This window comes from Bidens hawaiensis, unplaced genomic scaffold (assembly GCF_021521415.1).
Source record: "Bidens hawaiensis isolate Kalapana, Puna unplaced genomic scaffold, B.hawaiensis_p1.1 tig00007048_1, whole genome shotgun sequence".
Classification (NCBI taxonomy): Eukaryota; Viridiplantae; Streptophyta; class Magnoliopsida; order Asterales; family Asteraceae; genus Bidens; species Bidens hawaiensis.
Window position 1 is genome coordinate 804532 of NW_027491484.1, and position 72089 is coordinate 876620.

Genomic DNA, 72089 nt, shown 5'->3' on the forward strand with positions numbered 1-72089 from the left:
CTATAGAAATTAAATTGGCACCCGAATCAAACAAAACTATAGCATAGGTGTCGTTGACTAGAAACGTACCGGTGATGGTTTCCGGCATGTCAGCGGTCTTTTTCGTGTCGAGTACGAAGACTCTTGCATTTCCTTTCTTGTTCTGGCCAATTCCACTCGCACCACCTGTCGCGGGTTTTTTCTTTGGGCACTCAAAACTTAAATGCCCCATCTCCTTACAGTTGTAGCATGACGGGTGGTCCATTGGACAACCCTTAAGTGATATAAGACCGTTAATAACCATGCATACAATCGGTTTATTTTGTGGAATTAGTTTACTATGGTTACTTATATAATTGCAGGTAGGAGAAGATAGAGGATGTAATTACGAGAACGTGGGCGAAAACGGTGAAGAAAACGGAGTTGAAACGAGAAAGTTATGACGAAAACAAGAAGGCCTTGTTAAAGGCCACCGTATCTTACGGTGAAGCCACCGTAGCTTACGGTGGGATCTGAAGAAAATGACACCGTATGGGAGTTTTAAGCCACCGTAGGCTTTTTAGAAGCCACCGTAAGCTACGGTGGCCACCGTAGCTTACGGTGGGACTAACGCTGAAACTTGTAACAGCCTTATAAACTCGTTTTAGGGTTGGCTTTTGGCATCCCAATCATTATCTTTCATCTAAGGACGACCTAAGGGCGAACTGGAAGTGCCATAGCTTAATTTTGAGTGTGGTAATCATTAGAAACTCTATTTTGATTCATATGCAAACTATAATCGAAAAGATAACGAACCGAATCATGCTCGGCTAAACTCCTTCGTGTTTTCCCTCGGATTGTAAGGTTTATTATGTTTGTTTGGTTGATTGTTTAGACAATTTCTGAGATAATATTTGATCATATTGATTTCGTTATTATGGTGTTTGTGTATTGGTTGATAGATTGTTAGTTTATCGATTTTGTGTTCTAAACCGTCAGTTCTTGGTTTTGTAAGTAATCGAGATTAATCAGGAGGGATTTAGGGTTGGATAAACTAATTGGTTTTTGAGTGATCACCTTGCGTTGTATAATCCAAGTACTTGATCCTCAATTATCGCAATTGTTTACATAAACACGAACTTTGTCTATTGTTCATCTCAGTTAAACATCAACTGTAACAATCATGGAAACCTGAAACCGAGGGAAGGCATATTTTCTCATATTGATTAAAACTTGTTTATGTGCTTTAGTTCGTTTTGTTTAAAAACTAAACAACCAAATCTTTGAATTTATTTTCTACACTTAGATTAATTCAGATAAATAACAAAACTACTTGGTAACACAATTTCCACAAACTCCCTGTGTTCGATACCCGCTTATCGCTATCTAATAGTTGTAATCGGTTTATTTTCGAGTGAGTCTTCAACCTCACGTCAAATTTTGGCGCCGTTGCCGGGGAGTAGTGCGCAACGTGTGTTAGCTTTAGTAGTTTTTGTTTGTTATTTTCGAGTTTACGCTGGTTGTGTTAGTGTGCAGGTACCTACAGGCCTATGCATACTAGAGGCTCTAACAAGCTTCTTGGTTCTTCAACTGCATTAAACAACAACATGGATTCACTAGCTCCCACAACCGCTTAGATGATAGATCTTACTATATTTTGCGGCTCTATTCCATGCATCTTGTGCAGGGAGCCACTTCACCCTTGTATTGGTTGCCATGAGGCCCGATTTAGACGGGAAAAAGCAAAATTTGAAGATCCACTAATGCCTTGCTATGAGAATCCTTCCCCTCCTCCATATTTCTATGATTCTGATACAACGGTGGAGGATGGTTATTACTCTAACAGATGGGATCGGGACGAGGATGCTTATTATGAGCCAAGAATGGATGGACGATGTTTCTGTTGCGGTCGTGATCATACTTTTGATTATGATGTGTGCTCGGTGTATTTGGAAAATTCAAAGTATTGGAATAAAAAAATGATGGATGCGTACATCTCAAGACCGTATCGGGGATACCAACAGTATCATCCCGAGGAATATTCTGTGCCCGAAGGTTTCTATACTTATCAGAACAAGGAGGAGAAAAGGCTTGCTATGTTGGAAGTGATTTTTTCCAAACTCGAGCAGTATTTATCAGCACCCAACCTTTTCGATGAAGATCGAATCAGCTGTCTAGTTTCCAAGTATCAGATTTTAAAAATGAAGATAGAAATAGAAGAGCGTCTTTCACCATTACCTGATGATATTAGAGATTATTCTCACATGGAGGAGAAGGTTGTGGAGGATAATACCACACCAACAAATCCTTTATCTGATGAAGAGTCACAGGTGGATCAGATGGTGTGTGAAGATGATGAGGCAGAGCAGTCTGATGAGATGAATGTGTATACCGAACCTCGTCCCATATCCATCATTCCAATTAACAAGTGTGGGGAAGAAGGTTCGGGGAAGAAGATGAAAAAGGCAAAGCTACAAGACATCGGTGTATATCTCGTGAAGTGGATCAGCGAAAACCGCAGGTGCTTTCTAAACATGCCAGTTATACCGAAAAACTTATGGAGATAGCATGTAAATTTCCGGGCATTCATTGGAAATACATTGTGTAAGTGTGCATTGAGACCACCATAGCGTATATCAGGTACGGTCTGGCTAAAGACCTTTAAAGTTAGCGCTCTTGGGAGGCAGCCTGAGGATGTAGAGTAGTGTATTTTGTTTGGTTTTTGTTTTGGGTGTGTTTGTGTTTTGACAGGTTCTGCAATTCAATCATCATGGATGCAATAATTCAAGTGTGAGGATGTTTGCAATATTCCCTGTGAGATATCAAATAGTCTATGAAATGCGTTTATTCCGGTTAAAGCACAATACAAACACATGATCAGGTGCATGTGTTTATCTATCCTGTGTCTTATTTGTTTTCGTGTACTAAGTGGTGTGACTTTTTTGTGTTGGAAATGGTGTTATTTGTCGAGTCAATTAGGCTGTTAGCCATTCATGGTTTGCGGGTGGTATTTCTCAAGTTTAGATTATAAATTGAACCATACATTGGGGACAATGTATCCCAAGTGTGGGGATGAGGAAAATTCTGTTTGTTTTGAAAAACTTCGTTTAAAAAAAATTAAAGAAAAAAATGTGTTTAAAAGAATCGGAAAGTGGTAAGATGGCGGAGTAAAGTTTTGGTCCCTTTTCATGGTCACAATTCCCTAAATAACATGTGCCTAGTTGTTTTTAAAAGGAGATTATGTAGTTTTCTAATCAAGGTTAGCATGCTTTCGGTGTAATAACTTGCATAACACGTTCGCTACACTTGAAAATGGAGAAAGCAAGGATTGGTGAAATGGTTGATATTCTCCGATAGAACTTGTACAATTAGTGCATTTCAAGATCTTAGCGTGGCATGAGTGCAAAAGTGATAGAGGCACTTAGGTTAAGCCTCGTCTGGAGAAGCGAGAGTGTGGGTTTTGGGGCGTTAGGGCCTCATACATTATACATATGAGGATGGTTATGTGAGGGGCGGGGGGTTGGTTCCTTTAGAAAACTTTATTGGGCCTATTCTTTTATTTGATCAACCCCGGTGTTATATTGCGAAACGAACCGACTTAATAGGTTTCTATGTAATTGTTTTAGTATTTATCAGTAGATATGTGAAGCATTATGTTTATCATGCTGGTATGTAATGTTCAAGTATTATATTAGTTCAAAAAAAAGTTTGTATTAGAGTTGCAATGTTTATGTATGCATAGTTCAAAGTATTATTTATTGAGTGAAAAAAAAAAAGAAAAAAAGAAAAGAAAAAAAATAGAAAAAAAAGAACAGAAAAAGAGAAGTTAGTGATGTTTATAGTTGTTTATTTTATTGTTTACTTAGTTTGTTTGTAATAAGTCGGATTGGATCTCTTGAGCTACTTTCAATATTCCCTTCCATACCCTTACACTTGGCCCTATTACAACCCGTTTAAGACCATCTTGATTTGTATTACATAGGTGGAGCTTTGATGATTGTACAAGCGTATGCGACGAGAATTGATTAAATATGAAATGTATGGATGATCACCAAGGAAAAGTTAATGTGTAAATGTATGTTATGTATAGGTAAAAACCGAAAGCATGTTAGGTTTGTTTAGAAATCTTCGGTTTAAATGGAACATTAAATGAATTAGTGCACCCGATAAAAATAAGGGAATAGGGTATGACTTGGGACCTTAACTGAACCAGATTTGTGGTAAGATTGGTGGATACAAGTTGAATGTAATAGAAGATTTGTGTTGAGATGTTGCTTGAGGGAAAGCAACGGGTAAGTGTGGGAATGTGACGGGTGGTCCATTGGACAACCCTTAAGTGATATAAGACCGTTAATAACCATGCATACAATCGGTTTATTTTGTGGAATTATTTGACTATGGTTACTCATATAATTGCAGGTAGGAGAAGATAGAGGCTGTAATTACGAGAACGTGGGCGAAAACGGTGAAGAAAACGGAGTTGAAACGAGAAAGTTATGACGAAAACAAGAAGCCCTTGTTAAAGGCCACCGTAGCTTACGGTGAAGCCACCGTAGCTTATAGTGGGATCTGAAGAAAATGACACCGTATGGCAGTTTTAAGCCATCGTAGGCTTTTTAGAAGCCACCGTAGCTTACGGTGGGACTGACGCTGAAACTTGTAACAACCTTATAAACTCGTTTTAGGGTTGGCTTTTGGCATCCCAATCATTATCTTTCATCTAAGGACGACCTAAGGGCGAACTGGAGGTGCCATAGCTTAATTTTGAGTGTGGTAATCATTAGAAACTCTATTTTGATTCATATTCAAACTATAATCGAAGGGATAACGAACCGAATCATGCTCGGCTAAACTCCTTCGTGTTTTCCCTCGGATTGTAAGGTTTATTATGTTTGTTTGGTTGATTGTCTAGATAATTTCTGAGATAATATTTGATCTTATTGATTTCGTTATTATGGTGTTTGTGTATTGGTTGATAGATTGTTAGTTTATCGATTTTGTGTTCTAAACCGTCAGTTCTTGGTTTTGTAAGTAATCGAGATTAATCGGGAGGGATTTAGGGTTGGAAAAACTAATTGGTTTTTGAGTGATCACCTTGCGTTGTATAATCCAAGTACTTGATCCTCAATTATCGCAATCGTTTACATAAACACGAACTTTGTCTATTGTTCATCTCAGTTAAACATCAACTGTAACAATCATGGAAACCTGAAACCAAGGGAAGACATATTTTCTCATATTGATTAAAACTTGTTTATGTGCTTTAGTTCTTTTTGTTTAAAAACTAAACAACCAAATCTTTGAATTTATTTTCTGCACTTAGATTAATTTTGATAAATAACAAACTACTTGGTAACATAATTTCCACAAACTCCCTGTGTTCGATACCCGCTTATCGCTATCCAATAGTTGTAATCGGTTTATTTTTGAGTGAGTCTTTGACCTCACGTCATAGCATGTCATCTTTTTCTTCCAACAATCAGCTGCAACATGGCCCGGTCTTTGACAAGATTCACAAATTGTTGATGAAGTATGTCGGCATTGCCCTCGGTGGAATTTTCGGCAAGTTTTACAAAATGGTGCGTTTGAGTTGAACCCATATCGGCTTTTGTTTGTGCCTTTGCCTTTGTAGTTGGCGCCTCCACTTGTTCTCCCTTGGTTGTTGATTGTTGACACTTTCTTATCTTCTTATTTGTTTCGGACAAAGCCGCCCATCAGATAACCAGCTAACTCCATAGCGGAGTCAGCCATTTGAGGTAAATGAGATCTCACCATATCGCGGATTTCCCGCGGCAGTCCCCAAATATAGCGTGTAACTTTGCTGGACTCAGGGTTAACCAGCTGGGGAACTAAGCGACAGTACTCATGAAATTTTGTGTTGTATTCTCAGAGATTTGTCCCCACGACCTTGTGATTAAGAAATTTAGTTTGAATTTGGTCTGTTTTATGCATGGGGCAAAACTTTGCCAACAACATTGCCTTGAATTCATCCCAAGAAAGATCGTATAAAACTTGACGTCCCTTGCTCAAAATCAATGTGTTCCACCACTCCAACGCCTCGCCTCTAAACATCTGCGCAGAATATTGTATCATTTCTTGACGCGAACACTTGCTTATTATAACGATTGATTCCATCTCCTCAAGCCATCTAACGGTTGTGATAGCTCTTTTATCTCCATGAAATTCCTTTGGGCCGAAATACTTGAAATCTTTAAAAGAACAACCTCCAATATTCAGTTTCTTGAATTCTTGATAGATTCCGCCATCAGCATTCGATTCATGAATACTCTCTTTAACACGAGACGATTTCGGACGAGATTTTACGGATTTATGGGAAAGATTAACAGATTGAGAATGTTTTGAGTGTTTTGATTGAGATCTTGCTATAGATTCTTCTCTAACCGCATCCTTTATCATCTTTTGTATTTGACTCATATATTTTTCGGGAATTGGTTCATCTTGTTTATTCTCGGGTCTTTCCCCTTTTCTTTTCTTATTTCTTTTTCTTTTCGAGCATTCTCTATGTTGTTACTTTGTGCAGACATTATCTTTTTCTTTTCAATATGTCTTTAACTGAAATTTTAACAAACTTTCCTTTATTAAACATATATTTTATTTCATATCAATATATATATATATATATCACAAAAGGATATATATATATATTTATTTATTTTACAATACACACACACACACATATATATATATATATATCGTTTGATATATATATATATTGATTATCCTATCTTTATTTAAGAACGTCTTAACGTTCTTTGTTACATATATTTCACAAAACACTTAATATTACATTAACACACATATTTCCACATCACATCCTTCACCATATTCAATCTCTCATGAACTTCCTCACTACCTTGATTAACTTGTTGCATTTTTGAAGAAGCGTCTCTCCTATCTTCTTTTTTTTCTTCCCAACAAAGGATATCTTCTTCCTTAAATCTTCCGACTCATGCAAGGCGTGGTCCAAGTGTTCCTTTTGTGACTGCGGGACTTCGTTGGGGTATCCATATCTAAGAGGTGGGTCGCGATAACCCATCGTCACCATGTCATGATGATTTCTTGGTTCTGGATACGGGGAGGCGGTCACGTCGGATAAGTAGTGGAAGAAAGCTTCGGCAGCTTCGTTTTGTTCTCGAATATCATTAGCTTGCTCTTCTTCCGTTGGAATTGTGCCTTGAAAAGGTGGAAAACTTGATGAAGCTTGGTTCTTGAGTTTCTCGAGGTGTTGAACATAGGGGTCAACGGAACCGTAGCTTGGGTTTTGGGAAATGAGTGATTCCTCCATTTGTGTTGACATCTCATTGGGATTATCAGGGTATTCTTCTTCTGGTTCTTCCTCAGATTCTTCTTCTGGATCTTCCTCTTCCTTAGGGTCCTCTTCTTCTTCAGGTTCCTCTTCCTCTTCCTCCATGAGTTGAACGGTCCCCTTCACAATTGGTGGCATTCCGAAACTTTCATAGGGCATCATCGCCCTCATCTTGGGTTTACGGGATGGCCCTTCACCGTTGTTAGGTTGGGAGTCAACTGAATTGAAGGTAGAGCTTCTAGTATGCCATGTTCGTTGATCGGAATGGCATTTCATCCAGTCTGATGATGGAGACCTTGGTTCCTCCTTAATCGGTCGGTTGGAGAGGAAAGCATATGATGGATGAGGATTCGGTGGTAAATATGTTGGATTGCTAAATGAGTAGTAGGGTGGTATCTCCGATGGTTGGTATGTGGGGATCTCTGATGGATAGTATGTTGGAACTTCAAAGGGATGGTACATGGGTATTGTTGGCGGATGGTAGCTTGAGTGCCTTTGTGGTTAATTTCTTTGCTTTGGTGGGCTATCAGAAACATTTTTTGGAGAGTGCTCGGTTCCGGGATAGTATACAGGTTTAGTTAGGTCATGTTCTACATCTTGGTCGAAGAATGCTTCATAATAGACTTCACTCATATTATCCTTGGGGAAAGGTTCGGCGATTCCAGCTTCCTTTGCCTTGCGTACATAGTTCTCCGTCATGCTCTTGAATGACATCTATCATTTGGGTGGTTTAGAATGAGGAGAGAAAGAAAAGGTTTACCAGCCTATCTTATCCCTATATCAAATAAACAAATAATTCCTATACTTGGATCGAAGCTTAGGTATTATCATGTAATACCTAATTCGCTAAGATCGATGGCTCTGATACCAATCTGTCACACCCCCATCTAGGCCTAGGAGTATGACCAACAGTTGGTACCACAATTGTAATTAAATCAGAGTTGCATTTAAATAGTGGAAGACTTATAAACTTGTGGATTTAACATGTAATATTTATATATACAAAAGACGGGATTTAAAAGTTTCATGTTTGATGTTTAAGGATTACTTGTTTAAGTTTTACAAAACCACCATTAACATTATATTAAGTTTTAAACAAAAGATCCGAGCCATCAGATATCTATAGCACTTCGTTTCTCCAAGCGCTAACTTTGATCACCTTCAAAATGTAAGAAAATACGCCAGCAACGAATGCTGGTGAATATGCTGATGCTAAACATATTTTCTTTACTTAATCGCCCCTCGAGACTACGTAGGTCTCGGCCCAACGTGGCTTAGGAATAATCAAGTTAAAACAATACAATTTATAAACTCAAGTCTCTATACTCGGTTTCCCCAGCAAACACCGCAACGTTCGACTAGTTAAGTGCCTATACGTATACACAAGGTCATACTCCCCGCATGCGAGCGTAATTGTGACCAGATGTGATATGCCCACCACATATGAAAGCATCCATACAAATGTACACGATAGCCTGAGGCCAGTATTTATACCCTTGTTTATAAATGTTTTAGAGACACTTAGTTTCATGTAAAGTTTTTCATATAACATGTTGACTCGTTTGAAAACAAGTTTGTAAAAGTTGGGGCGTATTCACCTTTTGATTTGGATCGGCATCAAACACCGTCCGAGGGTCTTTCCCGTTGCTATCTCGCACCTATAATACGAGTATAACCAATTGTTAGTCGGATATACAATCCGGCTTAAGACCTTTAGTCTTATTTTATGAATTTTACCTCGATGAACCTTTAGTTCAAAATCTATTTTACTTTAAAACCTTTAATTTAAAAGTAATTTATAAACCTTTAGTTTATTTATAAAACCCTACGTTTCTTCTTCTCTAAGAAACGTATTCTTTCTTTTTCTTTATTATTTAAGAATAGTTATTATTACTTAAATAATATTTTCATAACAAAGAATATATATTTACACACAAATATATTTATCAATATTCATAATCTTATCTTTTGTTCTTTTCTTTGTTATGTTTACTTTTCTTTTACCGAGGTATCGAGTATAACCTCGACTTAAGGTTTAAGCCTTTTATAATATTTTATTATTTTCATTGGCGTTACACCTTCCTTTTCTGGCTTATGGAAACCCTAACTATTCGAGCAGCACTCGAATGCCGCTTCACCTTCTTTTCTTCTCAATCAACCCTTCCTTTCGTTGTTCCATCCTTGGCACGTTAATCAACAAACACCAATCTTTCACCACTTGTCGGCACGCCTTGTGAGACTCACCATCTTGTTGTCGAGATATAACAAACGCCTTCTTGGTCGATATGTTAGTGGAGAGTGGCGCGAACTTCAAGGAAACGTTGGCACGGAAAACGAGAAATCAGGACACGCTTATCGAGGTGGGTCGAGTATATGATTGTTGGATCTTAGAGAGATGTTAAAGAGAGATTGGATGGCTGATTTTGGATGAGAAATTGAGAATCCCAGACCTGCTATTTATAGGCAAAATATGGAGACCCTTCGCGATGGCCTCCTAGGCACCCTTCGCGTATCGCGAAGTAGCCTCGGCCAGTCACCATGTTGGTCTGCCACGTGGCAGACGGTGTGCCACGTGTTGACACGTGGCGGACGACGTGACACATGTCGGGACACGTGGCAGACGATGTGCCACGTGTGGACACATGACAGAACTTGTGTCAGAGGTGTCAGACCACGTCATCGCGATACGCGATGACGTAGCTTCCACAACGATCGTGTATCGCCATTGACTTGCTTCTAGAAGGTTTGACTAAGCCATTCGCGATACGCGATGGGCTTGTTCTTTGTCACATCGAGTATCGCGATGGGACATAACATCAGAATTTTTATTTTAAGTCCTAAGGTTCAGAATTTTGACATTTTTGGTCCCTTTACTTTGGAAGGTTGACATTTTGAACTTGAAATTTTCTCGATGTTACAACTAGAATCCCAAGAATCAGTCAGGGAAATGGATCCAAAGGGAACTTCGAGTCAAGTTCAAAGGAAATGTTTGCAAGAAATGCTGAATCAACTGCACCTGATTGGGAATAAGATCAATTTGCGGAGCGAAAGAATCCTCTGACCTTTGCTGGGATGGCCTTCACTGATCAAGCAAGCACCTCTTCAAACACCACTGATGGAATTCCTACACCTGCCTCTATCATTCCCAAGGTACATAAACTCTGTTCACAAGCTTGCATAGATAAAGTTCTACACTCTTGAAATCATAATGCTAAAATCTTAGAACAAATTCAAAGCATTAAATGTCAGAATGATGAATATGAAAAGTCTGAAAAGATCTATGTTACTAGAATTAAAACTCATGGTGATGACATGGCTAATCTCAGTGAAAAAGTTTCTGAAACTCAAAAATTAGCTGAATATCATGAAAGACATGTACTCAAGTTAAATGCTAAGATTGTTGAGTTAGAACTTGAGTTATACCAAAGATCAATTACTATTGAAAACTTTTAATTAGCCTCTTGATACAAAATCAATGTACTTGGTTAAATGTATGATCATACTAGATGAGAATAGATGAGGATGAGATACCAACCATCGAATATAAAATAAACACTTAAGCACGTAGAGCTAGTCATAGATCATGCAATTATCACACATAAACATATAATGAATTGTGTTTGAGTAGATGCGGTAAAAAAACTTAAGTAATGTAAATACAGTATCCATGTTACCCCCAAAATGTGTAAGAGATAAAAAAAAGGGTAGGTAAACTCACATTGAAATTGGTGGGTTGAAAGATTAAGATCTTTGTTAAGCGTGTGAATGTCCTAACGTGTAAGCGCTAAATAAAAGTAATAAGGCTAGTTTTAGTTTGTGTTTGATGAATAATTAACTAAGAATTATAATTGTATGATGATATGATAACTTGTACTTGAAAAAGGAAACGTAAGATAAAAACATAATGCGGACAGCTTGTTGTCACAAAATAGATAAATTATTAAAAAACATGAAAAAATTCCCAAAAATTATAAAAAAAATTCGGGTAAACTAAATAAATGTGTTAAGAACAACTTTCATTTAGAAAGTTTGGTCAGATTCAGACCTGAGATTGACTAAAACAACCATTCTTCTTAAAAGGTATGGATATGCGCACTAATTTTAATTTAACCACTATGGAGTTATAAAATGCAAATAAAATGTTATTAGAACCAAAACTCAATGAATTTAGTCATAGGCTTTGTTCTTGTACCATTTCAATTTGTTATGACAAAGTTATGGCTCAACCTTTGTTGGGCAAGAATTATGTCAATTCTGTATCATTACAATTAGTAATGTCATTTACATTTTAAAAGGTTTTGGATTCATCTCGGATTCATCTCGCCTACAAACCCCAATCCTTCAATCATCCAAACATCGGGTTTAAAAGGTGTATTTGGTCGATATATAGCTATGGCTAAACCCTTGATTAATTTACCCAGCATTTGTTAACGTTTTTCAACAAGATTTATTACGTTTGATTTGTTTTTACCATTCGTATAAGATCTAGTAATTCTAAATGAGCCGGACAAGTTTTTATTATTGAACATACCTTAAACGAGTCGGTTTATGCACGCGATCTAGTCTTGATATTGTTTTGGCTCGTAACGATGCTCAAACACAATCAAGCTCGGGTTCTCACCTTCGGATCTTGGTTTGGGATGAAGGAAAGTGTTTGTGTGTGTTTTTGAGGGTGTAGGCTATGTTGTAGAGATGGATAAAAATGCAAAGGATAAGGGTTTAAGGGGTATTTATACTCCCTTAAGCCCATTGACCTAAGGCTGATTCCATCTCTTATTTCATCTTCTAAAGTCCAAGCCCACCCTCTTATAGTTTATTATCTGAACCGATACACGACACATTATTGAATAAACGAAAATTTTCTTTTATCATTATAACCGAAAGTAGGATGTTACATGATAATTCTCAAAATTCATTTTAGTTAATAGTTACTCGTATAACGAACTAAACAAATAATAATAAAAATAAGGAAAATTGGTTTTTATACACAAGAATAATAATAGCATTACTACTTACATTACAAAAAAAAATGGCCACTGGTGTAACAATCACATGTCAATGTATGGTTACCTAATTCAACGCATGAGTACCTGATTTCATAAAGTAGTGGTAATCCATCTTGTCCACCCTTTGCAGCTAACCTTGAAAAGAAGTCAACATTAGAGCTTTAGGTGTCATTTTGCTTCCTTTAGAACTTAAAAACATTAATTATATATTAATATTACTATTGTGTATTAATAATGAACTTCCAAGTCTAGAATGAACTTGTGATGTACGGTTGTGGATTGAATAACTATTGCCCATGAACATTAAACTTCTGTAGTTGTGTTGCCTTCTAATTTTTAGAATTTCAAAGCGAACACTTAAATTGTAAAAAATAAGAAACATATTACAAGATATAGGTTATATGCATCAATATAGCTATTGTAATATACAATGCATCAACTGTGACTTGCCAACAAAAGATATGAAAAAAAAATGTAAATTATAAAAAAAATAGATAGATAACTAATACCTCACTGCAACAGTCATTGTCATTCAGTTCTTTCTCTATATTGTCCTTTGATAAAAATAAGCTCTTCAGCCACATCTCAGTTTTCGTGTCCTCCAAAAAAATAATCCCAACTTTAAGTTGCCTTCTTTAAAAACTCATACTATTAGAAAAATAAATAACAAGAAAAAACATATCTCTGCGCATATAAAATGATAGCTATTACATATTATGATTTTCATGTTTAATCTAGTTACAAATAATTAAAAACCAATATTATAGTTTATAAAAAAATAAACCAATACCTGGTATAGCGAGTGGGATGGGTTGAGGAGGGTTATGGGTCCAAAAGGTTCAAGTCACAAAAATCATTTTCAAAAAATTGTCATTTAGATTCAGGTCAAAACAGTTTGTTAATAATAAACACTATATATGGTCTAGTTTCATTTGACTTAAAACTTGAGTATTTGTCTTTTTATCTAATAATCTAGGAGCCATGTTTGTTTAAGAACATAAAACTAAATCTAAACACAAAAATGCCCAATTGTCACAACCGTGACATGCTTTAATTATAACAAAACGACTCACCTCTTTAGTTCCCATCGTTGATCTTTGAACGACGAAAGTACATAATTGCCACCTAGCAACGACTCCTTTCGTTGCTGCAATCACTGAATACAACTTCAAATTTGAGATCTTCTTATCATCAATGCCCGCAACAACGTTGGTATTCTCTACCATTTTCTCCTCAAAAACATAATTAATCTACTCATATGATTGATTCTAGTTTCTTACATAGTTGATCGAAGTTGGGTTTCATTTCATCAAGCCTCCTCACTGATTTCTTCAATAACGCTTCCAGAATATTCTTTCCATCTCTAACAAATCTGTTACAATAGAAAAAATATTATGCAGATCACTGCTTTTTCCTTGGATTTATGGTTTAGTGATCTATAAAAATCCGGCTTAAGAAATTCACAAACTTTTACTAACAGTGTCATCATCAAATAAGTTAACCCATATGAGCATTCATTAAAATCTTTCAACAAAACATAACAAATGGATTACATTACACAGCCCCACTCATTTGTAATAGCAGTTTTTATATTATGCCAATATACTGCAGTACTAGAATAGATTTCATACACATATTAGTTAACTGGATTGTTAAAGAAAAAGCAACTAACATATTGCTCTGCACATGAATCTTTAAGGCTTCATCCAAATTAATCTTAAATCTAAGGCTCTTATGGTTAGTAATGGTTAATGAAGGTGAAGAGAAATAGAAACCAACTTCCATATTGGTAACGCAATCTAAAATGCTACCTTATTCCCAACGCAATGTGAAAATTCATGGATCAGAAACTGTGATGATTTTCAGAGATGGTTGCGGTTCAAGATTTATTTCAATTTGACCAGACATACTTAAAGTTCCACCCAAACCCTGTGCAAATCAATCATAAATCATAATGATAAATTTATAAGTTTAAACATAGGCCTAATAACGAAACCTTAAATGAGAAGGAAGAGAGAAAATACGTGACCAGGACTGTGGTGAGAAATGAAGGCATGATGAGTCGCCTGGTGATGTCTGTGGTTCGTCAGCCTCTTGCCCTCTCTGTTCTCATCAGAACAACGATTTGAAGATGATTTATGGTTTCATCCAATGCAAACCGTGAAATTGGTAGTCCGAAGAGAAAATGAAATTGTAGGAGGGAACTATTTTAATTTTTAATTTATAAATTAATAAAACATTACTTTTATAAATTGTACTAAAATTTAAAGTTGTTTATTAAATTGTTAAATCATTTACTAGCTAGTTCTTAAAAAAGAATAACAAATACTTGGTAATCATAAACTTAAAACAATGGAATATTTTACTCTTTATAAATTAGAATTTACTATACTTTTTGTCATTTACAATGAATTGTGCAACCTTCTTAACTAAAAGTTGTATTTAAATTTTATATTTGTGAAAAAGGTTACAAATTTCAATAAATTATGCAACCTTTCAAGAAGGAAAAGTTACAATTTTTAGTAAAATTTGTAACTTTTAAATAAAAAGGTTGCAATTTTAATAAGATTGTGCAACTTTTTATAACAAAAAGTTGCATTAGATATTGTAACGCAACATTTATGTTAAACGAAGTTGCATTAGAATCAAATGCAACACAAATAAAAAAGGTTGCATCTTAAAAGTTGAAATAGCTTTATTTTCTAATAGTGACGGTTTGAATTTTCTGACTATACCTAATTTTTTAGATAACAATGTTGCAATCTCAATAACTAAAAATCATGTAAATCATTCTGAAACTAAATACATAGAAATACGGTACCACTTCATCCGTGATTGCTACGAGAAGAAGTTGATAACCATTGAGAAGATTCACACCGACGAACAAAAGACCGATATTTTTACTAAAGCTTTTGATAAAAATAGGTTTCAATATTTGTTAAAGCTTTATGGTATAAAGAAGTTGCACGGTGAGAAAGAGAGTGATCCCAAGATTATGCAATATGACCTGTTGTAAACCAACATAGTCAACTTTGTAAATATTTGAGTTTTCAAAATCCCAAAAATATGTTTTTTTTTTATTTTAGGGAGAGTTTCTTAGTGAATGAATGTCTATTGCTTAGACACCAAGACCAAGCAACATTCAAGGGGAGATTGTTAGTGTGTTAAGTCCATTCTTAGGTCTTGTAGGTCGTGTATTAGAATAGCAGTGATTGGAATATGTTTTGATATTTTGGACGTTTAAAGGTTATACGTCGTATAACCTTACAAGACACATAACTTATGCACCGTATAAGATACACGGCGTATTAGCCTCAAGCTCACCTATAAATAGGTATTCGCTTAACATATACGTTTTACCTTTTGGTCCAGTGAGTACTTGTATTGATATTTGTCATCTTATATTGTACTTCACTGCTATTGAGTGAAATAATATAAAGAGAAGTACTATTGTTGTACACTGTCATATGGATTGTACTTTTGCTATTATCAAGTAATATAGAGAAAATAAATTGCAAAATTGTCATTGCCAACATATACGGTGTATATCTTTTGAAACGTACAACCTTACACGCCATATAACATATACACCGCATAAGTTTTTCCCTGTATACCTTACACGTTGTATAACTCTCTATACCATGTCTCCATATAAGTCTGTCTCTATACTTATATGACGTATATATACTTATACGTCGTATATCCCTTATTTTCTCATTACACGTCGTATACCGTATACGTTGTGTAAACCATTTCAGTTGTAGAAGAACTTATACACTACATAGTTATACGCTAGTGTAAATCTTGTAAGATTTTGGTAATATGTGGGAGAGCAAGTGGAAGAAGTTGGGTGTTGAACAAGATTGTGATAGCTAAGCTCGAGCATAACATCAAGATACAATACGAGCTTCGTTGGTTAAAGTATCGATTCATGAAAGGTGTGAGATTTGTTTTTAAAAGCCAAAAGGAAAGACTAAAATGTCAAATTGTTTGAAGAAGTTCGGGAGGCATAACGTATAAAGGTGTTTGACCTTGATGATTGATCGATCGTTTGAAGATTGTGAAGAGTTTGAAGACCAAGTCTAAGCTAAGCAATATTCAAGGGGAGTTTGTTAGTGCATGAATGTCTATTGTTTAAACACCAAGACCAAGCAATATCCAAGAGGACCAAGCAATATCCTTGGGGGGGGGGGGGGATGTTAGTGCCTAAATTTCTATTGCTTTGGTCTTGTAGGTATTGTATTGGAATAGTAGTGATTGGAATATGTTTTTCATGTTTTGGATGTATAAAGGTTATACGACGTATAACCTTATACTACGCATAACTTATGCGTCGTATAAGACACAATGTGTATAAGCAGGATAGCCTAGCCACTTCCCCTTATTTTTGAGAATATTCAGGCGGTCAAAATTAATCCAATAAATAAAAATAAAAAATATATATTCAACAAGCGAAAAAAGAAAGAGAGGGATTTGAACCCTCAATAGTAAACTATACCGATTTTCAAGACCGGGGCTATCAACCACTCAGCCATCTCTCCGAGATATAATTATATTTTATTCCTCCGAATAATACATGGCCATATGAGTCGATACCGCCACTATCAAAGATCTCGAGTCTCAGCATTTAATGTGTATTCCTGAATAATCTCATTTTTCAATTATTGAATTATTTCATTTTACCAAGTTCAATGTTAGCGAGATTAGCCAACGTTTTTATGTTTCGATGTAACAGCAAGATTTTATCTGTAATAAGTAGTTTTGTTAGTTGGATAATTGGTCACATTTTATTCATGAAATGGATTGGATTGCTATTAGTTTGGATACGGCAAAATCGATCTATTCGGAAGTACATTCGATCTAATAAATACCATGTGTCAAAAGTCACCTATAAGTAGGTCTTTTCTTGACATATATGTTTCACCTTTTGGTTCAGTAAGTACTTGTATTAATATTTGTCATATTTTGTTGTACTTCACTGCTATTGATTGAAATAATATAAAAAAAGAGATTTCTTTGTGTTTTTCACCTTGTTATGTATTCCGCACTTAACATTGAAGAGTAGATATCACCGTACACATTTATCTTACAATCCTACACGTCATTTCATGCAGTTTTCATACGCCCTTCTTTGGTATTTGTTATCTTTGGGATTGGTTAAATTGGACAATTTGATATGAATTTAAATATTTAAATTATACAAATGATTTCAATAAATTTGTTATTTTATTGTTATTAAATGTTTAATTTTTAATCAAAAAAGAAAGAAAAAAGTAGGGTACTTGAGAAAGTGTTGCATGTGATTAAGGTGTTTTAGGATAGTTTAGAGCATAAATGTCGTTATGAGCCGATGGTGGAGTTGTAAGGGAGAGACTTTGAGTTCCATGTGACTCAAGTTCTATTCATGCTCTCATCATTGAGTTTCAGCAGCACCAGGTGATGATGACAGACTAGGTGAATAGGTGATGTTCATTAGTTAGATCCTTGAACTGAATGGGTTTTACCTCACCGCATTGTCATGCATTCGAACGAGTGTTCACAGGCGTTGGTCGTAGGTGATGGTTTTTCATATCGAAATGTGAATGTATCCCGATGTGGTGAATTTAGTTAGTAACTCATTTGAAAGATTCATGAACCGTTAAAGAAAAAAGTAAATAACGTGACAATGTAAAATTGGTTAAAATTAGGATTAGTTTTGTGTAACACCCCTTCCCGCATTATACAAGACATTTTGGTAAGTCAACCGACCTGAATACTCTTCACATACGGTTCATTCAATATCATCAATATATAATGTGAAATAGTATTTCATTGCATATATAGTTGGTAGACAAGTTATTTACATTTTTTTTTCTTGATTTAAGATAGAAAAATCAAATCACATTTATTTAAATTATTACTGTATTTGGTTTTTGTACTATTTTTACAAATAACATAAGTTCTTTCATTAAAAAATTTTTCAAAACTAATAAAAGTGAGAGCACCATACGTGGCCAGCTAGTCACATGATTAATCAGTCATGTAATTTACCAACAACAATTGTTTTAGTTTAAGATGCCTTTTATATTTGGTTATTCTTTCTTAAATCTGACAATTATGTTAATTAATCCATGTATTAGTTCATGCCACTTCATGGTTTGCTGTCAACTTGTAGTTTATTAAACTGACTATATATTTGTTTTGTTATTTTTCTTAAATCACACTATATGGTTATTGGTAGAGAGAACTTCGGTTTAAACCCAGTGGTTTTTTAAAATTATCAATTTTAGTCTAATAGTTTATTTTAGGTTTTTATGGTATAATACTTTGAATCAGCCATTGTTCCAACAACACTTGCCACCATTGAATCCTTAACACTTCCTCTTGTAATCTAACAATCAATTCTAGTCCAACCCGTTAACGTCATCTACCAACTGTTAGTTATTACAACTTTGAAGGGCTTATTTTTGTATTTTTCATATACCCTAACGGGCAAACGAACATAAATTAACGATACTAACAAACATAAACCATTACATATTAATTCAAAAATATAAATTTAAGCTCACATAAAAATATTACTAATAGTAATGGTACGTAAACAATTATATATAAATTAGAAAATATATGCGGCCATGAGGGTAGAAACACAAATAAAGAAAATATTAATTGTAAAGTATTATACATGAACCTATCGGAAGGACATAAACGAATTACAAATAGCCGGGCACACGTAAACAGACGGACGTAAACGACACATTTCCGAACTGTTTATGAAAAATATTTAAAGACGCGACCACTGTTGGTGTTAATTTAAGCTTACCGAACGAAAAAATTTTTGTTCATGTTAATTCATTTATTAAACGGACAAACATAAATGAACTTACTACCGAACTGTTCGCCAGGACATTCATTAGACGTTCTGTTCATTTACAATCCTATAGTATTATGTCAAACAAGTCTTCACATAAAGCATATTACTTTCGTTAATATGACATTATATTATTAAAATTATGTGAATAAAAACCCTTCAAAATTGTATTAACTAACGGTTGATGGATGACTTAGCAAGTTGAACTAAGTATAATAATCAAATAAAAGTATTTTACCGTAAAAACCTAAATAAACAATTTAACTAAAATTAATCATGTTAAGAAATCACAAACAAAACTAAAATTATAACTTATTTGGTATTTGGTAAAGTCAACCATCTTAAATATCCTCTACGAGAGAAATCACCTACCACGACTAAAAATACAATCCTATAGTAAAAAATAGTAAAAAGGTTAAATATAATATATATATATATATATATATATATAAAATAATGTGTTATAGATTTATAAAATATAAATAATAATTAATAAAATTTTATAATTTACAAATATCTAAAAATTTCAATTAGTACATTATTTAAAGTTATATTTGTAAAATTGTTAGTAGTTTATAAATAATAATAGTATTAGTTAACATTTTATTTGTTAACTTTAATTGAATGACATGTGAAATTATTTTATTTTAATAATATAGGTCGATCGGTTCTTGGCACTTTTTGATGACATGTTTGGTGTTTGTTTTTGAAATTTCCTACCTTCTCACTAGAGTTTCTCATTAAAGCAAGTTTCTTTGTTCACAATGATTATTGATTAAATTATCTTTGTTTAATATGGGGTCATGAAATGAATAAGAAAATGAAATTGATGAAGAAAAGTCATTTGTTATGGGTCACTCCCTCTCATTTCTCATCATTTGCCTCCTCAACATCAACTCAACTTTTCTTCAATCATTCAACCTGATCACTAATACCTCATTCTACATAATTATCTCCTGTTCTTAAATTATTTAATAACAAAAAAAATGAAAAGAAAAGGGGAAAAAATCAAATTGGTTACGGGTCCAATGACCAGTGTGAGGTTGTCTTTCCCCTCACGTTACTAGTGACCGAAAGGGGGTGGCATGGAGTCCCAATGGCGCCATTGTCGCCACGTCAGTGTCCCAATGAACTATATCACTGAGATCTATGGTTACCATGTGGTAATGGAGTGAATTATTATTACTTTGTGTTATTTGGTAGGCAAGAAAAGACTATGGAATAAAATAAAATAGGAGTGAGCGGCGGTGGTGGTAAGTGGCGGCGGGTGGTGGTGTTGGGGGATATTGGTGGTTGGTGGTGACAGTGGTGGTGGCGGCGGTGGTCAATGACGACAGCTAGGAACGCAGTTTGGTGGCAATGAGTGGGTGGTGTTGGCGTTAGCGGTCTATGATGGAGGGTGGTGGTAGTTGGCAGTGGTGGGGTGGCAAGTGGTGGCAGCAGTGGGTAGTAATGGGGGGTTGGTGATGGTGATAGTGGGAGTGGGGGCGACAGGAGGTGGTGGCGATGGTAGATAAAAGGGGTGGCGAGTGGCATTTGCAATGGCGGGAGCGATGACCGATAGAGATTGTGGTGGGGGTAGTGGCGATGGTGGTGATGGTTAGGAGCGATGGATGGTGAAGGTGGAAGGGTGGTGGCAGTGTGGATGATTGTGGTGCCTATGGGTCTGTTTGGTATGGGGTAATGGAAAAACACCTTTTACTAAGGAATGAAAAATGTTATATATATGGAAGGAATTGCATCCTTAGGAATGATTCATTCCATTAATGAATGACAATCAAACATGTTTTATTTCATTTCTTTGAAATGATCCATTTCATTCCACCTATCATTATTTCATACAAAACACTACCTATGTGTGATTACTATATGGGGGCGTTAATAAGACATGCTTTTGTGTAGTTTTGTTTCTCATTAATATTTTCTTTCGGTTGGGAATTAAATAGTATTTTCAATTCCTTTTGTACAAAATCCATCATTTGTTCTTTAGTAGTAGGAAGGCTTGTGTTCTTCGGTAAAAACCCAAGTTTGATCCCAACTCGTGTTTCTTTTGGTGGATTAAGGAAATGATAGATTAGAACTAGACCTTGTGATGTTTTTAGTTTGAATCCCGAGCTCATCCGGATTTTTTCCCCATCATATGTTACACCAAAGAGTACTACTTTGTGACGGCACAACGACTGTTAAGTGGCAACCAACAATATGGTTTTCTATGAGAACGCCAAGCCAAACTCTGATGCAAGTGTGGCACTGTTAATACAGTATAATCTAGTTAAAGTGGAGCAACAAAGCTCTCCAATTTAAAGGGTGGCCTAAAACATAAAGAGCATTGGTATTAAAAAAAAAAGAAATTAACTTCCCTTTGTACGAAGAGAAACATCTCACCAATAGAGTCACGCACATTTATGAGCCATGTAACTCAAATTGAAAACGTCAAACCAAAACAAGCGATATAACTAATACATTAGTAGTAATTTAAACACTTGCTATAAAAGAAGCAAGCGAGGAGTCACGTAGTGGTTCGCGTCTCTTTCTAACATGAGAGTGTTTTTGGTATAAGGTCGGTTGTGGTGGGACGTGAAGGGGACGAGCGTTAAACGATGGCTATCGCTTTTGTAGAGATAACGTGTTTTCCTTCTTAAAACACCTTGCTGGAGGGGTAGAACAGGAGTTAAGGTGATGGGCTGTGGCATGTTAACGAATGAAGGGGAAACGAGGGGGCGCTATGCGGACTTGGCGGCTTTCGATGTGGAGGGATATAACGCCGAGGCGTTATACCACAACAAGTAGCCCAACGAAAACATGTACGCTCTTATTCACACAGGGTTGTATTCATCACAATTTTAACCGTCGTTCAAGAACTAGTCAGCGGCTAGTTACGATACGTGGTTGATTCAAATGGATGATTTTGATTTTGATGAGATCCATACTCATGAATTTGGGTCAAATACATGAGAAGTCTCAAATCACAAATTAAGCAATCTGATAGTTTGAAAATGAGTGAAGAATAATCAGAGAGTGACACATAAGATTTTTTGATACACATTTATATAATTTGTATAGATAGATATATACCTTATTTATAGCATTCACTATTATGCCACTAATATTTTTTTTCAAAATCTTTAACCAATTTAAAATGGATATTGCTTATCATCATTCATCAAATTGGTGTTTACATTCATAAAATGTGACGTCACCCATTATTTAATTAAGTGACGTTACCCGTGCATAGCACACTAGAGAGAGAAACAAATACAAAAAATAAACTTCAAAAGTTCAAATTAAAAAGCATTTGGTGCTACAAGTGGCATATCATTTTAAAATAATAAAATGACAAAATGGCAAAGACGTCCTTTAAGTTTGAATGTTTTTTCAGTAAACGTCCTTTAGCGAAAGAAAATACAGAATACATACTTCACGTTTCAAATCCATTTCACGTTAAGTCCTTTAGCCTTAACCTAGTTAAAATTTTTCGTTAAAACTGATCATGTGCTTTGCACATGAGGGTATATAAGTCATTTCATCATTTTATTTAAAAAATATTAAAAACATTTAAAATATATATAATCTCTCTCTCTCTCTCTCTCTCTCTCTCTCTCTCTCTCTCTCCCTGTTCAGATCCACCATTACCACCCCATCTTCTTTCTCATGTAATATCCACCATCGCCACCGCCAACAACCAGCCAATACCACCTCTTGCAGACCGCCACCACCACCACCGCCCACCACCTTACGCCGCCACTACCCACCACCTTACGCCGCTACCACCCGTCCACACCATCACAATCGCTACCCACTGCCATACTTTACTCAACGGCTCAACCTCATCTTCTTCCTCAAATCCAAGAAGTTCGATTAGGGTTTTTAGGGGATGTAATCGAGAAGAGTGCGATGAGTATTTTGAAACCCTAGATCCTTAAAATTAGGGCTTTTGCAAGCTATGCACTTGCAACCATCGCCAGTTCCAGTTCCGGCTCCGCCTCCGCCTCAACCAGCAACCACGGCCGGCGAGGTATAAAGTCATTGAGATCTTTAACGATTGTGGGTAGATAGTGTTAGTTGATTGCGATTGTGTAGTGGCGGCGGTTTGTTGAGGAAATAATTTGGCGATAGGGGGAGATTTACAGCGAGGTTTTTCCGGCGAAGATGGCCGATTGTGGTGGCCTTCATCTGCCAGAATGGTAGTGAAGAAAGAAGAAGATGAAATAAGAGAGAGTGTGGAAAAAGGATGAGAGAGAGTATAGGAGAGAAATATCTATTTTTAATTTTTTTTAATTCTCTTTACTTTTATTTATTAAATAATATGTAAAATTACAATACTACCCCTCATGTGTCTTGCACATGTTCAAATTTAACTAGAAAAATTAACTGGGTTAGCACTAAAGGACTTAACGTGAAAGAGATTTGAAACGTGAAGAATGTATTCTGCCATTTCTTTCGCTAAAGGACGTCTACTGAAAAACGTTCAAACGTAAAGGACGTCTTTTGCCATTTTGTCTAATAAAATATATTGTTTCTTACGTCAAACTTTATTTCTAAGTTTATAATTAATTTATAACTTTTACCTAAAACATTTTTTTCATTTTTACAACGACGACTTTTTTATATTTAGGTTATTATACTCTTTAAATCTAAAGAACCCTGATGTTTAACTCTGGCCAGCTTATGTTATCTTAATCAGGCTCACGTTGGTTTCAGAGTTTGGTTTGGATGTTCCTCCGAGAAACCATACTCTCGACTGTCACTTGACAGTTGTTGTGCCACCACAAGAACTCTTTGGCGTAACACACGGTGAGTCAAAAAGCCGGGTGAGCTTAGGGTTTGAACTGATAGCCTTTGTACAAAGTCTACCTAAAATCTTTCATTGTCAATATCCACCCAAAAGTGACACAAATGAGATTCAAACTTTAGTCTTCACTAAAGAACCCAAGCCTTCTAACACTAGGCCACAAGTGCGGGATTGTACCCAAATCAATTTAAGAACCAGACTCCAATTTTCATTATTTTTTAAAGCAGCTTAAGTGAATCTAATCATAATTATAGCTGAAAAATTATTGGGAAAATTCCCTAAATAGATATTTTAAAAACAAATTTATAGTTTTAAATATCATTTGTAAAAAAATCCAGAAATATGTATTTTAAACTAGCTCTGGTGACTATGTTTTGGGTTTCAACGAGTAGTTTACAAAACTGGTCGCAACGACTATTTTAGGCTAAGAAATTTCAAGGACGAGTATTTTAATCCATATTTAGAGATTGAGATTTACCATGGGTGGAAGTATTGCATCAAAAAAGGGTTTAGCAACTTTATCAAACGTATACACTCTGACTTTGACAGGACAACTATGCATAATAGTACAAACCAAGTTTCAAGTTTGTTCCAGTTAAGTCACTCGTATCTTATTTTGTCTCAATTAGGTCACTCAACTTTCAGTTTTGTCTCAATTAGGTCACTCAACTTTTGATATATCTTAATTAGGACACTAAACTTTCAATTTTAGTTCAATTAGGTAACTCAACTTTCTATAAATACTCTAATACTATCTTTTTTACCTTCATATTTTATGTTCATAAATAACTAAAACGTCATTAAAAACCAACATTTTTTTTATTTTTTTTATAAATATATCACTTGCGATAATATAGTAGCTGTCCCTCGCGTTTTAGAACATAAATTGAAAGTGAAGTGACCTAATCAAGACAAACTAAAGTTTGAGTGACTTAATTAGAACAAATCTGATACTTGGTTAGTATTATGTAGTGTTTTCTCTTGACCTAATTAAAACAATAAATCGCTTTGATTTTTCTATGAATATGTTAATAAAGAGTTAAGTTTACTCGGGAGAGCTATAAATTCAAGAACTTGCAGAGCTATGATAAGCACCGTGTGAGACTGTACTGTATCCTCTGCATAAGTGATCAATCATTCATGATACTGCACTTCAAGGATTGTTATTTCTTAAACATACTATGTTTGCATTTTCAGTTTCTAGGTTCCATTTTGCTCGATTTAGAGTGACAATTATAGTCAATACAAACTCGCAATGGAAGATCTAGTAGCAAAAATGACGTTGAATTGTTGATCCATTAATATCTATTAAAACTACTATATACATTAGTTGTTATTTTGTTTGTCTAACTTTCAATTTACTTGAAAACCTTGTAAATGTAAAATCAAAGTAAAAAAAATAAAATACAATACTTGGTCAGTATTCTAATTAATATTAATCTTATAATCATAGTATATTGGAAATTAATTGTACACTATAACAATTAAATTTGTATTGGCCATCTTACATATTGATAAATGATTAGTAGTTTTAATCTTTCAGCTTTTATATATTTGAAGTATTATGTGGTTTAAGTATTGTCCTATAACTTTTGTTTATTTCAATTTGTGTTGATGGGGTCGCTTTTGGCAATAATGTTTTGCCTGTCGTTAGATTCTTTAAAAAATACTTCTTTATGGACGTTGACTTCACTTCACGTCTATAAATTCAGGTTTAAGCCCTTGGATCTTCAGGGTTAAAAGTTAATTCTGAAAATCACAGGTATTTTAAAATTGGATGTTCTTGTGATTTATACCAGCCTAAAGGATGAGCCATCCAAGTACAAGCTCTGGTCCTGCAGTTCCAGTCATCCCTGAGAACGATACTACTATTTTGATTCCTCCACCAACGAATCTAAGACCAGAACTACCAGGACTACCATATCTGAAATACCCTCGTTTGGATCTACTTCAAGGTAATTTATAACTTGGTTTTTATATTGATATATTATCACACCCCGACCAAAGTTGACGAAAAATGCCGGGGCACGACGGATTACTCAAAAACACAATAACACTATTAGGGGGTGTTTGGGATTCCTTATTTTTATCTTCTTATAACTTATTGACTTTTGTAAGTTAAAAGAGTGTTTGGATAATGTGACTTTAAGTTTTTAAAGAAGGAAAAAGGAGTTTTGATAAGTTATGATATTGTAACTTATCAAAAACTGTAAGGCCCCGAACCCAGTGACCCTACTTTAGCGTCGGATTTACTCATAAACACAGTTCTTCAAATCAGAGTTTATTAAAACTTTTCGCGGAATATAAAACATCAATCATTTGTTACAAAACATTAAATATTTTCTTTGATACCACAACACAAAACTTTATATTTAAAACATCTTTACTTCTTTCTTCAGATGCCAGCCGTTCAATCCATGCCGTGTGTCATCCTCATGCTAACTCTATAATCAGCTCACCTGCGTGCATACTAAAAGTCAGCTACGCTGAGTGAGTTCTAGTTAATCGAACGCCATACAATACATACACATACATACATATCCGTAGATACATATCCATACTTCACTAGTTACCCTTCTGTTCTACATACATACTTGCTACCATACATACATACATATCTACAATCACTAACCTTAGTCTACCGAGAGTACGTTCATAGTTCACCGTCTATACCTGTACTCAAGGTCGTGAACACGTACAAGGTTCGCAGTCCTTACCTATGTTCACCATTTATGGTACGTACAAGGATCGCGGTCCTTCCCTATACCATAGTACATCCACAACACGTACAAGGTTCGCAGTCCTTCCCTATGTTGCAACCTAATTCATAGCACATACGAGGTTCGCAGTCCTCTCCTATGCTACAAAATCAGCACGTATAAGGTTCACAGTCCTTTCCTATGCTGAAATACATCCACAACACGTACAAGGTTCGCAGTCCTTCCCTATGTTGCAACCTAATTCATAGCACGTACGAGGTTCGCAGTCCTCCCCTATGCTACAAAATCAGCACGTATAAGGTTCACAGTCCTTTCCTATGCTGACGCCTATCTACATTACGTATAAGGTTCGCAGTCCTTATCTACGTTTACATATATCATCTACTTCACGTATAAGGCTCGCAGTCCTTAACTACGCCATCACCAGCCGAGTCTATGTCCGACAGAAGCTAGAGGGATTTGCCATCCTAACTTACTATGTCGAACGTAGAACTCACATGCCATTCGTGTACCTATATACACATACTTACATTATAACATAAGAACACTCTAGGCATTCTTTACCTCATTCATTTAACAACCATACCCCTTGTCGTTACGTGCAATATCCGAAGATCGTTCACGCCCCGACAAGTATTCATTTGAAATATTCATACATATTCGATATATAATATTCGCACCTTTATTTTTAACCTGACAGTACGCGCAATATCCGAAGATCGTTCGCGTACCGACAAACAATCATTCATATCTATCACACATATCACATATGACATACACTTATCACTTAGGATAAATGTATTAACAACACATCGAGTATGCACACAGCCCCGAAAACATAACAAGGAATGGGGGTAGAAACTCACCTGAACACGGTTACGTTCACCGTTAATCGTAATCCCTTTCTTCAGTTGTGCACGGCTGACTGTATAACAAGTACACGTATCAAACAACTATCACTACTCATACCATCTTTCCAGTCTTAACTACTACCCACAACGAACGGGGGTCCGGGGGCAGCGCCCCTGGCAGCGGGGTCTAGGGGCGGCAGCCCCTAGCAGGGTCCAAGGGGCAGAGCCCCTGGCTGGGGTCGAGCTGCCAGGTCAGCTTGGAAAAATTTTATTTCCATTAACTGTCTTAACACATTTTTCATTAGATTTTTAATTTATTTTCTAATCGAACTTGACTTTAGGCGAACTTAGCTTTAGGCGAAGTTGTCATCAGGCGAACTTAGCTTTAGGCGAAGTTGTCCTCAGGCGAACTTAACTTTACAGCGAAGTTGCCATCAGGCGAACTTAGCTTGCAGGCGAAGTTCATCAGGTGAACTTAGCTTGCAGGCGAAGTTCATCGCTTTGAAGGCGAAGTTGCCCAGTTGCAGGCGAAGTTGCCCAGATCAGCCGCTGTTCGGTTTCTGTCCAGCATTTTGAGCGATTTTAACACCCTTGCTATGGTTCAATATCACCCACTACGCTTCCCGACCAGTTTCGGTCGTTTATACACTAAAAAGCTTGGATCTTTAAACTTCAAAGATCAAGAATCATACCTTTTTGAGCTTGTTTGGATCTCGTTTAACTTGTTAACACAACTAATCGCTCTCTCTCTCTCTCGGATCTGCCCGTTCCTCCCCTCGGCCCGGCGACGGTGTAGATGGTGTGTGTGTTTTTGGAGTGTGTGTGTAGAAAGTAAGGAAATGAAGATATTTTTGGGTTTAGGGGATATTTATATCCCTGAAATCCCATGGACCTAAGGCTCATTCTCATTTAACCCATCTCCATTAATCCAACACTAGCCCGACTCATACCAACTCCTACTCTATTATTAAGTAATATAATTAATATCATTTTGGAAATTTCGGGATGTTACAAAAACTCCTTAAATAAGTCAAAAGGAAATGTACATAAGGAATTCCAAGCATGGCCTTAAAGTGGCAATATTGGGGGTGTTTGGGATTGCTTATTTTTACCAACTTATAACTTATAAACTTTTTGAAAAGTAATAAGGTGTTGAGATTGTGTGAGAGGAAAAGTTCCATAAGTAACTTAACTTAATGAAAAGTTATAAGAAAGTAAAATAAGGAATCCCAAACACCCCCTTACTCCACTCATTTACTTTATTTAATAACTCAAGTACAACTTAATTTTCAAAATTAAATACAAACAATTACAACAATATTTAATTCATTAAAATATCTTAAAGGTATAATCTAAGTGATGAGTTTTCAATCTTTATAAGTAACCTAAAAGTAAACATGTAGCATGCATAAAAATAGATTTGATCAACACGAATGTTGGTGAGCAAGACACTAGTTTTAATATATGTAAGTAATGAGGTAAAATCACAATTCACATGTGTAAATAAAACATCGCAACAACCATTGTAAATGTAAAGTAAATAACTGAGTCTCCTTTCTAATTGGTAACAACCAACATACTCAGATAAATAATGAAACCCTATTCAATTAGCACAAAGCTAAAATAGTTAGGGGAACGTTGATCATGTTTAATGAGGCTTAACAACAACATCAAAATAAACACTCGTGCACGTAGTCAATTCGAGGCATAAACAAATGATCGGACAATTATTCATATAAACACAAAATGTTGAATTGTGGATTTAGTGTTGAGGTCTTAAAACATGTAAGTTTGAATATGGTACGCATGCCACCCCCAAAATGTATGAAAGCGTAAAAAGGGAGAGTGTGATTACTCCCTTGGAATAAGTGACTTTGGTAAAGAATTTTTTCAAGAGAAAGCTTCGGGAAAACGAGCTCAACGAGTTAACGTGCGAGTCTTAGGTTAAAAAGATCCTTAAGTTAGTAGGATGTCTTGAGAAAACTTAAAGTAAAATAAAATAACAAACAAAATAAGTAAACAAAATCTGGGGTTTAAAGTGTAAAAACTTAAGTAACTAAAGTGACGGTTTGAAAAGTAAGTTAACCCAAAATCACGTCTCGGTGTTCTATCCATATGGTTTACTTAACCTTTGTTAAGTAAATATGAGGGGATTGGTTTAATGCAAAAGTGCACGACACATTGATAGATAAATACCAAAACGGGATTTTAACGAGTGTTCGGAAGGTTCGGTTCTTGATAAGTTTGTCAAGTCCGAACCCGACATTCCAAAGTGATAAATAATATGAGATAACTTGTTTAAATCAAAAACATAACCAAGTTAGAAGTTCTGTTAGGAAGAACTCCAAACGTCAGCGTTAAGCGGGTGTTCGGTTTTATCGGTCCAATTTTGTTATAAGATCAAGTTGAATCCGACATACCAAGTATTTTGAGAAAACATTTATAAATCAGTTTATAGAAAAATCTTAAAGAAGAATATGAGATTCGGTGGCCCAAAACACAACTAGTGTGTTTTAAGCGAGTGAGCTCGGTTTAGTTCGGTTTGTTTGGTAAGGTTGGTTCAAGAATTGGTATATGACCAAGTTTGGTTCTAACAAATCCATATCATAACAACAAATTCAAAAAATAAATAAAAGAACTTAGAAACTTAACTCTTACATGCAACTTGTTTTAATTCATTTAAATAAATAGTTTAAACGGCAGTTCGATTTTGGTTATGTCCGTGACTCGGTATGAGACCGATGTTGGTTACCAGATACCCAATACCATATAACTAATATAAAAACTTAAAAAAACTCAGATCTTAAACGAAATAGTAAGCTTAAACAAATTAAAATGTTAAAATTGACTAAAATAGCCCTTTCATGCAAACTTGCCTTAGAATGTCATAAACACCTAATTCACTCATTTTTGAAAAGAGAAAACAAAGAAGCAGAATACTATAACATAAGTGAACTGAAATAATAAGTTTTAATTACTAAAAATGGATTAAAATCAAGGTTTAGCTTCTATTTGACTTCAAAAAGTCAAATTGTCAAGAACTTGAAAATGAAGCTTGTAAACCTAATTTGAGAGAGAGTTTGAAGTGTGAGCAGCCAAGAATGAACGAAATAAGCTTGTATTTACAGAGGAAGGTTTAGAGATTGGTCATAAGTCTCCACCAATGGTTTTACATGTAATTTGGTTGATTTTTGGGTTTTAAACAAGTTAAAATATCAAAAAATGAGCTGATTTGCCACAGGTAGCTTGCCACGCTGCGCGACCAGCTCTCCCTTACTTGGCCGTGCGGCACGACGTGCTCAGGGGGAGGGGTTGGTCCAGCAGTTTGGTTCTTGGCGAGGCTGGTCCCTAAAGTTCGTTTTAAGTCGTTTTGAGCATCAAATTAGCGTTTTAAACACCGTTAAAAGCCTTATAAGAAAAACGAAAAGTATGAAACATGATTATAACTTAAAGGGAGAATTACATATATCCCTTTATTAAGTTAGCTAATTACATATATACCCAATCCTTAAACTTAAATTACATATATCCCCATCATTATAAAAATTGCATGTAATGACAAAAATACCCCTTTTAAACATAACAAAGACTTCATTCTCCTTCAATCTATACGCGAGTCTGATATCAGCAACCCTAAGACTATGCCCATTGGTGATCCAATGCCTACAAGATCGGACAAAAAAAAAAATTAAAAAAGCCATGAGAAGATTGCAACCACGATCAAGATTGCAACCATGTTTGAAGATAATGGAATCCAAGTGTCACACTTGGGTTGGTTGGTTTTTATTTTTTTTTTATTTTTCTCTTAACATAATTAATTTTAATTATAATTTGATTTTTCTTAAATAACTTATAATATTTAAAATTTTAAAAAAATTTAAAAACACAATCTTGTTTAGTTTTTTTTTGTGAACATTCCGGTATAAATTTTATTAAAAACGGAGTTCGTTTCAAAATTTGCATTTTTAATACAAATTAAATATTAACATTATCTTCGTTACCACATGTCACGGTTTTACTAATTGCTTGGATTTTGTTTAGATAACATTATCTGGCGTTATCAACTAGATATCCAAACATTATCTTTGTTTCCACGTGTCACCATGTTACTGGATGCTTAGATTTTGTTTATCCCACATATCCCACATTTTATTATTTATTTTTAATTCATAACAATTATTTATATATATATTTTGGTTTTTGTTTTATAACTTATTATCTTTGACTTTTAAAAAAAATCTAATTACTTAATTATATTTATATAGTTAATCAAAACTAATTATAAATTGAATTTATTTAATAAAAAAAGGATGAGATTGGGTTGTTAATGAGAGTAAAAGATTGGAGTGGGTTAAATTTTGTAGATTGAAGAGAGAGAAATTAATTTTATAATGTAGGATTGAGATTCTGAGATTGTGAATGGGAGTAGTCTAACGTAAAATCGAACGACGACCAACCTTAACCAGCGGCGACCTTAAATCCGACAACGATCTAATTGACTCTTCATTCTTCTTCTCGTTTTTTTATTATCTCTGGTGACTCTAACCAGTTCGATAAAAACATCTTACTATAGTGACCCCAACTAGGTGCTACTCAACGATTGTGTAACAAGTGTGGGTTTCCAAACAGGTGCTTCTACATACTGTCATATATTAAAAGTTTTTTGTTCACCTTTACAATTTTTAGTGTTTTCAGTGTACTTGAATTTAGTAATTGGTGTTACAAGAAACAAATGATTAATCGAACTAAATATTTGATAAAATATAATAAAACCTGCAACTCCAATGGAGGGTGGAGACTGAGAAGATGGTAGAAGATTATCGATGGAATCTTATCAATTTTAATAAGGGAATTACGTAATTTTCAACTGAAGGTAATATATATAATTGATTTTTTGACCGGGTATATACGCAATTTAAAAGGTAAATAGGGGGATTAGGGGATATATTGTTCCTAATTAGTTTATTAAGGGTAAAATAGTAATTTAATTAATTATTTTTAGTGAAATGGAGAAATATGTAATATTTGTTGTTTAAGAAGGGGAAATATGTAATTCTTTTTTTAATTTAATAAATATTTCAATTTCAAAAACCGGGACAATTACAGACTAACAGCAGATAGACGAGCAACAAGTTGCGCTGCTACCCCCTTCTGAATAGCAAACCCTACCCTACTAAACACAACGTTCCCTTTAGCATGGGCGGAGTTACTGTTGACCACCTGCTGAACCCGCTTAAGGAACTGAACCTTAAGAGTTGGATAAGTATGTAATTGAATTTTAAGAGTTGGATAAATATGTAATAAGGGAACTTAAGAAGGGGATATATGTAAATGCCCCTAACTTAAAATACATTATTTTATTAATATCAAAAGATCCGGAAAACAAAACGGGTCGGGTTTACCGTACAGATACAAATATGAATCAAACCGAAAATGACGAATGTCACGTATATCCTTCGGCACCATCCAACATTTGCATATCACGTAAGATGTTTTAACAGGATGTTATACTACAAGAATATGTGACGTAACTTTGAAATGGGACTGAATATAGGTGCTCACTGAATATAATGTAGAGTGGTTAATAATAAAACCCAAAATAAGGCTAACTTTATTTGACTTGTCAAATTGTTTATATTAAAGGAAATAGTAGAGAAGAGTACATCATTATTGGTGTTCCGCTTTATGAAGCAGCAATCAAAGGAGATTGGAAGGCAGCTAAACCCATTCTTGACTACAACAGAGATCTGGTACGTTTTGCGATCACTGAAAATCATGATACACTTCTTCACATTGCAGCGTCTAGAGAGAGCACCAAATCTGTGCAAAAGTTTGTTAAAATTCTAGTAGATTTGATGGACAAAGAGGATTTGGAGCTACAAAATAAAAATCACGATACCGCCCTCACTTTAGCAGCTCAAGCGGGAAATATAGAAACAGCAAAGACAATGGTGAATAAGAATCGGGGATTGACTGACATCCCTAATGCTAATAGATTGATGCCGCTCTATATGGCAGCATTATTTGAAAAACCTGGTATGGTGAGGTATCTATACGGTCTCTAACCGATTGATGGGTGAGTATTGGGACGATTCTAATCGGGGTCGGTTCCTACAAAAATGTGTTGAAGGTGAAATCTTTGGTAGGTAACTTTTACGTGTTTGTATTTTTCTTGTCATGTTGAACTAGTTTTTCCTATTACTGTTTTATTTTAATTTTTGACAAAATTAATTATTTCATTAACAAGTTGTCCTTTTAACTATATGTATTAACCATTAGCTTGGTCTAGTTATAAAAATGAATGTCTTACAACTAAATGATTATGAGTTCTAGTATCACTTTAGAAATTAATGAAGTGAAATAGATGGGAAACAAAATAGATGTTTGGAATATATATATATATAGGATCAGGATCATGAGAGAACTTTTTTGAAATTGAGAACTTTGAGAACCATTTTGGACCACAAAAAATCTAAAAATAAAAAAAATCATAAAATAAAAAAAACACAAAAATGAAAAAAGTAAAAATACCAAAGTTCTTATTTTAACATCCCGGTTTCATTAAAAAAACTCGGTTTAGCAAATTATATACACATATGTATAATATATACATATATGTACATTTACATATTTTTTTTGTACACATGTGTATAATTTAAGATAAATGATACTGTACATATGTGTATATTACGTAACTAAAGATTAAATAAAATTATACATATGTGTATAATACAACGTTTTTTTATTTTTATTTATTTATTTTTATTTTTTTTTAATGAAACCGGACAGAAATATAAGAATTTTGGTTTTTTTACTTTTTTAGATTTTTTGTTTTATGATTTTTTTTAAATATTTTTTTAAAGGTGTTTTTAGTGGTCCAAAATGGTTCTCAAAGTTATCAATTTGCAAAGAGTTCTCTTAGGTTCCTTACCCATTTATATATATATAGAAAATGGTTCAAATAAGAATAAGGAGTTTCCTAGGAATTTTAAGAACCAATAAATTTTTGACACTTGGCATTACAAATGATGATGAAAGAACAATTCTAGGAAACTATGTCGGTTATAATGATGAAATAGTAATTTTAGAAAACTATGTCGGTTATTGCTAATTTTAAATCTCAACCATTGATTAACACGATTCAATGGCTATGATTTATTCTTAGTCTTCATAGGAAACTACGTATTTTCAGGATAACCCTCCCCTATATATATATATATAGAAAATGGTTCAAATAAAAAACAATTGTTTTGTGAGAAGTGTGAGAAGACTTTAAAATAAACCACACCATCTAAATAGGACACTATAACATGTAAATAGGAAACTATACAACTTTTAGAAACTATTTCAACCACTAGATCCTAGATCCAAGGGTCTACATTTATTCTTATACTTCTCACAAAACTATTGTTTTTTACGTTAACCCTACCCCCCCCCCCTCTCTCTCTCTCTCTCTCTCTCTCTCTCTCTATATATATATATATATATATATATATATATATATATATATATATATACATCGGGATATGCAATTTCTCTCATAAAGTGAACATAAATTGATTCTTGTGTAGATGTTGCAATACAAACAATTGATGATCGCCCCGAACTAACTGATAAGTCGGGGTTACTCACCGAAATTCTATTATCTTTGGCTGAGAAGACTCATGCTTTTGAAGGGAAAAGTCCATTTGTCGTCTTAAGAATCATCAAGTCAAGTAAGTACGTGCTCCTTATGTACTTTGCTTCATTATACCTTCGACACATTTAATTACCCTTAGATATTAGCTTCAATGACCACTTTTGTTTTTCCTTCTAGGAAATATGATTTTCTTTTTTTTTTTGAAAAAAAAATTGATATTTTAAATAAACTGACATAAAGGACCGCGGTTGTATAGTATATTAGACAAAGTATAATTCAGCGATTACAAAAAGAGCACAATGTTCTCGAGTTTCATTTAAAGAGAGAAAAAAAAGGTTGAGGAACTAAAAGATAAAAGAAAGGGATGAGAAGGAAAATGCGTTATTTTATTTTATGTTCCTAGGATTAATAACATGGAAAGAAAAAAAAAAGAAAATTTAGGAATTGATAGACAGTTAATGTTATACACAAACAATTTCTCTCATAATCTCTCCAATATGAAATGATAAATATAGATTTAAGTTTTTCCAGCATTTTCCCTTCCTTTCTCTCCCTTTTCTCCTTTAAAATTCACTGGAACATGAATTTTTTCACATTTCCTTCCCCTCCCTTGTTAAACGAGACAACCAACTTCATAAAACTAAAATGTATCGTGTGCTTGTATTAAAGCATAATCAACATCAACACACGGAACGGAGTATTAATACCACAATTTCACAAAGAACGGTTGAGGCAGGTGTGCATAGTTTTGGTGGTTTTTCTCCTTAGGAAGCAGCTCGATAAGTGATTAAGCCCATGAACCCAACACATCGCAGTCGTAAAGCCCTTATTTTTTCCTCTTTTAAATATTCTTGCAGTTTTTTTTAATATATGTGTGCATTCCATGTAAGGCGAAACCTGAGTAGCTCCGTAGTTGAAATAGAATGGAATTCATAAATAATACTTTCGTACTTTATAGCCTGTAAGAGTGTACGACACTGTTATACTGTGAAAAACATACTTATTCTTGTTGCTGATAACAAATAGTTATCATCAATAAAGAAACTATTAAAGCCGCAAAAAAAAAGAGAAATCTGCATTTTGTCTCCCTGGTTTATATCGTCGCGAGATGGGTTTACCCCTGAAAAAGATTTTGCGAACTTTGACTCTCTGTGTTACTCCGACGGGTTCTTCTGACTCCTACCGTCAGTTGACCCGTCGTTGACTGACCAAAAAACGTTGAAATTACTATTTTACCCCTGAGCCTTTAATTAATTCTAAAACTAATAATCCAAATCGTGTAGAGTGTGGGATTCGAACCAACGACGTCTCGGTTAACAACAAATAAAACAAACCATTTGAACTAAACTAATGTTTGTTATATCTATACAACATGAAATATATATTACCACTTTATAACTTCATCGAATATTTATCATCATCATCATCTCCAGATTTTATCATCATCATCATCATCACCATATCTTCAACATCTCAAGTTCATTATCATCTCCATATTTACAAAACTATTAAGATCTAAATATCAATATTCATAAAAAAATCCAATAACAAATATAACACAAGAATTAATAATTATTAATAAATTTCAGTGACAAGAGAAACGGGTGCGACGGGGGTGGGCTTGCGACGGGGTGGAGGTGCAACGGAGGTGGTGGCTTCCATGGATGCCGTGGTGGTGGCGTTGCAGAAGGTCGATGAAGACACGAACGTGTGTGCCGTGGCGGTGGCTGACGTGATCGGAAAAACGAGATGGCCGGAATCCATGGCGGCGGTGGCTGCCGTGGCGACGGCGTGGTGCCAGAAGTTAGGGTTTTTGATCGGAATGATTTATGGATGCGGTGGTTGAATTATTGAAGCGATTGGTGGTGGGATTTGAGAGATTTGAGGGTTTGAGTGATGAAATCTAGGGTTTGAGGATTTGAGAGATTTGATTACTTGTGTATGAAACTGATGATAAAGATGATGATATTAAGAGGGATTACTTGGTGGTGGGTTTGAGGATTTGAGGTTGATGATGATGAAGAATAGATGATGAAGATGAACTGCTGATGATGTTGAGAAAGATGAACTGCTGTTTATGTTGTTATTGTTAATATGCTGATGTTGTTATGAATAACATATGAATATAACATATTTATATTATTATATGATATGATAATATAACATATTAATAATATTAGTATATGATTATTATTATTAGCATATGAATCCAAATCGTGTAGCTGCTGTTGCTACGATTATTATTATTATTATTATTATTATTATTATTATATTTTTTATTTATTATTTATTAGAAGATTACTAAAATATCCTTAATATGTTGGTATTATTACTAGAATACCTACGGTCAACTGACGGTAGGAGTCAGAAGAATCCGCCGGAGTAACACAGGGAGTCAAAGTTCGCAAAATCTTTTTCACGGGTAAACCCATCTCGCGACGATATAAACCAGGGAGACAAAATGCAGATTTCTCAAAAAATATCTACTAAACGCCAAATTTAGGCTATAGTGTATATAAAAAACATACTTCATCTTGGCATTATAAGTAACGTCAAAATATCAAAATAGATAAATTAAAACCATACTCCATCTAAAATTGTCATGAAATACATAAAAGATAAATTTATGAAAACATACATTCACCAACAGATTGCACTAACAACCATCATTAGTTATATTTTCAAATTTGTTATAAATAGTTACTGATGCATCATTGAAGTAGCAAACGTGGATAAACCAAGCTAATTAAAAAAACAATGATTTAAAACGGAATTAGCAAAAACCCTTATTACCGATAGCCTTGAAATCTGTAAAATTAGGGCGATAAAATTAAGGATTTCATTGTAAGAGAATCATACCTGCTACGGTCTCTTGGACGGGTCAGAAAAACAAACGATCGCATCGTTTCTGCCGTGAATAGCCTATTGGAAACAAAAGGTGAGATCCAATCTTATAGATGCGAGTATCCGTCGTCATCCACTTTCATGACACCGAAAGAAAATTTTCCACTTTGTCCCACACTCTACGTTTATCATCATTTCTCAACATAAAACGTGTTGAAGACTTGAAGGAAAACCCCAAGTCTTGCTCCATCCTAAGCTTAACAGTGACTCAAACCCATTAACACATAAACACACAAATAAAGCCAACACAAACATGTCCAACAAACACAATTATACAGAAGATTGATTTGGTTCATTAGAGATTAGAGCATTAGAGATTGGGAGTTAATGCCCTGCTACAACAATAGAATCCAATTTTTAATTTGGAGCACACAAACAAGTACTCACGCCCTACTTACGGTGCGCGCATATAACGTATATATGTGTGAACCCACGGGTGAACAAAAGGGAAATTGCACCAATTTTGACGTTATTTTACTAATCTCGTGAAAATAACGTTAAAAGTGACGGAAGGTTAATCAGGCAGTGGCGTTGATAGCCGAAAGACAAGGGTACATGCACCGATCAGCCGGTGTCCCGATGATTGAGTGTTATGTGCCTTATGTCCAAGGTTGATCATGTAAAACTACTATCTAGTCGGGATCTCACTGGAAGCAATCTCTCTATCCTTATGGGATAGAGGTAAGGCTGTCTACATCTTACCCTCCTCAGACCCAACCATAGCTTTGCTATTGGTGGGATATACTGAGTACGATGATGATGATGAAACAAGCACTCATCCATTGAAAATCATGATAACAGATCAAACACCATTCACATGAAGGTACAAAGTCAACAAAGTAAACCTACATAGTCAACAAAGTAAACCTCTAAATGAAATTGTCAATCAAAATGAACTTCAATCAAGAACAAACAAAACAAAACCTCAATTCTTAACGTTTTTAACAAACTTAAGACTAAGGGGGTGTTTGGGATTCCTTATTTTCATCAACTTATAATAAAAACTTTTTGAAAAGTTAATAAGGTGTATAAGGTGTTTGACAAACCATAAGGCCTTATAGATTTTAACTTATGGAGAAGGCAAAATAAAATGGTTTTGAAAAGTTAGGAATCTCTAACTTATTAACTTAATGGATTTGATTTACCTATTACACCCCTCTAACCCTCAAAACCCATTACACTCTTTTTATAAAAGAGTGTCCCTTTTAGTCATTTTAGTTTCCCTCAACACATAAGCTAATCCAAACATTTTTTTTACAAACTTCTTTTAAAAAATTCATAAGTTTATAAGTCCTTTTAACAAAAAGTTCTTTTGCACTTATATAAGCAATCCAAAACACCCCCTAAGCAATATTGTAATGACAAACAATCAGGCCAATTTTTTTTTTCGAAAACTCCAAATGTAACTTAAATTACTTGAAGTTCAGATCCCGGATATGGTTGCAACATGGGTTGCCATCCAAATAACGGAGTGTCATCAAAGCGTAGACAACATATTCAAGCAACAAACGAAGAACATAAAGCACCCACCACCATAGATTGCAAGAAATGGCAGTGGCAGCCATTAACAGGAATAATATAGGCCGTTGGACCCATATGTCACCACACCACACCACCGACCCCCCCTGTCACCACACCACCGGCAGCAAACCCCTCCATCACCGCACCACCTACGGAGTACCCAAGGTTTAAAAAGTCCACCTGCACCACGTGATGGTCGCGGTTTGAAGAAACTTGAACCTACAATGAAAAGTTGGGACTTTCTTTCAATTTGAAGCTCTTTAGCACAAACCACCTAAATGATGACGGTGTTGCGATGGTGGTCGTTGAAGATGGAAGTAGAGGTTGCTGAAGAGGTTGCTGAAGACGGTGATAGTGATTTAATAATAAATAAATACATACATACTATTATATTTGAATATTATACATTTGTAATTTACATACCAACGTTACATTTACTATTACAAAACCAAATACTATGTAGATTTGATGGAATGTTGAATTATACTACACATGCTCTATAAACGAATAAACTTGACCATGATCCACTCCAAATGAAAATGTTCCAGCTACGGCGTGTTGTACGAGTGTAACATGTAGATAAATGATCCAACATGTAACGATCTATACACCTTGGGTTGCTGCAATTATGACTTATGATGATATTATGCTGTATATTACCACCAAAGCATATCTTTAACTTGCATGCCCCAAACTTCTAAATTACAACAAAGAGAATAAAAACAATTAGGTTTATATAACACAATATGCGATAACAAATCAAATTTCATTATAAACTTCATGTCAAAACACGTGCCATACCTTGTTCGGGCAACAAGTTGCGCCGCCACCCCCTTTTGAATGGCAAACCCGATCCTACTGAGAACAAAGTTATAGTTCTTTGGCGTTAATAAGTTACTATGCACAACCCTTTGAACTCTTTTCAGAAACATAATAGCTTCGGGGGCAAGGGACCTAAATGTATCAAAAGTGAAAGAATGAAGACATGTTGATTCTCGACACATGCTTTCTCATTCTTAGAAATTTTTCCTGATTCCCCCTTCAACACAGCCTTCCTTACAACAAACCCGGTATCCCTAAGTCCGACAAGGGGATACTCCAGTAAGATCTATACAAGCGTGCTTCCCCCTGTCAATCCAATCACAATAACTCATTTAAATAAATATTATCACTAGCATTATTCTAGATTCAATTTTTCCTAAGACTAATCAAAATAACTGCTAAGATGCATGCATTCCTTCCCAATTATGACTATAAGGTTAAATGGTATCCCTGAATACATCATAATGTACAATACCATGATCCATAAAATTAAGGGCTTACACATGGAAATGAGTACATTTTTTCAGTGTATTACACACTAAATTTTCCACTAGTACAATTTGATGCATTAATAATCAACTATAACACTTAGAAGTACCAAAGAAAAATGAGTGTGTTGATCAGCAACATATGTACAAGGAAATATTCTAGCACTGGAAAATAAGATGCTATTCATCTGACTACCATTAAAACCAAAAATAGGATAACTCTGAGGTCTATAGACAAAATGCAAGTATTACATTCAGTTTTAAGTTCTCCAAGGAGAAGTCTCACCACATAAATATGACACTAGACAAAGCATAAGCAACGAGACTATCCATAATTTAAAAGACAAAGGGCTAAAATAGGTAGTATATTAATGATATTTAAGTATGCTAATCATAATATTTCAATTAACATATGATAGGTTGAGTCTAGTTTTATACGTTACCTTACAAAAAATCAACAAATAACTAAAATGACGATTAATGACAAATTTAAATGTTAATGATATTAATCCCATAATAAGTTTTCTTCTGGTTATACTTTATGATACCTTACAAAATTTTGGAGATTAACCAGAATTTAGTTTCAATACTTATGCTATGTTATGTCAGTTGTGAGATTTCCATAGCCAACAAAAAATCACCATTACCTTAAACTCTCATATTATTTGTTATCAATATTTGGATAGAAGTAGAGAATACTATACATTTTCACACATTTTGTTATCAAGCAAATGAGAATTTAACAAAAGACAGATGAGATCTAAAAAATCCATCAATTGAAACCAAATTTTATGAGAAATCAAGACATAATTGATAAGGATCATTTTTCATCTAGTCTAATTCTCAGTGATTTTAAATGACGTGATAGATGCCCTAAACATTATTTGGCTTGAGGAATAAGTATGGGTTCACCTGAAATATTCAGACATAATTCATTTATCATTTATAGACTATCTACTTGTATCTAATCTGACTTCAATGGTCCATGGTCTTAAAAAGATTCATTCATATATACTTAATATGATTTCTTCTAAATGTGTCCCTAAGTTTCTTATGACATATAACGGAAATCAAATCAAGTCTAACGTATGTATGACAATTTCCCACATCACATACATCATCGAAACTCCTTATGTAGCTTTCCTAGATGTATCGAAGATCAGTGGAAGCCTTAAGTGTCTTAATCATAAATTGTAAGAGGTATTAACTCAATAACACCTCTTGTACAATACATTGATCCACCACAAAATTGTTCCATCAAAAGTTATCTCATTAGAATTTAATATTACTCTTACAAAAGTTTTATTGTTGCTTAAATGTGGGCATATTTAGATTTCTTACTAAACTAGTCCTCACCTGCAACAACTTACATCATTAACTTGTTTCTCTATAAGAATCTATTGGTCTTTGAAATTATCCCTAAACATGCTAATTTCCTAAAGGTTTCTAAGGCCAATGAGAGCAGTAAAAATCCTTATAATGATTTGTTATAAGTAAAAAAAGCGGGGGGGGGGGGGGGGGGTGTCATTAAAATTTACTCCAAATTTAACTCTGATTACAACTCTTGTACACCATACTGCACCAACTCTTATACATTTAGAATCTTGAAAATGAAATCAACCTAACCAATAGCTAATTCATTAAACGGGAACTTCTAATAAACCCAATAATCAACTCAGGATGTCATCTAGATTTTAAAACCTACTAACTTTGATGATTATATAACTCCCTAATTAAGTTGAAATGGATGTTGGAAAGTTTTAGATCCTACCTCTTCTAATTAAACCATTAATATCAATCAATCTTCTGAATTGAATAAAGCTATTATTAGCAAATTAAACTAAACTCCAAAAGTCAGAATAATGTTCGATATTTTGTTGAAACACCTAAGCGTGTTCATAACTAAATTAAATCCCAACATAAACTTTAAAGCACAAACAAGCACGATTGATTATTAAAGTTATATTCAAGAGAGAATAAATCATCAAAGAATCTTTTCACATATGTTACAAAATATTTCTTTAAAGATCATTATCGTTCTAGTAGCTTATAATAGTTAAGGGCTACAGTAGATAAACATTAAAACAACTTCCCTAATAGTTGACTTACATATTTACATGTTCATAAAACAACCTAAAAATTATAAATTGAAGGTCAAAGAACACTTACTATGTAAGTTACTATAATCAACACATGGGTTAATGCAAACATAAAAATGTGATGAAATCTTAGTACAATATCAATAACCAAGTGGATTAATGTACCTACCTTAATATGAGTGAGAGAAACTAAAAGAAAATTATCCTTACATAGATGACATTCTTTTGACAAGTATATGTTATATAAGTCAAAACATTGTTCGTACATACTTTGATATGATAGATCTCATAGATATCCCATTACGTAATCGATATCATAACATTCTGAGATAGAACCAAATGGACGTTAGTTTTGTTCCATAAGTTTTACTTTAAATGAGTCCTTACACATGTAACAAACAATATTTCCTTCATTTAGAGGATAAAAAGATCACTGAGATTATTTCCTTGTGCTTCATCAAGTAGAATCCTTATGTAAGTTCAAGTTTATAGTTGTTAAGATATTTCAAATTGCAACACACTAGATATGTGTAGGTTAATGTGAAACATATAATAAAGTATTAAAATATCTTTAAAGAAAACAAGAGACTATAATTTTAAATAAGAAGTGAGAACTCAAAACCGGTTGATTACTCTAAGCATTGTTATGTTCAAATATAACAAAATGTAATTTTTGGGATGTATTCTTATGTCAACAGATAAATATATCTCATGGTGGAGTAATAATGAACTAATAACAACAATCTAATCAATAAATGTTGTTGAATATTTATCAACGGACTCATAAGTTTATTAGCTCCGTATAAATTGTATATTAAAAACTTACTATGATAAAGTCAGCTACCATGTTTTCTCAAATAGTAATAGTTCAAGAGGTGTTGCATTAATATTCGATATGAAATTAATTATTCTTTTATGAATGAATTGAGAAAACTAAATTTTCGTATCGAATTATTCATGATATGCTTAAGGATCCTATAACTAAAGGTCTATTACCCATAAGTATTATGAAAGCACTTATAATCATGAGGGGTTTATTGATGACCATGTACAACTGCATATCATATTGTGAATGATTAGCTATTAATTTTTTCTCGCCACTTTTGATTTTGTATGTCTCTTAATATGCTCTACATGCATAATGACATATAGACAAATTACTATACAAATCAAACGTTTGGAAGGGCTTACTTGAAAATTTTGATCATAACTACTTAGGTTTTAAATAAGGAATGTAGTATGATTAATGAGGGTCTTGACCTGGTGTTCAATTTTTATGTTAAAGCTAAAATGAGTGTTAACTCCTTATCAGACTTATCTAATGTTCATAATAAATTATTACTATCAAAATAATTTATTATACCTTATCATATAATAGTGTGGTAATTTTTGATGAGTCATATTACTCTTAATTAGCTAATAAAGAGTTTCCCTTTTTGGTGTATCTAAAGAGGTTTTCTAATTATGTCCGCGTTTGACGAAAACAAACTACACGATAACCTTGATTGAGTTCATCTTTCTAATTTTTAGATACTATATATTCTAAAGAGGAACTCAATCAAGATAACCTTGTGTCCGCGTTTGACGAAAACAAACTACACGATTTGGAGTATGCATATGGAGGTTATATTTAGGATTCATGGAGTTTGGGATGTGATTGACCCGGGCTCTAATGACGCGATGCAAAATAACATCGCGAAGGCGCTTCTGTTTCAGTCGATTCCCGAGGAACAGATACTTCAAATTGGTAATTTAAAATTGGCAAAAGAGATGTGGGATGCCATAAAGTCTAGAAATATGGGCGCGGAACGTGTGAAGAATGCTAGACTTCACACGTTAATACGTGAATTTGATGGTTTAATGATGAATGAAACCGAAACCATTGAAGAGTATGCCTCAAGAATAACCGCGATCTCTTCTAAAGCAACCACACTTGGACAACCGTATGAAGAAAGGAAGTTAGTTCAGAAATTCTTCACGAGTCTGCCAGCTGGTTTATCCAAGTTATAGCATCCCTCGAGCAAGTGTTAGACCTTAAAACAATCGGTTTTGAGGATGTTGTCGGGAGGTTGAAGGCTTATGAGGAGCGCATCAAAGGACACGTGTTGCGTTCTGAATAATGTAAACTTTTGTTTAATAATTCTGAATCCTCTTCGAGTTCGAAGCAGTTTTCACGCGAATCGAGTAGGGGGCGCGGGAAAGGTTCGAACCGAGGACGTGATAATGGACGTGGTGGTGGAAGTGGGAGTCAGAACCGTGGTTCACAAGGAGGGTCCAACGAAGGGTATAAACGAAAGGGTAAAAAGGATTACTCGGAAGTTCAATGCTTTTGTTGTGATGAATTCGGTCACTTCGTTTCGAGGTGTCCGGTACGAAGGAAAGAGAGGCAAGCACATTTGGCCGACACAAAAGAAAAAGATCTGTCCCTCTATATGCTGTAGTGTGTTCAAGAAAAAGTGTACTTGAATGAACAGAAGGTTATACCAAAAGATTACGAGGGTGGTTCGAACGAACAAGACTTGTAGTATTTGGATAACGGTGCGAGCAACCATATGACGGGTAATATATCTTTTTTCTCTGAATTAAATAAGCGTGTTGGTGGCAAAGTTAAATTTGGAGATGGGTCTTATGTTGATATTTGCGGGAAAGGGTCGATATTGCTAGTCGGTAAAACGGGGGAGCAACAATTATTGACCGACATTTATTATATTCCTAGTTGCAAAGTAATATTATTAGTCTTGGGCAAGCAACAGAAAGTGGTTGTGATATTCATATGAAAGACGATTACTTGTTGATGTATGATGATCAAGAAAATTGTTGATGCGGGTTACTCGATCCAAGAATCGTCTTTATACGATTATATTAAAGACGGGGAAACCCGTGTGTTTACAAGCCCGGATTGATAACGAGAATTGGCTTTGGCACGCGAGACTAGGACACCTTCAAGCAAATTTAAAGTCATGGTGGAAGCGGAAAATTGTGAGAAAATCAAGACGTGTCGAACCGATCAAGGGGGAGAATTTACTTCTCGTGATTTCAATCGGTTCTCTAAAAACGAGGAAGATTTTGATGCTACGAGATATCGAAAGATTGTCGTGTGTCTCCGGTACCTTTTACAAACGCGTCCCGATTTGGCGTATTCGGTCGAAGTCGTAAGCCGGTACATGCAAAGCCCGAAGCAATCTCATGCAACTCTTATAAAGCAAATTCTTCATTATATTCAAGGTACTCTCAGTTTTGGTATTTCTTACACTCGTGGGAAAAACGTGTTACTTGATTATAGTGATAGTAGCCATAACATTGACCAAGACGATGGCAGAAGCACTACGGGGCACGTATTTTATCTTGGGTCTTCACCAATTACTTGGTGTTCTTAGAAGCAAAGTATGGTTGCACTATCATGGTGCGAAGCAGAGTACATGGCGGCAAGCGCAACCGCATATCAGGCGGTTTGGCTAAGAGACTTGATAAGTGAGTTATTCGACAAGGAAATTCAAGCAGTGGTGTTACGTATCAATAATACATCAGCAATAGCACTCGTGAAGAATCCGATTTTCCATGGAAGGACCAAACACATTAAATCTCGGTTTCACTACATTCGAGAATGTGTTGATCGTGAAGAAGTAAGTGTCGAGCATGTTAGTGGTGTTAAGCAATGTGCCGATATCTTGACGAAGGCTCTTGGGAGAATCAAATTCAAGGAGATGCGAGAATTGCTTGGAGTTGAAGACTTGTCGGTTTCGAGTTCGAAATTCCGGGGGTGATTGTTGTGAATTTCGGTTCAAGGCGTTACTTGGCGTGCAAGGTTAAGCAACATGATTTAAGGAGTGGATAATTATAAACAATTAAATGTGCTTAGATTTAATTGTTAGTATAATTATTATGTCATAATATTTAGCAATCCTTGTAGTCTAAACGTGATATGTTAGATTATAAATACCCGTGCTTTGGGGTTAGAGATTGTAATTGGGTGATTGAGTTTTGTGAAGTTTCTCAATAATATAACACACGTGTTTTGGTGTTAGCCAAATTAACGAGTTCGTGTTCCATACCTGATACCAATTCCATTAATCCGCACTTGATTAGTTCGGTCGGTTGGCCAAGAAATAAACAAGAAGAATGAAAACTAAAATTCCCCATCCAAGTCCACCAACCTTTGGTTGGGTATCTTTGTATTATTTGTTTTGAATTATCTTTGATAAAAGATCTATATATATTACGAAAAAAAACCTCTTTGCAATGGATAATATCAAGTATTAACATAATCGATATCTATTTCCCACTCTATTTCTAATCTCTTTTCATTTTCTTTTTTTAAAAATCTAGAATTCATAAACTAACTAAAATAAATAGTTTATCATATTCGATATAAAATAATAATTTTTTATTTGTAATAACATTTATAGAATAAAACATAACCATAAATTAGCTTCTTAATTTAGTTAAAAACTGGTTTGGGTTGGGTTGTTTAAAAGAGTGAAAAATTGATATTGTTTGGATTGTGCATGTGGATGAAAGATTAGTTTTTTAATAAAAAGTTGGTTGTGTTGGATTGTGAATGAGAGTAGTCTGAACGATATAACGATTTTTTTTTCATTTAAATTGTTCGGCCACCACAAGACACTGAAACAGCTAGTAGTTGATTTTCATACGTCAATTTTACTGGAAGGATGTGGTATGATGATGGTCTTCTTGGTTGTATTTTTTTAGTGAAGGCTGGGCCCCGGGAAAAAGATAATGACGCCCTGCAATTACTAAGAATAATTTGGGGAAAAATTGCCAAAATGGCTAAGCCAGACATTGACAAGATAATCCGAGGGCCACGTATAAGCGTTAAAAACAAAATTAAAGAAAAAGAAAGTGAGACCATGCCATTGTTGAGAATGATCTTGGAAAAGTTTGAGAACGGAAAACCTATTCCTACAAGCGAGATTGAAGAGAAAACTAAAACGGGCTACCCTTCCCGAGTACTTTTTGTTGCGACTAAAGCGGGCAATACACGTTTTATTTCTGAGCTCATTCGCTTAAGTCCTGATCTAATATGGAAAGTAGATGACAAAGGAAAAACTATCTTTCACTTAGCGGTCAAACATCGTCAAATAGACATCTATAAGTTGATATATCAGATTGGTGCAATGAAAGATTTAATAACTCCTATTAAGGATGTAAAATGAAATAACATGTTGCATATGGTTGGAAAGAAGCCTAAGCAAACAATTAAAAACGTGTCTGGGGCTGCTTTAGAAATGCAACGAGAGCTATCATGGTATAAGGTACATATTTCTTTTCAAACTTATGTATGGTTTTTTTTCTTTCTTCATCTGTTCATAAGATAAAGTAGGAAGCCAAATAAATAATAGAGAGAACTTCGGTTTTGGTCATTGTGGTTTCCTTAAATTATTAGTTTTAGTTCAATAGTTTGTTTTAGCTTTTTATGGTGAAATTGTCTCATTTTACTATCGTTTTAGTCCATGCTAACGTCATCCACCAGATCATTAGTTAACTTCATGTGAGGGGCTTTTTTTTGTCATTTTAAACTGCGAGGGTTTTTTTCATGCCATTATAACCTAACACTTTTAATAATCAAAAGTAAACACCCCCTCCCCCCTAATCTCGCAAAAAAATGACAAAAAAACCCTCGTAGTTTAAAATGACAAAAAAAGCCCCTTACATAAGGTTACCTAATGATCTAGTGAATGACGTTAAGGGTTTTGACTAAAACTGATAGTAAATAAAGCTATTGTACCATAAAAGGATAAAATAAACTTTTGGACTAAACTTGATAATTTACAGAAATCACAATAACCAAAACTGATGTTCTCCCTTGTTTTTGAGTTTTTTAACCAAGGAAAGAAAAGGAAATGAGAGGGAAGGATAAGAAAGGGAAGGGAAGGGAATGGAAGGAAAGGGAATGCATTTTTTTTAATTAGATGTGTTCTTGAGTTGGAAGAAAATTAGAGGAAAGGAAAAGATAACTATGTTCTTAAGTTAAATGGAAAGAAAATGAAAATAACACTTTACAAATTTACCATTAAGTTGGATGTTCTTAACTATGTTCTTAGTGGGTAATATTGTAATTTGGTTTTTTATCCTTAGTAATCAGCCCATTTTTAAGAAGATAATTTATTGGGAAAAAACATCAATTTAATCTCTCCTAACTCCTTCTACTCCTTTCCTTTCCATCCTAAAAAAACTCAAGAACGCTCATTTTTTAACTATTCTTAGTTTTCCTTTTCTTTCTCTCTTTTAAAAAAACTAAAAAACAGGGCGTAATTAATATAACTGAAATATTAAAAGCTGACATAAAATGGAAACCAGTAAGCCGAACATGGGTGAATCACGTTGAATATCCCTCTATCAATTGGGTCTAAACTCTAAAGTCGGTCAAAGCGTGGACAATGCAATAATGCATACAATATTCTAAATCTTGTTACTTAAAAGATTAGATAAGTATATATTATAATGGTAATTATATTTAGTGTATCAATTATTTACGATTTTTTATACAGACATGATAACTGTTTTTAGGTCTGCCCGATTGAACCCTTACCCAAACAATTTTAATAGATGGAGGAAACGGTTTTTGACTTGCAATGACTGTATATATGTTGCAGGAAGTAGAGCAACTGATCCCACCTAGTTATAGAAAAAGGAAGAATAATGCTGGTGAGACACCACGGGTGTTGTTTGCTAAGGAACATGCATACTTAGTATCCAAAGGCGAGGACTGGATGAATAACTATATGGTGGTTGCAACCCTCATAGCCACCATTGTATTTGCAGCAGCGTTTACACTTCCTGGTGGATACGACCAGAATACAGGAATTCCTTTTTTCAGCAAAAAACCATCACTAATTATCTTTGTGATCTCAGATGCGGTTTCTTTAATATCCTCATCAACCTCGGTCCTCATTTTCTTATCGATACCTACATCTCGTTATGCAGAGCGTGATTTCATGCAATCGTTACCTAGAAGATTAATGTTCGGTATTGCTACACTTTTCCTCTCGGTTGTAACTATGATGGTTGCATTTAGTGCGAGTTTCTTTTTACTTTACAACGAAAAGCTGAAATGGGTTCCCATCACGATCACTTGTTTGGCGGGCGTGCCGGTTATTCTGTTTGTGAAAATGCAATTTCATCTTCTGGTGGATATTTTTGACTTCACGTATCAATCAAGACATCACTTTAAACCCAAGAAACGTACTCTTTACTACTAGAAACAATATGAGGATTGCGTTTCTTTCAATTTCCGTGTACTTTATTGACTAATTTTCAGTTATTACTGTTTTGTTATGTACGACTATTTCGTGTGGTAATAAGTGATCAAATTTTCAGACATTCTTAAGTTTATTTTTATCGGAAGGTCAGTTCAGAATGATAACCAGCTTTTGACGACAAAACTATGTGTACCACATAAATGAATATAAATACGTAACCAATTAAGAGACCAACCATCCTCATACTGTCTCCAATGTGATCCCAGATCGATCATTTGCGCACGGTCGTCCAATAAAACACTGACGACCGTCTGGACTAACTGATCTTTTGGTTGTGGGTATTATTTATGACCATCTAAATAATCAAAGCCCTAAAGAACTAACATCTAGAAAGAGGGTTTCTTGTTCAAGGTCAATCCTACATAATGTGTTTATTCGGCTTATGTTTACGTAAACACTTAAACACATTATACAAGAAAATTATATACTCACAATTGCATCAAAATGTTAAATGATCTACCTCAACACAATTGGTTTGTACAATACGATTTCTTAGAAATTGGGTTGGGTTTAGGATTTGTAATTTGTGTTTCTTGTAACCCTATGCTGACGAGCCATGGAACTGTGGCCTCCAAGTTACAGATGTAGAAAGGTTATGTAATATATATGATCGTGTAATCTGACAAATTTGGTCTCCGGATACTTACTACTACACAAATAGGTATATCTATGAATATTTTGCTACGAAAAAATCCGTTGCAAATTTTGCTACGAAATAGCTACGAATTACTTATAAGGGACAAATTTTGCTATGATTTAGCTACACATTTTCCGTAGCAAAAATAAATCCATCACAAAATCCGTAGCAAACTTGAGAAAAGAAGCTTAAGTAAAATGACTTTATAAAATTCGTAGCAAAATCCGTAACAAAATCATAAAAATAAATATTTAAAAATTCGTAAAAAAAGTTTGATAAAATCAGTAGCAAACCTGAGAATTTAAAAAAGTATTTACATAAAATTCATTGCAAAATTCGTAGCAAAACTATGAAAAGAAATTTTAAAACTAGTTTAGTAAAATCCATAGCAATATACGTTGCTTAATCGAAAAATCAAATAATTCGAAACAATTAAATAAAAGTCGTATCAAAATTCATAGCAAAATCAAGCAACAATCACGTAAAAATAAATTTAATAATTCAGTAGCCAAAATTCATAACAATATCGGAAAATAAAATATTAAAAAAATAACTAAAATAGGTTAACCCAACTAGACTTGTACTGAAACCACAATTATTACAGTACTTGTTTTTAGAACCCAACTAGACGTTCAATCGGACTATTTGTTGATTCACCGGTTGGCCGAGTTGGATCGGTCAGACCGGATTTAAGAACCAACATATTTTTTTTATCGGTGTTTTGATTATGTGGTAAGCCGATAGGTTTACAAATCACCAATACCTGAGTTCAAGCCATGAGTAAAAATTTTCAATCGTCTGTTATTAGTTTAACGCTCCATAAATTCAAACTCAAGACCTCCATATATGAAAAAATCTAAAGAAAAACCCTTTAATCACCAAACCAGAGGCTTGATGGCGAGAACCAACTTATTTAAGTTAACAATTTAATAATATAAAAAATGAAAAACATATACGATATAATTAAAACGTGGAAGAAAAAAGTGTAATGTTGGCCCCACCTTACCCAACTCGTTTCATCTTCCCTACTTGCCACCACACCCCAAGCTCCTTTTCTCCTCCTCTTCGGTGACAACTAGCGGCTAGACAACTCAGTCGAGGGTAATGAAAGTGACGACGTGTTCAATTGCGCACCAGTTTTCTTTCTGACAAAACGCCTACAATGGTGGTGACACCTTATGATAGTAAAATACTAAAATATGACACCCACGTAGCCACCACTGGGATAGTTAAAATATTACGATATAATTAACATATTTTTATTATTCTAAAACAAGTTGTGAGATAGTTTACATTGTTCTAATTTTTGTGCTTTCAGTTTGAAAAAAGAATGAGGTAGAGTAAAGTATGTTGTCAGATGTTAAACTTTGTCAGCCACGCTTCGCTACATACTGGTATGACTTTGACCATTGACGGGTGTATGTGGATATATGAATGTCGCATAACTGATATAATAAATCTATTAGTAGTTTGGTTGTTATAGTCCATATATTGGCCTGAATAAAATATGTTCTATGCTTACTTCAAGATTCTTTTCGCCTTATTTGCTATGCATTGTTTTAGTCCCATATGTGTTTGCCTTTTGATTTCCTGTCTTATGAACCTTTCTTAGTTTAGTTATTTCATTTTTACAATAATATAAGCTGTGAACTTTACATTATCTGCAGCCCTGCAGGAGAATATCTCTACAATGAAATTAGACCTCTAGTTGTTTATATGCAATTGCATGTTTTTACTGCTTAGTTATATAATGTGGATGTACTAATTTTTCGTTTTTCTGTTATAGCGAACGTATAATGAATTGGTTATAGAGAAGTATGTAGTGGACGATAACTTACACCCTAATAATGACGTGGGACTAGCAACATCAATGACCAGTATGTCGTGATGACGGTTGCACAGTCAAAGCCAATTACCAGTAGTTCGATGTACATCGGAGAAGTGAAGTTCTCTTTTATTAGTTTTTCTTTTTTTGTAAAATTTATATGTGACGGTAATTAATAATGAGATAATGAGCTATAACATCTCGTATATATACACTAAGCTACATATGATTCTAACTTGTTATAAAGGGTTATCACGAGCGTTAATGGGTCATTTTTTGCTTGGAATGTATTATAACGAGCATAAATGGTTCATACCTAGATGTAGTTGCTTATATTGAGTCATGTTTCCTTTTAATATATTAAAACTTGTAATAAGAGGTCTAATTATTTGATATTGATTCTTATTGACGATGATTTGCGAATTTGATAATTACAGGTGCAATCTTTGAAGGTGAAACTTTGGTAGTTACATGTGCAGTCGTTGAAGAAGAAACAAGTGGGTTGGAACAAGATAAAGTGGAGAAATGTGCCATGACGAAGAAATTGAAGAAAATGTGAGATTATATGCTCAAATGAAGTAGAGACTTTAGTTGTTACAAAATGAGCAATAAACTTTCCACCAAGTTAGATGGGGGTTTATGTTGACAAAAGTTTTCATAATTTAGATGTTTCTTGTATTACATTTAGATGTGGATAAGCTTATGCTTTATTTTATTCGAGTTTGATTTTTATTTTTGGTGTGATATTTCCTATTTTTTTTAATTATATTAGTGATATTTCATATTTTATTAAATTTGTATATAGTTTTTAAGAAATATATAAAAAAATTTTATTCTTTTTTGAAAAATTCTAGAAAAATCCATAGCTAAACATGTAGCAAAAATCTTATGGAATTCCTAGAAAGCTTTGTAGCTAAAAATTTGTAGCAAAGTTTCGTTGCTAAAAACCGTAGCACAATTCCATAGCTAAAAAAACGTAGCAAAATTCTGTAGCTGACAGTCCGTAGCAACAAATTTCTACCAAAATTCATAGCTAACATGGCTAAAATAACGACGCCTCTTTTTGTAGCTAAAATTGTAGCAAAGTTTGATTTCGTAGCTATAATTCGTAGCAAATAAATTGGCTACGAGACTTGTACCTACGAACCAAATTCGTAGCAAATCCGTAGCAAAACGGGTGTTTGCTACAAATTTGCTACGGATTTGATCATAGCAAATACCTATTATTGTAGTAGTATATGTGAGAGTGTTGATGTTGACACTTCTCAAGATTATTTGAATGAAAATGATGTTTCTACGTCTCTTAGTGTTTGTGAAATTGTATATGATGAAACTTGTGAAATTGTATATGATGAAACTTTCAGCAATAAAATATGTGCAAGAAAATATGATTGATGATACAAACGTAACTAGTATGTTGTTCATCAAACGATTGTAAAATTGAGGGAGACTATAATAAAAGAAATAGTTTTGAGAATGAAAATGCTAGCACATCTAGTAAATATTTTCCATCTCACAAAAACTCTTTCTTTCAATCCACTAATCAATATGAACATCCTCAATTATACAATCACTTTAATAACAACTACTATGGTTGTCATCAACAACATTATGTCAATTCATTCTACTTAAATGTTTTTGATGATCGAGGTTACGGATATGATAACTTCTATGTTTCTTTCCAAGAATCACCTTTTTCACCACACCATGTATATCATAGTTCTGATGAGTTCTATTGGGATAGTGTTTCTTTGTTTGTGGCAACCAATCTCACCTAGCAAGAACTGGCACAGATAACATAAAGAAATGAATAATCAGTTTAATCAATTCCATTCTAAAGCTACACCAAGTGCAAGAACAAGAACTCATCAATCTGATAGTTCTACCAGTGATATAGACGTGTGATCCAAAAATAGAAAATTCAGAAAAGCACCTTTTTGGATAACCAAAAAGGAAAGATCAAAAAGGGGTTCAAAGACTGAAAAGTCAAAGAACTAACCAAAAAGAAACATGTAAAGAAATCCAAAGATTGAAAAATCTGAGGATTTTGTTTTATAACCAAAAAAGAAGATAATCCAAAAGTCTTCTAAAACCAGGAAACTTGCATCTGCATGGGTTCCTAAGGACTATTCTTCTGATTCTGACACATCTCAACACTTCATAATTGTCACACCCCCATCTTAGGCCCAGGAGTGTGACTCAATAGTTGATACCACATTTGTAAATAAATCAGAGTTTCGGTTAATTAGCGGAAGACTTATAAACATAAGGATCAAAGTTATAAAATATTTACATTACAAAAGATGGAAACAAGTTCCATTTGTGTTTACTTGTTTTAAGTTTACAAAACCACCATTTTAGTTATATTAACATTTAACAAAAATTATCTGAGCCATCGGATTCTTGAGCCTTCGTCCTTTAGCTCTAATCTTGGTTACCTGCAAAATGTTATAAAAATACGTTAGCAACGAATGCTGGTGAATATGCTGACGCGAAAACATTTTCTTTTACTTTGTTACCCCTCGAGGGTTACGCGTTCCTCGGCCCATCTTGGCTTAGGAATAACAAAGTTAAAACAATATCATTATAAACTCGAGCCTCTACCTAGGTCACCCCAGCAAGACACCGCAGCGTCCTGACGTACTTAGGTACCATAAATATACACAAGGTCATTCTCACTCGAACATACTTTGGTTCGGCCCATCGTGGCTGGAGGTCGTGACCAGGCGTGGTGCGATGTGCCCACCGCATTTTTCCACATAACGTATACTACAGCCTGAGGGCTAGGCTTTTACTCTTATTAATAATGTTTTTAGAGACACTTAGTCTCATGTAAAGTTTTACACATAACATGTTTGTTTATTTGAAAACAAGTTTGTAAAAGTAGGGCGTGTTCACCTTTGATCGGGATCGGTTTCCAACACCGTCCTTGCGTAATCTTTCTTGCTATCTCGCACCTATAGTACGAGTATAACTTTTATTAATCGGATATACAATCCGGCTTAAGACCTTTAGTCTTATTATCTCGATGAACCTTTAGTTCATTTCTTTTACTTTAAAACCTTTAGTTTTAAAAGTAATATTTATAAACCTTTAGTTTATTATAAAACCCGACGTTTCTTCTTCTCTAAGAAATGTATTCTTTTTCTTTTATCATATAAGAATATCCTTTATAACTTATATAATATTCATAACAAAGAATTATATATATTTCACACATATATATACATACACACTTCCATATTTCTTTATTTTCTTTTCTTTGTTATATAATTTCTTTCCATAAACATCGAGCATAATTCCGACTTGGGGCATTAAGCCTTTATAATATTTTATTATTATTTTAGTTGGGTAATAAGCCTTACCTTTCCTCGGCTTAATATTTCCTAGATACTCGAGCAACACTTCTACGCCACTTAATCTTTTCAACACTCGCTTTGATCGCCACTTCACTTCGGCACGCTTCTCGAGACACCAACTTTTCACGGCACGCACTTCGAGATGATCGTCGGGACGTCGATACGGGATCACCTTCTTGATCGGAACGTCGTCGGGGAGTGGTACGAATATCGAGGTATGACACGTTTATCGAGGAATCGGGGCACGGTTTTCGAGGTGGATCGTTGGCACGAATTTCGAGGTGTAGTGAGAGAGTAGAGAGATGATTGTATGCTGGATTTTGAGGTGAATTGTGAAGACCCCGGACCTGCTATTTATAGGCAAAATCTTGGATCCTATCGCGATACGCGATAGGCTCCTAGTCACCCATCGCATAGCGCGATGTAGCTACGCACAGTCACAACGTAGGTCTGCCACGTGTTGCTACGTGGCAGACGGTGTGCCACGTGACGATGTGCCACGTGTTGCCATGTGATGGGACATGTGGAAAGAGGTGTGCCACGTGTGGACGCGTGGCAGTCTTGTGCCAGAGGTGTCGTGACACGTCATCGAGATACGCGATGACGTAGGTCCAACCAGCGATCGCGTATCGCTGTTGACCCTTCCAGAAGGTTTGACCAAGCCCCATCACGATACGCGATGGCTTGTCCCTTGTCCCCATCGCGTAGCGCGATAGGAGAAGAAAACAGATTTTTCATTTTTAACTTTGGAGTTTGAATTTGGCAGGATTAGTCTCTTAACTTTGGAGAGTTGTCATTTTTGGCCCAAAATTCTCATGATGTTACAATAATTTCTGACAAGAAGATGAAATTTGGAAATTTTTTGGTTGACTTTCCCGATACATCTTAGTCTCGGAAACCAATGTCTAATTAGATGCCAGTATGTGTACGGATAGTCAAGAAGGTATGTCAACCGTATTTGGTACCTAGACAGTGGCTGAACCCGACACATGACGGGAGACAAGTCCTACATGTTTGACATTCAACCATTTGATGGTGGACACGTTTCATTTGCCAGTGAAGTGGGAGGAAATATCACAAAAAAGAAGAAAGTATATATCAAACGGAATCCTGACATTCGATGACGTCAATTTGGTGGAGCAATTGAGCCACAATCTGCTTGATATGTAGATAGGCTTGACAAATGAGTAAGTGTCAAAGTGATATAAACTTAAATCTCCGTCTATGCTAGTGGGTACACACTCATGAAGCGGTTGCCAACTCCAATATAAGTCATATCAACGAAGGCAAAAATGATATTGTCAGTCATACAAGAGTCCGTTAGTGATTGATCACCAGAAAAGTTATTCTTTCTTTAAAACTAAGAATTAATAAAAATCAAAATGATAGAGCAGAATTACTGCAAAATGCTTAAAAGAATTCAACACAAAAATGTTGAAAATTAACAAACAAAAGGGAGCATATTAGAACCACGTAACGTGGGGAAAACAAGTAAGTCCTAAACGCTTTATATGAAAGCATGAAAGTCCGTATGACAAGTAAGTCCATGGTTCAACCCTTGTTGTTTGAAAGAAAAATTTCAAAAAGTTCAATAAGCTCAAAATGTTTTGATCCATCATCAGGAGGTCGGAGTCAATTTGGGATGATACTGGTAAACAAAAATTATGTTCGAGGTATGATGGAGTTTGTAATTTTTCAGATTAAATGGGGACCATGTAAGTTTTGTGCGTAATACATACCTTAAGAGATCACGTTAACATCAAAATACTTGTTAAGTTTAAAGTGGAAAAATTATTTTTGCAATTGACTTTGGGTTTTTGGCATAATAATATCCAAATACAAGTGCGATCTATGACGTTAATAGTCAATGTGATTTCGTGTCGTGATTTTTCTCACCAAACACATATAAACTTTTAAAATATACAATAAATATAATTAATATAATATTAATTTCATCTTTACTTCACCTTGTTTTCCTTTTATTTTGTTTTGTTGTGTTGTGTTTTGTTTTTAACTTAATATATTAAGTATGTTTTAATTTTAATTCATTTTATTTTATTTTATTTTTTATTATGCATTTTATTTTTAATATTAGTTTTATTTTTGAGTTTGTGAAAGGATTATTGGTTTATAACAAGGTCTTTCATGCAAAAGTTATTAAGTGTCGGACCGACAAAAATACATCATTTATATATTTAAAGTGTTTGGATTCGGTGGGTAAATAATTTTCGGGTTTAACTTTGTATATATTTTCAGATTTGGGGGGTCGAGAGTGTAAAATCGTTTAAAACTCGAGATGTTTTGACACTATCGCGAGATAGGCTGACCATATAAATATGGTCAACCATAATATCTTATACCTTTATTCACTTTCAAAACCCAAACATTCTCAACTCTTTATCTAACTTTTTCTCCACCGCCCTTCATACCAAACCCTAGATCTAACAATCAAGTGGCTAATTCTCTCTTATCATCACTTGATAATCACAATAATGAATCCATCGCTCGTGGTAAAACATCTCTCATGATTGTTTTTAATCTTTGTTGTGATCTTGTTCTTCGAACGGTTCCAGACAGAACTGTTCATATCCCAAGGGGATATTATATCCTGTTGTTGGTCCTTGTTGATGTTATAATCTTGTTATCTTCATCATAAGGAACATATATGTTGATTAATTAAGTTTTGGTTGAGGTTTGTATAGTTTATCATTTTTTAGGGTTTTAACGGACCTTCAAGGTCTTAATTGACTTGGAAAGATTGTTTGAATATGGGGTTGAGTTACCCAGAAACTCTTGTGAGATGAATAAGGACCCAGAAAAGGGGAAAGACTTCATATTTGGACATGTTAATATATTCCAATCGAGTCTGCTTTCTATACGAATAGAATGGTTTAAACCATTCTAATCGAATGATATAAACCATCTCAATCGAATGTGGATTCAATTAGAATGGAATGAAGTCTCACAGTATTTCTCCAAGGACAATACAATCTAATCGAATGCAATTAAAAAGGATTCTAACCGAATCTGATTCTAATTGAATGAGTTCAAAAACATTCTAATCGAATTACCATTCGACTAGATTGTTTTGAAACTCAATTTGATTGGTTTTAAAATCGATTTGAATGGATGACACTTAATGATTAAAGGATTCTAACGAATCCGATTATAACTTAATCGAATTAAAAACCATTCTAATCGAATTACCATTCGATTAGATTGGTTTGAAACTCGATTATATTAGTTTTAAAATCAATTAGAATGATTGACACTTGGACTATTTTGAACTTAACATGATACAAAGCATTCTAATCTAATTATTCTTGTATCGTTGTATAACCTAACTCTAATCAAATATACATTCAACCTTTCTAATCTAACTAAAATCTTGAATCAAATCAAATCTCTGGATTCAATTAGATTCAGTTTTAATTACTTTGGATTTCTTTTATGTTAGATTGGATTGGTTTATACTTGATTAGAATGGTTGGGACTTAGGAAATCAATCAACCTAACCTATTTATTAAAAGGGCTCAAGTATCATTCGACGAGAATGGTTTGTACTTGGCTGTTTCACTGTCCATCTTCAAACAGTCTGTATACATTAGTTTCAATGTTTTATTTTACAAACTATAATTTTATTTTATTTTTCTTATTTTGTGAAGTTTTATTTCTATTTATATTTTTATTAATTCCTATTTTATTTTGATTTTCTTGTATATATATAAAATATAATCTTATATTTTGAAACTCAATGATCAACTCTAATGTTTCTTTTATGTCTTATTGTTGCAACACAATATGTTTTGTCCACTTGATCTTCCAAAGAAGAGGAAATACAAGGTGTTTACCTCTATGATCAAAGGATTACAAATTTTCCTGTTGATGTATGCCATATCTTCCGAACCAGAGATTCATGATTCTTGGGTTGAACAGTTTTAGGTAAATTCAAAGACGACAAAGAAGGGGACCTCAGTCACAATTGAGGTGGCAAACAAGAAGATAGTTGTTACTGAAGAGGTTATAAGGATAGCATTGTAGATCAAAGACAGTCCTAATGATTCGTCTGATAGATTTGAGAAAAAGGACATTGCAAAGTTTCTCAAAAATATCGGGTACGACATTACTTGGTCAACATGTGAGAAGAGGCATCTGCCAGCTTATTGGAAGTATCTGTTCCATATTGTTGCCCAATGCTTATCTTCACAGAAGGGCGGGTTTGATAAGCTGAGTATCGAATGGATTGGAGTCATGTCATGCTTAACCTATCAAACGAAGTACAACTTTTCTAGGCTATTCTTCAAGCGCATGCAATCTAATGTTCTCGCGAAGAAACCTAGGAAAATGTATCTCCGCTTCTTTCAACTTATTCTGGATGATCAACTACAGAATATTCTAAGATCCGAGTATCCATAAGAGGTTGATGATGAAGGAAACGTTGTCGAACCATCTTACCCTCATCATGCAAATATGGTTAGACAAACGATGTTTAAGGCGATGATGGAGTCTACGGGGAGAAGAGTATACAAGTATAAAGGTCAAGAACCTGGTGTGAAGTTCGGTTTATTTGTTGAGACAGATACTGAAAGAGATGAAGCTTAGGTTAAAGAGGAAGGAGATAGTGGAGATGATGGGACAATGATGATGATGTTCAAACTGGTAACGATGATACCGGAGAGGAGAAGAACATGAAGAACTTGAACCATATGACCCTGACACACTGATGTTGAGGGTGAACATCGGACTAAAAACTTCATGACAAAGGAAAGAGGAAAGTCAATGAATCATCTAAAGCGCATGTTGAAGAAACACATGCTGAAGAAGAAGAAGAAGAGGATCATCAACGTCCTTTAAAACGTTTGAAAAGGATAAAAGACTTCAAGAAGTTTACACCTTCAAAGATGCCGATCGTCAAGGTACTCTTTCCTTCTATTTCCACTATGTTGATAGAATCACAACAAGCCACACTACCACCACCCACCACGCTACCTATCACACCTCCAACCACCACAATAGCTGACCCTCATATAGCCTCACCCACCACATTAGCCCTATTGAAAAGGATGAAAGACCGGTGAATCATCTAAAGCACCTGTTGAAGAAACACCTGCTGAAGAAGAGGAGCATCAACGTCCTCTAAAACATTTGAAAAGGATGAAAGACTCCAAGAAGTCTACACCTTCAAAGATGCCGATCATCAAGGTAATCTTTCCTTCTATTTTCACTATGTTGACAGAATCATAACAAGCCACACTACCACCACCCACCACACTACCTATCACACCTCTAACCACCACATTAGCAGACCCTCATATAGCCTCACCCACCACATTAGCCCAAACCATAGAAAAACTTAAGGCTAAGAAAGTGAAAATTTCCAAAGCCAAACCCAAATCTAAATCCAAATACACATAAAAAACCACATCCTCTGAAACCCTTAAGGATGAACCTGGTACACCACCAGAGACCTCACCATCTAGGTTAGATGAGCCTATTCCCTCATTCTTAAAAGTCCTTCCCATAACCACCTTCCAAGCCGAAACCGAACCCAAACAACAAACCTTTTTACCACCTAGGACTACCTAACAATTTAGTTCAACATACCAATTCACCTCACCCATTAAAGGTTCATCTTTTTGAACATCTACATTTACCTCATCCATCCACTCCCAAACCACCTCACAGACCATACCAACCATAACCGAACCAATTAGTCTACATTTAACTATTACCATATCCCTTCCAACCCAAACCATAACCATACCCATCCAAACTACCATGCAACCAAACTTCTCAACCACACCTCCCTCCACAATTAAAAGCCCAATCATAGCAGCCAGAGCTCTGCGTAGTGGTAAATCAAAGAAGTTCCCTGTGGTTCGAGATCCTATCCTCTATAGGATTAGGGCACTTAAGGAATCAAACGAGAATATATCGAAAGGGGAACATCTGTTGATCAAGTTTCTAAAGGATAAACAAGTAATCAATGAGAAGGTGACGAGGCAGATAGATGAACTTGCTTCAAGGATGGTTGAACTTGAGCAAGATAGAGTTCGGATTGAGAGTCATAGAGGATGGATTGAAAACTTGCAGAAGAGAATTGATAATCAGCAACAATTGATCAACAAAAACTCTTTAATGAATGTTGAACAACATGATGAAATCACAAGGATCCAATCAAAAGTTTCACATCAAGAAACTGAACTTCCTTCCTCCTCCAACTTTACACAAAGTCTAAGGAGAGAGTTAGATTCAACCATTGACAAGGCCATGCTTGAATTTGAAGGTCTTGGGTCACGAGTTAGTTTGTTAGAAAGATAATCCAGTTCCTAGAGGAACGTGGATAGGTGAAAATGCTAAGCTGTGATTGATGCTCGAGCGGTTGGAAGAGGTAATTGAAGAGAAACAAGGTTTCAATGATGGTTAGAATTGTGTCAATGAGTCTCTCATCGACTGCTATCTTGCGGCTACTAAGGTGATGCGGATGACTGATGAAGATGTTGATAATCTGAAGACACGTTTGATGAGACATTTCGAGTATTAGTACAGTGATGAGCAAAGAACTGAGCAGGGTCACAAGAAAAGATTAGCTCTTGCTGAACTTGCTGCTGATGGAGAGAGGGTCAAAGCTCAAGGAAACTTTCATGGAACCCTCCCAAAAACCTAGAGAAAAAAAGCTAGTGGAAGCAGTGTTGGTACTACCTTGGAAGAGCCAGCTGTGGTCGTTGGAACCATTATGAGTACTGAAGTTGTTGCTAATACTGCCACTACCACTAGTCAGTGCAATAAGTTCTGCACTTGTTATATCTGCATCAATTGCACAAATGAGTGCTCCCGCTACTCCTGTGATTGGTCATGCTATGCAAGAGAAAGTTGTTCATGGTGATGATGGTGATGACGATGATGATGGAGATGATTATGAGTCTATGATGACTCGGATGGTGATAATGATGAAGGTGACGATGACGGTGATGATGAGGATGATGATCCTTTTGATAGTTTTGACGAACTGCGTGGTGAAAGCGGTGATGATAATGATGATTACAGTGCCGGTGACGAAGACACTGGTGGAAATAACGCAAGTCAACCTCAAGGCTCGCCAAGTGAGGCACAAAGAACAAGATAAACTAATGTTGCACTAGAGGCTGAAATAGCCTATGCTTTTAGCGTTTGTTCTTTTGCAGATACCAGCTCTCCTGTTCAAGAAGCCATGGAGTAAGAAAATAATGAAGGCAACGATGACGAGATCAATTACTCTCCGAACTCGGACACTCTAGTTCGTGATGAAACTGTGGTAGCTCTCCCTAATTTCAAGCCACAACTGTTGCTGTTGACACTACTGAATCGTCGCATGCTCCAAAGCGGCGAAAGAAGAAATCTTAAACTGTCAGCAACCAAGCAAGTGTGAGAGATTGACTGTGTCCCTACTTGGACGACTCTCTGATCGTGAGCGCCACTCTAGTCCAATGAAGCGAAGGCCACCGTGCTCTGTTAAAAAAATTACGGTGTAGCAGAGTCGTAACCTGTTTTGAAGTCAGCTCTTGGCGAACGTCGGCGTCACATAATCCGACGACATAATTAACAGACACGGCTAACTCACATTTAGGTTGAATTACCGTGTGTCTCATTTACCAAAGTGAATCATTTTCAAAACGCATGGCTTCGGCTTGTGAACTGGTATGGTACGGTGAGCAGTGAGCTTGCCCTTCAGACATGCATGTCATAGGGGAAGATGAGCATCTAAGTCTTGCACGTCGGTATGGGACGACATGTGCATGCATGAGGACGTGCATGTTATGGTGGTGGGAGAGTGTCACAGACCAAATATTTGAAGATCGAAATGCTTGAATTGTGTTGAAACGCTTGGGTTTGTCGGCTCTTTCCGGGCTTCATCGGGCATGGCCTCAGCGTAAAAGAAGGCGTACATGCCAAGTCGTGATTGCACGACGAACACATCACTGGTTGCGAGCTGTTGGCTCCCGCCTGATGAGTCCAAGGCAGGACGAAACCAGCAGACCATGATCATGAGCGAACTGATTGGCTGGCCTTCGGGCGCTACACGGAGTCTAAGAGGTAACTCCGTGACATAGGGGTCCCTTGGAAGCAGCCTTTTTATTTTCTACGGATATAGGTAAGGTTTGCCTACCTCTCACATTTCCCAGACCATACTAATAGTTTTTGCTATGTATGAGATTTATTGGGTATGCTTGTTGTTATTGTGGGTGCCCAACACTTCTATAAATAATGATCTGTGTTATGCTTAAAGTGGATCTGTTCTTTCGACACTTAAGCCTCCTTTGTAGTCGAATGAAAATTGGTGCATTCCTAGCCTAATTATTTTTCTCTTTAGGCTTTTTTTAACCCGTTAGTACACGTGTCATAAAATGGTTCAATAACTTCATTTTTTTCATGCCGGCTCAATTAGTGTCTTAAGAGTATTCCCAACTAATCCCTTGAAATTATGTGAAGATTTTTTAAATTATAGGACATGGTTAAGAATGACTGTGAATAGAGAAGACAGAAAAGTTGGTGATTTTTTTATAAATTTTGAAAAAACTTGTTTGTCCTAATTTATTTTTTAGTATTTGTTGAAATTGGTTGTGAGTAAAAAAAAAGAGAAACTTATGATAAAGATATAAAAATATATTATTTAACTAAATATAAGAAAAAAATGTAATGTTTTTTCAATATAATTATAGATTTGAGAATGATGTACACCGAAAGGTCTGAACATGTAACCTTTTTTATTTGATTGGCTCAATTTGCTCTGGCTATTTAAAAAAATGAAATCACAATTCCTATTTTGAATAATCTTTTTTATCAACTCACATACTTTCTAAAATTTTCATTTTTCGTGTGCCACGATTAAGACTCTTAAGGAACTCGCTATTTATCCTTCAAATTTATAAAAAGAAATACAAAAATTTGTCATAATTTTCAAAATGTACAACCGCTTAACATTTAAAAATATATATTAAGTTTAGAAATTGAGTGGTGATTTCTCATTTTAAAGTAAATGTAGAATTGATAAAACTTTGTAGGCAAAGTTTGAAAAGGATAACTGCATGACACAAAAAGTAAAAGGAGCAATACTCTTTTGACTCTTTTCTTTCATAATTAATAAAAGTGCACCACATGGTAAAATCATTCATCCACTATAATCGGTCCTTAAAACTTTTAGATGCATATCATGCCTCAGATCATTGCGTGTTAAAACAAATAATATATTACACAAAAAAAAAATTAAAACAAAAAAGACTTAGAAATATCATTATCTTGTGGGGGTTGAGGTTGGTGTTGTGAGAATGTGAGGTGTAATACATAATCGCATCACGCTTAGATAAAAATAATTGAGTATTTTACCTTTTCTTTTTTCTTTCTTTTTTACTTTTTTTTTTTTTTAAATTTATCTAGTAAGAAGCATCAGTGAATGAATTTTCTTTTAAAAATCAATAGAACATAGATGTGTAGTAATGAATAAATTTTCCAACATTTTACATTTATATATGTTGTCTAATTTCTTGTTATGCAAATAGTAAACGGACTAGTAGAAGTTTGATAATTATATTGCATAATCAGAAGATGATTATTAAAACGCTCTCTTTAATTTTCCACCTATTTTAAAATGTGAGTGTATATGTAATTTCTTTCGTATCAAACGCTGCCTTGTTGCTATTGGTGTGGTGTTGCTTTCTTTAAATTAAAGCTAGGTTAATTATTTACGATACAAGACTTATCTATTTAATATATTTTGAGTTTGCGCCATTTGTGTTATTTTAAGAACAATTTATGCAAAGTACACATCAACTAGAAATTTATTATACATGATAACGTATAGGATAACATAACCAATGCAATTTAAAAACTAACAAACACTATTAAACTTTCCAAGCCATAAAATACAAACACGATTAACCTTTATCATAACATGAAATTAAGGTTTCGGGTACAAGGGTACCTGGGATACCATATTAAAACATTTAAGACTATTGTCCCTTGTACTACAAATGCCCAACTTAATCCCACACTGATCATAAGTTTCATGTATGTTACAAACGCCTAACTTCTTTGCGCATTTACCAAAACTGTCAAGTTGATCACAAAAGCCTAGCTTCCTCGCGCATGAATCATAAACATCATTTTGATCACAAACGGCTATCCTTGCTATCGTTGAAGGATCACACCCGGTGTATATATTGGTGCAAGACAGAGATTCGTTGTGAAGTGTGTTCTTTGCAACTTGGAAGATGCAGCTCGTGTGACAAGCCCCAAGCTGTGCGGAACAACTTTGTTGAGTAAACTTGTCACAACCACCCTCTACTTTAAAATAGTATTTTCCGTCCCATCCCCAATTGAACCCCTTTTCGCCGCGGGGTCCAAAATAATGCCTTGCCAATCTCTGTCCGAGGTACTTTGCACCCTTCTCTGCTGAATCTTCCAAAATGTTGTTAGCTTCTGTAGGGATAGTTGTCAATGTATGCGGTAATGGTTGTGCCTCTCTCCCCAGAGTGGGTATAACTCTATTCGCCGCTCCATGCACAAGATCTTGTACTGCAGTAATGACTCCGGCTTCAGCAACACTGCACAAATACTCACAGATATCATAAGAAAAGTTAATCTGATTTACACACAGGTTTTGAACTCAATCAATCAATCAATCATACTGGAGTCCTACCAATAGCAAAGCTATAAGTAGGGTCTGGGGAGTGTGGGATGTAGGCACATCGTACCTCTATCCGATGGGATAGAGAGGTGGCTTCCAGGGAGACCCTCAGCTCAAGATAACATTGTATGGGAGAAAATAAGGGGCATCAAAGTACAATAGTGATAAAATTGATAATAGCACGTAATAAAATTAATAATACTAATACATGTTTAGATAACCATATAGAACTATATGAGAAGAGAAAACATAATGGACACACAGGTTTTGAACTATGAACCATAAATTATTCGATTTACATAATTTGTGATTCAAATAAAACCCAAACAGTTCAAATCATATAAAACCCAAAGGGTCGATTTACACAAGCAGTTCAAAGAGACGTACCCGCTGGCAGAAAAGCAAAGTATGGTTATCAGTAGAAAAGGCATTACAAAGTTGTTAGTGAACAAGGCCATGTTTGATTTTTGGGTGAGTACCGTTTTCATGTATGGGCAGTAGAGCAATGGTTAATTTATAGTGTGCGAAACGCGTGAAAAGATAAGAATTGTACGTTCACAGTAAATTAACAAAGTGACATCTTTTTTTTTTTTTGAGCATGCATAAGTAAACACGAATCATAACAAAATAGTAAAAGTTAATTTCTACCATCCGCTTTACTTTATTTTGTTAAAGTTTTGATATTGTTGTCTCATTCATTTTGGCTCCGCATTACGAAGCTCTCACAAAATAGTTAGCAGTTACATATAAAATAACCATGTTCAAAGTTTATGAAAAATATACTCTTATATTTAAATTAAAAAAACTAATTCTTTTTTAATATCTTTTCCAATAATCCTTTTGAGTAAATATCAGTACATATGCAGGTTGCATGTCATTCTAAACATATATATATATATATATATATATATATATATATATAATATCAGAATTATGAGAGAACCTTTTTGAAATTGAGAACTATGAGAACCTTTTTGGACCACAAAAAACCCAAAAATAAAAAAATCATAAAATAAAAAAAGTATAAAAACTAAAATTCTTATTTTATCATCCGGTTTCATTAAAAAAACTCGGTTTAGCTAAATTATATACACATATGTATAATATATACATATATGTATATTTACATGTTTTTTTGTACACGTGTGTATAATTTAAGATAAATGATACTGTACATATGTGTATATTACGTAACTAAAGATTATATAAAATTATACATGTGTGTTTAATACGACGTTTTTTTATTTATTTTTTTTTAATTTTTTTAATTTTTTTTTAATTTTTTTTAATGAAACCGGAATGAAATATAAAAATTTTGGTTTTTTTACTTTTTTAAAATTTTTGTTATTTTTTGTTTTATGATTTTTTTAAATATATTTTTTTCAAATGTGTTTTTAGTGTTCCAAAATGGTTCTCAAAGTTCTCAATTTGCAAAGGGTTCTCTTAGGATCCTTACCCTATATATATATGTATATATATATATATATGATGAGTATCATTACAGAACCCTTAAATTATTTAAGAACTTGAAGGAACCATTGAAAACAAACGTTTTTTATAAAAAATTTTGTATGTTAATGTTATTTGAGTGTAGTTTCATCATTTTGTATATCTATATTTATAATTACAATTTTGAAAATTAGTTTTTATACATATCTATGTTTTATTTTACACCTATGTAAATTTGTTAATAAATAAATTTTACACATATGTAAACTTGTGATTTATATATGTAATCAAAATTTTTTATATAAAATATGATAAAACTACTCTTAAATAATGTTAGTATATAAAAAAAAAATTTAAAAATGTTTGATTGTTTGGAGTTCCTAACAGTTCTTAACTTTTTTGGAGTTCTTAAATGATATCAACCCTATATATATATGGAAACAACAATAAAAGGAAGATCCATTTTCTATATAACCCTTAAACAAAAATTAAGTACAGTACTGATACTGGTACTGAATGGGTACGAATCCAAATATTCAAGAAAAAAAATATGATCCCTATCTTGTAGCAGAATAAAGCTAACAAAAGAGGATTTACAATGATATGGAAACAAAATAAAAGGAAGATCCATACATTAATCCATTCCCATAATATATGAATATAAAAAGTGATAAACCTACACTCAAATAATATTAATATATAAATTTCTTTTACAAATATATGTAGACGAAAAATATTTTGAGAACTTGATAAGTTGTAAAAACTTTAAGAACTCAATATAGACCACACAGTCATTTAAATGGTATAAAATATGTGAATAAGGTTAAATCTTATTAAAAAATAAATTAGGAGAGAGAATAAAGATGTGTGATAATTACGCTAGTGTAAATATTAGTTACACCTATGTAAAAAGTCGATTCGGTGTGTAAAAATATACTGCAATTTTTTTACGTACATGTAACCTACATATTACATATATGCAAAAAAATTCAAAAAAAATATTTTTTACATTAAGTTCTTTCGACTTCTTGAAACTCAAAGTGGTTCTTAAAAGAAAATCATATATATATATATATATATATATATGTAACTATTTATATAAATGTCAATCATAAAATCCTACGTGTCGCTCTGTTGCTTGTAAATATATACATATTACCCGATCCGATTTCGGTTGGATAATTTAATAAATAAAACATCGCATTTTTCGAGTTATTATTATTGTTTATTATATTTAATTAATTATCAAAAATAACTTTGAATTATATATAATTTCCACCCTAAAGCTTAGTTTTAACCCCTTTTGTATCCTTTTATGAAATTCAGGGACTAAATTGCAAATTTGTCTAAATACTATATTATAACCAGGATCCAAACCCAAACCCATATCCATTAACCCGGATCCAGTTCCTAACCATATCCGTTTGATTTTTTGTACCATAATCTTCGTATTATAACTGAAATTGATTCTCCTAAATCATTCATTATTTACAGTGACAATGGTGGCAGCGTCAGTGGTGGTGGCGGCGGTGGTGCCAGTGGTGGTGGAGGTGTTGGTGGAGACGACACAGGTAGCGGTGTCGGTCATGTGATGGTGGCGGCTATGATAGTGGTTGTTGTTGTTGTTAGGTAGTGGTGGTGTTGAGAAAGTAGGGTGAAAGAGGAACGAAGTGAAAAAAAAGAAGAGGATGAAAAGAAATGGTTTTGATAGAATGATGTTCCATGTGTAATGAATGATTCCATTCCATCGAGCAACCAAACACCATTTTTTTCATTCCCAAGCAATGAATCATTTCATTTCCCTTGTGATTACTGCATACCAAACGCTCTCTTAGGGTCTGTTTGGTATTGGATAATGGAATAGGCGATGGAATGGAATGGACGAGGTAATGGAATTTTATGTTTGGTTACTATGTGAGAATGACATGATTTATAAATTTTTATTCTTTGGTAAGCTAGAAAAGGCTGTAATAAAATAAAAATGGTAGTGAGTGACGATGGGATGGTGGTGGTGGCTGGTGGGCAGCGGTTGTGGTAGCGATGGGCAGGAGCGATTGGTGGTGGTGGAGGTGGAAATAGTAAGTGGCGGGTGGCGAGCGGTGGTGATGGCCGAGAGCGATGGTTGGTGGTGGCGATAGTGGGCGTCAATGGTAGGTGGTGGTGGGTAGTGGCAATGGTGGACGACGATGGTAGGCGGTGGTTGGTGGTGGTGGTGGTGGCGGGCGGCGAAGGCGGTGGTGGTGGTGGTGAGAGGACAATGGATAGTAGTGGTGGGAAGGTCGTGGAGGTGATATAGTGTTAAAGAGGGATGAAATGAAAAAAAAAAAACAAGGGGGGTGGATGTAATAAATTTGGGGTGTTTTAAAAGGAATGGAATGGACATGGTAATGGATGATTTCATTCTATTGACCAACCAAACACATTTTTTTTTCATTCCATCATAATGGTCTTTCTATTTCGCTTCTCATTCATGCATGCCAAATGTTACCTAAGTTTGGGGCAGTGGCGGATATACCTTAGGAGGCTCTGCTACCCCTCAACGTTTCACCGACTGTGTAAAAAAAATTAGTCGGTTTTCATGTTTCGTTACCACTGAAAAAAATTACGTTACCTCTATTTATTTTAAGTTCAACCAATTTAATACTTAAACCCTAAAAAGCCCACTTAAATTATAAAGCTTAAACCAAAAAACCCAACCCAGATATAAATAATCCTTTTATCTAAATCTAAAGCTAAACTCTATAATAAAGGAAATCACTATGGGACAGCTGTCACCTTAATAATCACTCAAATTTTTATTTTCCCGCCCATAACTTATTTAGGGTTTTTTCTGTTCCACGGGTGATTAATATTAATAAGATTAACCTTTTTCACAATTAGGGCTCATAAATCACAATTAATATTACGAATGTTCCTATTCCACGGCTCCTGATTTGATGCATCTAGATAATCCAAGGCTGCTATCCAGAATATGGATTCAATTCTGGATCGATTCACAATAGACTCCAGATCGATTCAATTCAATCGATGTACACCCACCCATCATCTTAGGATTCACAAATTTGTAAGGTATGTTATTTAAGTTAAATTTTATGTTTCCTGATTCATCAATTTCGGTACGAACTCTAATTCAAAGTAATCTGTTATTAGTAATGAATGATAACCAGGGAATGGTTGACAATATGGAATCTACCAATTACAAACCAGGCCAATGTGGTCGACGATTCCGGCATGGATGCTGTAGAGATTTGACGATTCAAGTAAGCCAATTCATTCTCTGATTTGATTTTTGTTTTATAAGTTTTTGTATGTTATTATGATTATTAAGATTCTGATTTCACATAACAGCTAACTCTACATATTAGTCACCAAGTGAATATGGTATATGTATTTTAAGTGATTTTTATATTTGAAGATAATATATGTATTTTAAATGATATTATATGACACTGCAAATTAATACATTATATCATAATCATTCAGTCAAAACAATGAGATTTCCATAAATTATCATCATAAATCAATTAGGTTGTATTTCTATATTGTAACGTAATTACAAGCCCAATAATACTTGAATTTAGTGACACTTGGTATCAAATTTTGTAATTTTCTATAGTGATTGTCTGAGGTCCAAATTCAAGGGTGTTGGTGGTGGACAAAAGTAAGTAACAAAGATGGAAAGTGTCCCACAATTTTTTTTCATTTTTTGGTTCTAAAGATGTTACATTTTGTAGTTGTTTGTGCTTTGTTTTCAAAGTGAAAATGTTTGATAAGTTGTAGTGTCATTCAAGAACAATGTTGAGGGTGCTAACTTGCTAATACTTGCAATTCTTTGCTTCAAAAGAACTTAACTTCATGTGCTCACTTTTCTGTTAAATGAATTTTACCTACTTCCATTT

At 34.6% G+C, this 72089-nt stretch overlaps 1 protein-coding gene, 1 long non-coding RNA gene and 1 pseudogene across 3 annotated transcripts; 2 read left to right on the top strand and 1 right to left on the bottom strand.

Moving 5' to 3' along the window:
* Positions 1–12354: 12354 nt before the first annotated feature.
* On the bottom strand, positions 12355–14400 carry LOC143634349 (uncharacterized). Its single transcript, XR_013153839.1, has 3 exons — positions 13361–14400; positions 12801–12939; positions 12355–12426 (listed from the first exon to the last, which is right to left on the bottom strand). It is a non-coding gene; the product is annotated as an uncharacterized LOC143634349 (long non-coding RNA).
* An 11312-nt stretch (positions 14401–25712) lies between these two features.
* Positions 25713–50224, top strand: LOC143634350 (uncharacterized; annotated as a pseudogene). Its single transcript, XR_013153840.1, has 5 exons — positions 25713–25888; positions 33148–33646; positions 35076–35219; positions 47688–48250; positions 49592–50224. The product of XR_013153840.1 is annotated as an uncharacterized LOC143634350 (transcript).
* On the top strand, positions 48158–53278 carry LOC143634394 (uncharacterized). The gene is made up of 4 exons (XM_077102488.1): positions 48158–48250; positions 49592–50125; positions 52681–52771; positions 53157–53278. Exons 1-4 carry the CDS (start codon positions 48158–48160, stop codon positions 53276–53278), a joined length of 840 nt encoding a protein of 279 aa, XP_076958603.1.
* Positions 53279–72089: the final 18811 nt, after the last annotated feature.

Bases quoted from the DNA above. Each gene is read 5' to 3' on its own strand.
- LOC143634394 (XM_077102488.1), top strand. From the start codon at position 48,158: ATGTTGCATATGGTTGGAAAGAAGCCTAAGCAAACAATTAAAAACGTG. The intron at 48,251-49,591 runs GTACATATTTCT...TATATGTTGCAG, and splicing joins GAGAGCTATCATGGTATAAG to GAAGTAGAGCAACTGATCCC. The intron at 50,126-52,680 runs GTGGATATTTTT...TTTCTGTTATAG, and splicing joins AAATGCAATTTCATCTTCTG to CGAACGTATAATGAATTGGT.